The sequence below is a fragment of the Antennarius striatus genome, chromosome 8 (genome assembly GCF_040054535.1).
Source record: "Antennarius striatus isolate MH-2024 chromosome 8, ASM4005453v1, whole genome shotgun sequence".
Classification (NCBI taxonomy): domain Eukaryota; kingdom Metazoa; phylum Chordata; class Actinopteri; order Lophiiformes; family Antennariidae; genus Antennarius; species Antennarius striatus.
In genome coordinates, this window is record NC_090783.1 from 18,327,823 (window position 1) to 18,399,911 (window position 72,089).

The following is a 72,089-nucleotide window of genomic DNA, read 5'->3' on the forward strand; positions in this document are numbered from 1 at the left end:
CGTAAATCAACACAACCTCCTGAACATATGACTGAGCAATGACACACGGTAATGGTGAGTCGCATCGTCTGCGGCGTCTGCACAGTGAGTTCTTCATTTGTGTAACACAACTACCTGAGACGGTCAACAATGGGTGCCAAACCAGAAAAAATATATATAAGTTGAATAATGACAATCAAAAACAATAAAACAAGGTGGAACAACAGCAGTTGATGATGTCTTTGTTTTCCTGTTTTTTTAACCTGCATTTTATAAATTACTTTTTGATTACCATTTGAAATGGAAATTCCTGCTCTCACAAGTGGTTCAACTTGCCTAAAATTATTCTGTTAAGTTTCTAATGGCTTCTCAAGTAAGTAAAGTTTTTTCAGATGTGGGGGCACGGAGTCTTAGATAATGTGTTTTGAATTTTAAAACAATGTGGACTTGAATAATAGTAAAATTATTAAATTACATTGGTCATCTGGGGTGAGCTCTGGTGCATTAAATTGAATCCAGGATTTGATTTGAGTACAATAGCTGTGTACTTCCACATAAGAGTGCACGTTCAAAGATACATAGAGAATTGAAGACCTATCCTCTGATTCAGTAACTAGTCTGTACCACTCTTTTTGTGCCTCTAGGTGATAATAATGACATAGTGTGCTGAAATACCACCGTTCATCACTCATCACTCATTTTGGAAGATCAGTATCTGCCGATTGTGGTGCCATACCTATCTGACAGGCCAGGGCCATAGCCCCATAAAAAGGTAATTAGGCTTGGGCTGGGGATGCAATGGTAGTCTTACATAATAATAAGAATCAGATTCTTTCATATTAAGGATTGCAGTATTTTCCATACTGTTAGGCGCACCTTTAATTTTCTCAAAAACCGACAATGTACCTTATAGTCCAGTGGGCCTTGTTTGTGAAAAAGTTTTGAAATAGGCCATTCATTGAAGGTGCACCTTATAATCAGATGCACCTTATAATCCAGTGCGCCTTATGGTGCGGAAAATACTGTATAGAATAATAGAATAATATTAATAATAATAAAACTGGCTTGTCCCTTCACCTTTAATCTCAAACTCTTGTGTGAAATTGTCTCTGTAGAGAAAATGGTATTTAACAGCTTTACTGTTAACAGGATGATGGGCAGGTGGTGAAATAAAAAATTTACACTGTAAATTTGGAAGACTCAGCCAAAGGCACTTACCTACACTTGAGAATCATCTGAAAATACAGAGTAAATGTTAACTGTGGCAGATAAACAATCAGTGGCTCAGCAGAGAGGGAACCATAGAGAGAACTATATTATTAATATTACCATTCTAATCAGCTTTATTTATAGAGCACTGTTCATACAAAATGGTTGTTCTACCTCTGTATGTTCATTAATTAAATGTACATATCTTGAAGACTACCTGTACATTATATGCCTAAGGCCCTACTATAATCGTGAGGTGAACTCCCTATTACTATATATAGTTGGTTTGTGGCATTGCTGTCATGTTTTCTTATGTCCTCATTATCAGAATGTTGTGTCAGTTTTTCCAACAGACTATTTATAGTCTTCAGACCAAATGTCAATTAAACATCTGGTCTTCTCTTTTCCCCATGTGCTACTGTGGCTCATTTACTTTTGTTGAGTTGATTTTCCTTTTTCCGGTTTGGTTTCTCATGGGACACAAACAAACAACAGCCTCCTGAGTGAGAGATCTGTTTTTTCCTTGCCCTATGTATCTAATCTGAATTCATCCCATGTAGTCATTCCTTACACCACCTCACCCGATATGTTTTTTTTTTTGATGAAAGTTAAGCTGTAAGTATCAACAATATCATAAAATGTGAGGCAAAATACAAAATTTCTCTAAATTGCTTGATTGTGCTTTTTTTGTGTGAATGCTTGTCTCTATAATAAATCATTCTATGTTGTAAGAATAAATCCACACATTCCATCCGTTTCTTGAAGACCAGACAGCTGCAATCGTCTTGTTTTCAGCTGCTTATCCGACTTGCGGGAAATGGGTTAGGTTGGAGGCTGTCACAGCTGGCTATGGGTGAGAGGTAGGTACACTCCTGATGCTTTGCCAGCGGGTTGCAGGGCAGTATGAACAAATGTTTAACAGTATTTTAATGGATTTATTTAAAGAAATCAATTTGATGTCTCTGATGAAGATTTATATGACCTTTGATCCAACCAGCTACAATCAACTTTTACTTATAAAGCGCTTAATCACATCAACAGACATTTTAAAGCACTTTTACAGACAGAGAACTAACAGAACCCTCCAGAGCAAGCACAAGCAATAGCGGCAGGGAAAATGCAAGAGGCACAATTATTTACAGACGAAAGTATGAAGAGCAGAAGTTTGGAGAACAAATGAGAAAATAAAATTAAAAAAACAGGCTGCTCTTGTGAATTCTTATACAGAGTGTCCTCATATCTAAGTGGGGTTTGATGTCAACTTTCATTATTCAGTTTACTTCCTCAAATTAAGATGGACCTCAATGAATGAATGAATGCATTCATAGGTTGTACAAAAATGCTTCTGAAGAAATTCAAAATTTTATTACATTTAATGTGATTAGAATGTGAAAAGTTCTTATGAAGTACAATGTGGAAGATGCAATTGTAAAAGGGAAAATGTACAATTTTTAGGGAGATGTCTAGACATTTTGGAAATGAATCAACCACATATGCATCCCTTAAACTTTGACATACACATTTAATTTCCACATCTGGTAGGAAATTTTGTTATGTACCAGTATCACCACTTCGTCATGAGTGTCCATGCATTGCAAAATGAACTACAGGCACAGAATATGTTAGCTTGATTGTGAGTCAGAGATCCTGTATGCTCTATCATACATAATCATATTCATGGCCATATGCTGCACCAATATGGTTGAGCCTGTTCAAACAGATGTGTAAAACAGAACAAGCCCCCAATATTGTCATAAAGTGTGTTATAGCCCATTAACTTCTCTTTACTACTCTCAAAAAACAATTTAAATTTCACTGTTACTGAGCAGTGGTCTACAGTAATGTAGCAGTTAATGGAAGAAGTCATTCACATCCACCCCAACTTCAGTATAATGCATTTCTTAAAACTGCATAAGTGCATGCACTTGCAGCAGATAAAGTGTGTGTGGGTGGAGGGTGTGTGTGTGTGTGTGTGTGTGTGTGTGTGTGTGTGTGTGTGTGTGTGTGTGTGTGTGTGTGTGTGTGTGTGTGTGTGTGTGTGTGTGTATACTAGGTTCATGTGATTAATCATTTTTTGTAAAGCCTCAATATAGAAAAAAATTCATGAACACTTACTGTAAATGCCTCCATCTGCTGTACATAAGTGAGTACTGCTGTGTTCTGCAGGGGTCTTTCATTCATTCATTTTCCATACTGCTGTGTCCACTTTCACATGAACATGAACTCTTAAAAATGTTCAACAAAGTTAGACCACATTACTTAAAGGGACAGTAAAGTCAAAATGAACCAGGTCTGTATTTGAAGTACATGATTAAATAAAAGGTTTGGTGGCATTTTTATTTTTTTATGAGCAATGGGGACTTTAAAAAAAACAATATTTATCATAAGTTATGGAGCGCGCCATGGCAGCGGAAGTGTCGCAATTGTAGACATCATGGTGAATCCATATCATCGCCCTTATATAAATACGCAGCAAGCGACAACGTAACGAGCCGACAGTATCACATTTATTTAGCAAGATATCATCTAAAATCATGTCATCATCATCGGATACTAAGGACGAGTTCCCTGTGAACTCGTCTCCCTGAGGGTGTAATTATCCCAGATAATTATCATGCGGAGGATGAGAGTTTGCCGACTCATCCGCTTCATCTGAATCAGATTCTGATAGAGATATCAATCTAGTTATAATGTCCCGTTTTGGTTTACTGTATGTATGGAAAAGTTATAGCACTACCGATGCTAAAGCGCTAGCCCATCAATGGGATTTTTAATATTATGTTACCATTGAGCTACGCGCCATTCATTACTGTTTATATTAATATGTCTTGTATTTAAGAATGTATTTAAGTGTCAGGGCCTGACATGCTGTTTTTGTATGTTTTATTTTAGTTTCACAGATCATCTCAGTAAAATGACCTGCATCACTTTTGATAGTTTACTTTTCGTGAGTGCCATAATCGCGTGATAATCTGATCAAAAAACATTTATACAATACCTCCAGTAGCTCCAGACATGAATTAATTATCCACTAAACCTTGGGAATTCAGAATAAATAAGATTGGTTGTCCAAAAATGATCTTAACTTCAAATTTTGTAGGAAATAATCTGGTTGCTCATGGCAGATTCTTGGATCTTTGGTCATTTTTAACCCTGTTTATCCTTATTCTCTATTTCCTTCCAAGATTTCCAGAAGGTATTTTGAAGAAACATGACAAGGCAAGTTTATTTGTATAGCACAATTCATACACAGGCAATTCAAAGTGCTCACAAAGGCAACAAAATACAAGAACATTTAAAAGACAAAAGGGGATTAAAACAAGACAATAAAATATCAATAAAAGGGCATATAAAAGGAAAAAGGCAATTACACAGGAGAATAAAATATTTAAACTAAAGCTAATGATTAATGATTAAAATAGTGCAGATAATTAAAGAATAGTTTCAGGAAAATGTTGCAGTGAACAACAATGTTTTTAGCCCTGATTTAAATGAAGTGACAGTTTGTTCCACGGGTGAGGAGCATAATAACTAAATGCTGCTTCACTTTGTTTGGTTCTGGTTCTGGTTCTGGGAACACACAGTAAACCTGTCCCAGATGACCTGAGGGGTCTGGAGGCTTCATAGGGAACTAATAAATCTGACCTCCTATCAAACTGAAGAGGATTTTGATGCTGTCGTGGAGGGGGTTGGGGGTGGTGGGTTTAGGGTCAGAGAAGAGGGGGGTGAGGTGGAATTTGAGGAGAACAGATTGAAGATCATACGTATCAAATCTTTTTGCCATACATGCTGTCCAAAAGACAAATGTGTAACAAGTGATTCTGAGAAAGATATTTGATTGTTAATTTCTATTGTCATGATTTAATCAATAATAAAGTGTTAAATGATTAAAATTAGTGGTACTAAAATGCAAGTTGAGTAAATGAAGTGTCACGCAGCAGGCAAAGAGAACCCAAAACCAGGACAGTCGAAGGAAATCCAAATCCAAATTTTAATTCTAAAACAGAGTCGTAATCAGCTTTATCAATAAAAACAGGAAAACAAGAGGAATCCAGGAAACAGGCAGAATCAATACACGATAATCGTACAAAAGAACAGGCGGCTGAACAGAGTGTAAGTAAAATGTAGAGACTGACTGATGGGGTGCAGGTGGCAACAGCAGCGCAGGTGTCGAGAATGAGCTGAGTGCATGCAGGAAGGTGAAGGTTTTGAAATGACAGAAGATGTTAGTGATGGTAAAATACAAGTGTGGACAGACTAAACAAATAAACTCAAGCGGAAAAAAAATGTTTGCTTGTGTAATGTAATTATAATCAATGTATTCACTCTGTTTTCCAATTAACTAATACTTTATCACTTCAATTTTCAAATCATGCCCTTTGTTTGCCACTTTCCATTTTTTCCTTCAACACTCAGTACACTTTCCCCATATGGTATATTTTAAGAATTTTAAATTCAAGATGGGGATAATGATAGATATGGTTCTGTTTTCATCATATTGAAAATGTTGGAATAAAAATGACGAGTCAAATTATTCATTCATTCATTTTCTGTCCGCTTCATCCGCTTGCACGGGAAGCTGAAACCTATCCCAGCTGTCATAGGGTGTGGGGCGGGGCAAACTCAGGGCGTGACGCCAGTGCGGATTAGTCAAATCAACAATAGTTATTCACTTTGTCATTTCATACCTCTCTATAACAGGGGTTCATTTTCACCCAGGGCCACATCAGCCTAATGACTGTGGTCAAGGGCTGTCCTAAATGTAGCTTAAATGGACTGTAAAGTTAATTTTAAGTGATATATATATGTTATTCATCACTATGAAAAATAGAAGAAAAAATAAATTTTATATGTGTAGCATCATCCGTTTTGTCAAAAAAGCTTAAAATCTGCACCGCAGCAGCTTCCGCATTCACTGGTCACGTGGGCGTCATACGTCACTGGGGCCAAACTCAATGCTAACATAATATGGACAATCCCATTGACGGGCTAGGGCGTTAACATTTTTAGCGCAACACTTTCCCAGAAGGAATTCTAAAGAACTACAGGTCTTTGTCTTTGCGTCTTTTTGCTGTTCCGTTGACACAACCGTTCACCGCGCAGGTAACCACGATACTTTTGGTGTTAATCGCGTCTAGAATTGCATTGTTTCTTATGGCTGCTAAGCTATGTTTGCGGCGCAGATTTTAAGCTATTTTGACCAAATGGATGATGCTACACATATAAAATTTATTTTTTCTTCAATTTTTTATAATGATGAATAACAAATATGTCACTTAAAATTAACTTTACTGTCCCTTTAATGTACTGTAAAAAAATTTTTTTTAAAAAAGGAACTACAGTGATACCTCTACTTACGAATGTCTCTACTTACGAATGTCTCTACTTACGAAATTTCTCAGCAGGAAAATATGACCTCTACTTATGAAAGAAATTTAGACTTACGTGCGTGCATTTGTGGGGTCAGGGATGACCCCACAAATGCATTGGGGACACTTCATGTTCTGGTGGGCCGGCAGTGGCTCAGTGGTAGAGCGGGTCGTCCAATGTTCCAAGCTTGGCGGTTCGATTCCCAATGCAGCCCAAAAACACCTGGAGTGTGAGCTGACAGTGGGAGGTATCAGCTCACCTTCTTATTACCGCCGAGGCACCCTTGAGCAAGGCGCCACCCCCCTCACAGGCTGCTCATTTGGGGCGCACCAAGAAGGAGCTGCCCTCCACTCTATCTCCCATTGCTTGCTTACAGGCCCCCTTGTGTGTGGTTGTGTGTATTACAGGGGACTGTACACACTAATGTGCATGTGTGTGATTGATTGACTAATATACTAGAGTGTGCATTCTTAATTTCCCTTCAGGGATTAGAACAGTATGTTAAAAAAAAACAATTTTTATTTTAATGCACACAAATGCATTGGGGACACTTCGTGTTATATTTTAAAGGAACAAAAGTGGAAAAAGTCATTGAATTAGATATTTTACAGAACAAGAAATATAATGTTCAAAAAATAGTAGTACATCTTTATCTACAGACTAAAAAATCCATCCATCCATCCATCCATCCATCTTCTGAACCGCTTTATCCGCTGTCGGTCAGGACAATTGTACAACGTTCCACAATTCCTCTGCGTTTCTTGGTTTTGTTTCATGAATAGCATTTTTTATGTCAGCCGACAAGTTTTCTATGGGAATTGAGGTCCAGTGATTGTGTTGGTCACTCCATTAGTTGAATTGTGTTTGTCTGGAACCATGATATTGCTCGCTTGCTGGTGTGTTTGGGGTCATTTTCTTGTTGAAACACACATTTAAAGGGCATTTCCAATTCAGCATACAGCAACATGACTACTTCCAGTATTCTTGTGTACTGAAACTGATTCATGATCCCTGGCAATTGATAAATAGGACTAATCAATTGGGGCGCACCCTTAAGTCGCTGTCTGTCACTCTGCCTCCCCTTGTACTGTTTGTTTGTACTAATTGCATGCCTACAGACCCCTAGTGTGTTGTGATTGTTTCAGGGGCCTGTACACAACGTTGTATTGTATGCATTGTCTGAGACACACAGTATATGCATGTAAAGATAATTTCCCTTTTGGGGATAATGAAGTGCTTGCACCACCATGTTTCACCTTCACAGAGTACTGTGGCTTTATTTCAGTGTTTGAGGGTTGTCTGACAGATTGTGTGTCGCTTAGACCCCAAAAGAACATTCTGACTCATCAGTCTACAAAATATAGCACCATTTCTTTTTAGGTCAGTGGATGTGGTCTTTTTCAGACTTTAACCACATCAGCACATGTCTGTTTTTTACCAATGAGACTTTGCTGGGACTTCTTGCGGATAGATTGGCTTCACATAGACGCTGTCTGATTGTTACAGGACTCGCAGACACATTTAGATCTTTGATCCTGCTGACGCTGAACATTGGCTGAGCCTTTGCAAATTTGGTTATTCTTCGATCCATTTGACTAGTCATTTTTATTTTTATTTCTCGCCTTTCTGGTTTTGGCTGCTATTTTAAAGCGTCTGATATCATTTTAGCTGAACACCTATCATTTTTTGCGCTTCTTTTTAGGTTTTCCCTCTTATTAACTTCTTAATCAAAGAACACTCTTCTTCTGAACAATGCCTTGAACAACCAATTTTACAAATGCACAATCAGCATATACAGCATGTTGCCTTGATCCTTAAATAAGAGCTACCTGTTTTAACATATATTTTCTTTCACATAGTTAATGACGTCACAAATTGAACTCAGCACTCCTATTTCTTTTTTAACACACTCCTTTCAGTTAATGACTCCGTTTCACAGAATCCACATCATGCACGTCATTCTTTTCCTTTCCTAAACGGATGCGGTGTAGAAGTTGAAATTCTAACAACAGCGATTTATCTTGCTAGTGATGTAGAACTGCCATTATTCTGAACACAACTATAACTCTATTAACCATTGATCTGCATCTAAATGTTCAGTAAACAAAGGGTTTGAGGTCCAATGTGGCGCCATTCAGACATCACTAGATCAGTGACAGTGATGTATGCCAATGGTTATTGAAATATCAAGGACACATAGCATGCATCACCAGCTTCCAGCTGCATGAGTTGGGAGACAAAGAGAGGAAGTCCTGCTATTCATGTCTGCACTGTATTTATAAGGGAGGCAATGATCGACAGGAAGAGCTTCTACCATCTTGTGGATTGGAGGGAGAATGTAGTTTTTAGGTTATTGTTGGAATTTCTAACAGCCACCCCCGGATTTGGGAGCAAATACTTTACATGGTTTCTTTCAGGGAGTCGGATTAATCTGGAGAGGGGCATACGTATTCTCGATCCTGAATGATGATTTTAGCAGTGTGAACCTTTCCATCCGTTGCAGGGTAGGTTTCTGTTATTCTTCCAATACACCAGGATACTCGGGGAATCTGGGGGTCAACCAACATCACAACTTGACCTGAATGCAAGTTATCATTTTCAGTCTCCCATTTCTGACTTGAAGGCTTGGAAGGTCGGTTCTAATAAAAGCTGACCAGAACTGATCAGCCAAGATTTGACTATGGCGCCATCTTCTGTTGCTGAGTTCACTGGCACAGTAGATTGCTTGGGGAAGAGGTGAATCCGGCCGCCCCATGAACAACATATTTGACGTAACTGGATCAGGGTCAGCAAGGTCAGAGGAAATGTATGCAAGGGGCTTTGAGTTCAACATGTCCTCTACTTCAATCAGGAGTGTATGTAGGATTGTTTGAGTTGTTGATTTCCTAGTACTACACGAAGGGCCATTTTTATTGATTTTATCTCTCCCAGCTTCCCCCGAAACTTGGTGCAGATGGAGAATTGAATTTGAAGCTGACTTGTGCATGAGCCAGCTGCTGCTTCAAACCTGGGGTCACAGATTGGAATGCACTTTGTAGATCTGCTTCTTTTACTTTGAAATTAGTCCCACAGTCTGAAATTAACTCCAAAGGTTTTCCTCTATGTGAGGTATATCTTCTGAAGGCCATCAAGAATGTGTCTGCATCCCTTCTGTCAAGAAGCTCAATTTGAATACAGCACATTGTTATACATTTAGAGTATTCCCCACATTTTCTCATGTTCAAGAGAAAGGGGGAGCATTCTATTTCTGGGAAGATTTGTTTGTTTTCAGGGCATTGAAGCGCTCAGGAAAACTCTCAGATTGGGCCTTGCATCTGACATCACTGTACAACAGAACATTGATTTTCTGAGTTCAACGGGTTCTGGTTCAATACATGCGCCTGGATTGGCAGGTCAGCAGTTAGAATTCATCAGATGGAAAACAAGTTGTGGCGACATGAGTCACATGTTAGCCATGACAGAACTGTTGTGGAATCTGTCCAAAGAGTCACCGAATGGTGGTGATGGAATGGTGAGCTCAGAACCTGCCTGTCTTTCTTATCCTAACCCTTTCTCCACTCACATAGGGTTAGGGTTAGAAACCCAAGACTCATGGCCTCCCACAATGAGTCTTGGGTTTTGCACAAGATGTCAGACTCGGTCACCAAAGTACTTGCTCATGTGGGACAAGTTAGGTTATTTAAGAGAATGCCTTTCCCTACCTTTCATGGAAAGTGCCTTGAGATAACTTTTTGTTACGATCTGGCACCATAGACATAACAATGAATTCAACTGAATTTGTCTCTGATAAACATTTATTTTAAGCTTGTGTTGGTTTGGCTTAGGAACCATTTCCTGATCACACGAGTTTTAGTACGGAGTAAAATGTATAAATAAAAAATCCACATTATGATGAATACCATTTATTTCCTATTATGAATATTTAATTATTTTTTGATTCTTTAGGTTTTCTTAACATCTGAAGAGAAAAGTGTTTGTCAATCCAAACATCTTCTGAACAAGGAAATATACATCATATTTCAGTGCAAAACAGCTAAAGCTAAATAAGATAACCCCAACCTCTAAATTTAAAAAAATTAAATTAAAAAACCATTAGAAAGCCAGCAGTCAACACATACAAATAACACATTAAAACCTTTTTAAGGTTTTAGGTTTCCTTGTTTTGCAGCAGAGCATTGAGTTAAATTTTCACATAATATACAGTATTTGTATGAATATTAACAATGTGCATATGATATTATCTTGTTACAGCTCTACAATAGGTCCATATTAATTATTAATAACATGAGGTGCATCTGCCCATTTAAGTACACCAAAACTCTTGTGTATTATCTAAAACAAATAAACAATAACTGTTCTATGTGTAAAGTTGGACAAGCAGTGCCAGGCTCAGTTGATTGCTCATCTCCACAGTTAACGTTCAGTGAGCAAATCAAACACTGGTTTAAAAGATAGTTTTTATCTCAAACACACAACTTCAAACAGCTGTAATCATCCATTCACATTCATCCAAAATGTTCATTACACATTCCGTATATCTTCTGCTCAGTTTAGTCGACCGACTGCTCATCAAGCGCACATTAATCTAGTATAACTGAACTTCAACAAACTGAATAACACTTTGATTCATCTGGTTTGCACATCTAGGTATTAGCTACTTTCAAACTTCACTGTGCTTTTTTATACCAGTCTTATATTGAACGATCAGATTGGCATCAACGTGAAGATGTATTCTCCTCCTCTATCCGACTCTGTTTTTTCCTTAACATTTACGTCAACATAGGTAAAATCTAAACGGGAAGATACAAGATAATATCGGTCTTAACACTGACAAAACAAAAAACTGTCATTAGAGACACACGCAAAGATTCGGAGAAAGTTGATACATGTTGGTCTGGATCCTGTGAAACTGAGAAACAAGTGAATTGCAAATTTCAAGTAATCCTGTTATGTTTTTGGGAAAGCCCTCATTTTGACAAGGTTAACAGGGATCCACAGTTTGTAGATCTTCACCTGTCAAAAATCCGTACTCATTTGTGAAGTTGGAATGTGAACACAGTGAATACAGTGCAAGCAGGACAAACCACCTGATACTAGAAACGTTTCAGGAATGAACATTGAAAAAAAAGTAGCATTTTTAGTTTCAGAAGTTGCAGTAAATTAATGTCTCGTTCAAGTGTTGAGCCTAGAGTTTATGGACAAGGTGTTCCTGTTTTAGTCCTTGACTGCTCATTGGCCCTCTGTCAGCAGTCTGAGACTTCAGAGGTGTTAGAGTCACTTGTAAGTTTCCTGCGTTGCCTCACAGTTTCCTCCTCACCCTGTAAAACAAAAAGTGGTGTTGCATTCACTTGTTTGGTACAGCTAAAAATCTAAAGACAGTTAACATTATTGAGATCTGCACTATCAAGTACCATTAATCAGCATCACAACAAAGGAATAACTGCATTCCTCTCACATTCCAAGTCTTCTTTCGACTACACAAATACAATATTTTCATCAATCCTCTCATCCTCTCTAAAGTAAACGCCATACAGGTTCATCAGACAAGGTGCTTGATAAAACTGATGCAACACTGTGAAGGCCACACTAAAGATTTCAGCTTATATGAGGTAAATCATTTTTTCCAAACCAATTTGGGATGTCTAACAGAAGGCTTTGGTGCTGTTGTGCAATTACAAAAATACATACATAACTAATGAAAAAATGTAATGGGGACAGTGATATGGTGGCATTCTATTTCCTGTTATCTGTGCTTACACTCTGAAAGACTGTATTCTGAACCCACTCTCCAGGCGAGTGGTCCTCTGCCTCTTCCCCCTCCTCCTCTCTCACTGTGTCCATCCCATCTTCTTCATACTCCGTCAGACAGTCCGACTCTTCTGTTGAACGTTAAGAGTTAAAGGAAATATTACTGAGAGAATTTATTGTTTGAGGAACAATTGGGTTTACAGAGCACAAATTAAATATCAGTGGCATCTTCTAGAGTATTTCAATGTAACATGCCAAGAGAAAGCTAGGATAATTAATTTTCTACATTGATCCATCTTATACAAGTAGAACAGTATACCTGGAAGAAGACTCTTTGTACAATGTGCTCAAGCTATGGATAACATATTTTAATAACTAACACTACCACTGAATAAATTGTTTCTATGCAATGGTGAACGAGGGACAGAACCTTCACCTTCTGCAGCCACATAGCCTGGGACTGGCTCTATCCTGGACACAATTTCTGCAAGGTCAGTGAAGTCAGCTCCTGGAAATTCATAGGACTACAAGGCAAGAAATTACTGTTATACACAGAGAAAGATTTTAAGAGTTAACATTCATCTATGCTGCTATAGAACTGCATGACATTATTTATGAGCGTCTGCTTTTCTCACATCAGTTCTCTTGCTGTCATTGTAGTCTGCTGAGCGATGGTCCTTCAACATGTTCTCGATAATGTCGCCTCTGGCCCATCCACTATATACCAGCTTGCCATGCTGGAATCCCACATCCTGAAGTAGTTGCAAGTTGAGATGCTTCATGATTATTGTTGTCTTATGATGCATACGATATCATTTTTTTAAAAAATGCTACACAGGAATTTAACATTAAAAGTGCGATCTATTTTTGTAAAATGAACATGAGACGGCATGGCGGTGGCAGTGGGTAGCGCTGTCGGTGCAGATCAAGGCGGTTCCAGGTTCGAGTCCCGCTCTATGTTCCCCACGTGTCTGTGTGGGTTTTCTGGCTTCCTCCTACCTCCAAAAACATGTGCTTTAGGTTAATTGGCCGGTCCCAAATTGTCCGTAGGTGTGAGTGTGTGTGTGTGCTTGTTTGTCTGTTTATACGTGTGGCTCCGCGGTGCACTGGTGTAGCAACCAGAGTGTCCCCTGCCTTACGCCCCCATTCGGCTAGGATAGGATAGCACCCTGCATCCCATGGCAGTAGATGAAGCAGGCTTAGAAGATGGATGGATGGATGAATTAGCATCTCCACATCTTCAAAGTCAGAAAAAACTAGAATGCTTCCTCCAGGTCAGGGTTGAATTGCTGCTCCAAGAGTAGGACTTTTCCAGTTTTACTCCCAAATGAAGAATGAAGGAAGTAGGACACTGCAGTTCTAACTTCACCTATGGTCATGACCTTCGGGTAAAGACCCACCCAAAAAAAAATGGTCATGAATACAACTGGCTGAAAAAGGCTTCCTCCACTAGTTTTCTGGGTTAACACCTAAAGATAGATTTAAGGAGCTGAGTTATTCATGAAACCCTCAAATCAAACTGACTGCTCTACCTCATTGAGAAAAGTCAGTTGAGGTAGTTGGGGCAACTGGTTAGGATACCCCTAAGATAGCTCTTAGATGCCTCTTAGAGGCATCTTAGGAGGAGAAGCCGGGACACACCCAGGACACATTGGTGGAATTGCTTGGTTTGAAGACACATGTAGAAGAGTTGGAGGGTGTAGTTTGGGTTCCTCTGCTGAGCCTACTGCCCTTCCGATCCAGATAAAGTGGAGAAAAAGGATGGATTGAATTATTTTGAATTATTCTTTGAGCAGAAATTGAAGGTAAGGCATGTTAATGCTTGGATGATTAATGTTTTTGGAATCATAAGTGACTTCAGTAAAAAATAGGTAAGTCAGCAGATATTAAATAATGTATACACTGGTAAATAAAAACATGTCTTATTCAAGAAATAACTTACATAGATCTCATCAAACTTGCCAAAGTCCATGGTCTTGAAGCGGTCGATGGGTGGTCTGATGTACTCACAGTAGGCACTCTTCTTCACCACCTCTAACTGACGCACACAAGAAACGTAGGCCAACCGAGATTGGATCTCTGCCATGTCTGGCACCTGTGGATGAGGTCCGTCTGAGATTATTACCAGCAATCAAAAATGTCTCCCCTCTGTTGTATGTCCTTCCAAGGCACTAAACTAAACTCTACACTTTAAAATGCAGAGTCACTAACATTCATGCATTGTAATGCCTCCCCATACTAATACCTTTACTTTCTCTGCCCAAGGATTGATCCGCTTCCACAGCAACCACCAGCCAGACAGGCTGTCTCCGTAGTTAGAGAGGTCGGTCTCATCTCGGCTACCCACATCAATGGCAATGACAGTTCTGGCGCCCATGTTCCTTGCAATGTCCGCTATTCGACATGTAGCATGGACACCAGCATTCACACACAAAGACATGGATGTAAAAATGCACGTAATCCAGAAGCAGAGATGGTAAGACAATGAATCGTGTATTATCATTCCATTTGTTTAAGGATAATATTGATTTCTTCATTCATTCAATTTCAGTTAGAATGTTCAAACAGGCTTACACCACAAAAACATGTTTGAATCAACACTTGTCCAATTAGTCCAACATGACCAAGTAGAAACAGAAAACTAAAATCTCTTTCTTTCCTGGCCACTTAGCACAGGGATGGAGGCAATTACTTGCTGTTACTCATTAACTAGCTAAGCATAAAATGAGAAATAGGAAGCAAACATTTCTGTGGTGTGAGCCCATTCAAAGGGAAAGTCAGTACGGCATTCGACTAGCCCAAAGCACTGATCCATGGTGCTAAGAACAATACAAATTCCCCTGATGGAGCGCATACTCCTTTGGGAGGAAGTCAAAAAGAGAAGATGTTGAATTTAGAAGGCTCCTTTAGTTGAATGTGTATTTGGGCTCAGAACCATGTTTGACAGTGTCACTTAGAAATGTGTATCACTGAAAGATAAGGATCATGAGCCTTTTATAAACACCAGTAACTCATAGATTTGGTAGATTTGTGAAACATGTCTGTCTTTCATCAGTAGAGCGCATACATTTTCATATGATCACAGGCAGATTCATCTTCTGTCTCATCTTTCCACAGTAAATATTACAGGAAAGAGTAGCTTAAAGAATGTTTTTAAAGTGCTAATGGTCAGAAACAGATTCCAACCATTCTTCTACTGCTTTTAACTGATGTGAAATGCTTTAGAAATGTAGTCTTCTAAGATAAGTTTCCTTGCTAAGGTTTTTTCTGGTTTTTTTGGTTTGTTTGTTTGCTTGTTTTTTATCACCTGTGCCAAAAAGTAATGTGTCTGGATTTTTAGTATTTATTTGTTTAATTGCAGATTGATTACACAAAACCTACTATAGACTATAGATAATTAGTGGGGGAATGAGAAACATTACATTTTGGTGGAAGAACCACAACTTTTCTCTACATACACAAAAACTAATGAAATTATTTTCATTAAACTTTTTGAAGTGGTGAGACACATACATTGTTCTCCCTCATCATACTTACTGTATGAGCTCTACTGACTGCCATACTGATTTATTAGAAGACATCATATTTGATAGTTTGTAACATCTCAGTAAGGGGAAAATTCAGCACGTTCCTCCACTTCCACAAATCTGTACTCTTAACCAGCCAATAGATAATTACATTAAAACCACTTCAAAATTATTCCACCTCACCTCCTTTGCAGGAAAAGAGTTGGTGGTTGTGAGAATTGTGTTTTGTTTTTTTTGGGTTTTTTTTGTTTTTTTGGGGGGGGTGCCACCTCTACTTGCCTGGTAGGTTGTTGATGTAGCCACCATCCATGAGCAAGTTGCCATCTTTGGGGTCACAGAGAGGTGGCAGATACCCTGAGAGGGTCATGCTCGCTCGCACATAGCGCCACAGAGAGCCTGACACACCAGGGAGGGAAGGAGGAAGGGGGGGATAACATCTCAATCATCTTTGCAATATGTTTCAGGTTAGTGTCGACGCAGACCGCAGCCCAAACATCAGAGAAAGGGTTGGACAAAGGAAGCTAGCCAACCCCTGCAAAGACTATGACTGCGGTTTTGTCTACCTTCAGACTCTGTCGTATACCACTGTAGACCTCATTACCCTCCACAAAGACCCTCAGTGACTTGTGTGTAAGGTAAAAAAGTAAATGGCAACCAACACAGAGCATCAAGGCTGTTCGGCTCCCCAAACATTGTACCAACAACAGCACTTTAGAGTTTAGTCATCACCGCTTCCTACAAAATCTAATTACAATAATCTAAGGAAGAAAGGCTGAAAATATTGTATGATTATGCTTGCGTATCAGACAAGAAGCAGAGGCAGATGCTGTAACAATGTCTGGAGATCCATTTGTATGAACATGGCAGAAAAGCACCCAACCTGTTCAGTCCTGTGGCCCATCACAGCTTCAGCAGCTGAGCAAGAGCAGGCTGGGTGCTGCATGGGTTGGAAGGATAAGGAAGCACCACAGACAAAAGCAAGGGGTGCAATGCAAATGTTGAGTAAACACTAAGTCACTTAAAATAACTTCAGAGATTGCTACCACCACCACAGCTCTCGTTAAACTACGTGTATATCAACAGATTTTTTTGTATAGGCACAACAATGGGCAACAGCAGAATCCAGAACACGTACTGAAAGGTCAAAAAGTAGAGTGAACAGGGCAATACATGCCATCAATATATATTCATGAGACATACACTTTTAGTCAAACGTTTGGACAAACCTTCCCATTCAATGGATTTCTTTATTTTCATGACTATATTGTAGATTCCCACTGTAGGCATCAAAACTATTCATGAGCACATAGAGAAACATGTACAGTATAAACAAAAAATGTAATAACTCAAAACATATATTTTAGATTCTGAAAAATAGCTAACATTTGCTCTGATGACTGCTTTGCAGATTCTTGGCCTCCTGTCGATGAGCATCATGAGGTAGTCCCAGAAATTATTTTCCAACAGTCTTGAAGGAGTTCCCAGAGGTCCTGAGCATTGGCCCAAGTAAAACTCTTCTGCTGGTTGCTTGTTCTTAGCAGTGGTTACTTCGCAGTTATTTGACCATAAAGGTCTGGTTCTATATGTAGTCTCCACTGAACAGCTGATGTAGAGATGAATTTGCTAGAATTGTGTGGCATTTATCTGGACTGTAAACAGAGGTACTGTTAACTTGCAATTTCTGACGCTTGTGACTCAAACTTATCCTCATCAGTAGAGGTGAGCCACACACAGTCTTATATTCCTGGGGCAGCCCTCATGCTAACCAGTTTCATCGCAGCACTTGAAGATACATTCAGAGTTTTTGCAATTTGCCTGACTGACGTTCTGTTCCTGTAAGTAATGATGGACTTCAATTCTCTTTACTCAGCTGAACGTTTTTTGCCGTAACGCGGAAAACGGGGCTGTCAAGTCTGGAACCAACCTGACTTCTGTACGACATAACAGATGGTCCCAATCTCATTAATAAGGTAAGAAAATCCACAAGTAACCTGGATAACACACACCTGAAAACCACTTCATATGACCTCATGAAGCTCATTGAGAGACAGTCAAGGGTTTGCAAAGCTGTCATCAAAGCTAGTTAATTTAAGGAATATAAAATAGAAAAAATATTTAGTTCATTCATAATATTTGTTTGCTACATAATTCCATATATCTTGCTCCATATTTTTAATGTCTTCTTTTTGTCTCTACAATGTAGAAATTAATAAAAATACTGACAAACAGCTGAATGAGAAGATGTGTCCAAACTTTGGTCTGGTAGTGTATATAGATTGGTTTAATGTATGGAAACTTGGCATGCACAAAGAAACAAGCAAAGCCAAGGGACAGGACAGCTGTTGCTTATGAGGGTCTGAGCAGATTACAGTACTGTGAGCAGGAGTCACACAAAATGAAACAAAAAAGCAGTTTGACTTCCTCACAGGAAACTGATGCATTCCAATATCCTTTCACTGTCTGTGCACATTTAACAATACAATATGTACTGTACAATCTTCGAAGTCAGTAGAGCTGTTCTACCTGCAAGACAGTAACACACTATCTCTCTCCTCCCTTCTACCTCTCTCTCTCTCTCTCTCACACACACACACACACACACACACACACACACACACACACACACACACACACACACACACACACACACGGTATATACATACAAAGTTTCACAGATAACCAGGCGTGAAGGTTTTAGCCAAAATAGAGGGCCAAAGCAAACCATCATGCATTCCTCTATCTACCATAGATGTCCAAACATGTTGGGACAAAAAAATCATAACTCTAATAAGTAAAATTATTTAATCAAGAATATGCTGAGGTGGAGTGAAATCAACTGATTAAAATGTAGGAATAAAAAAAAAAGAATAGAATGACAAGAGCTGTTGTATCAGTCCTATCACATGTAGTGGATTTAGTCTTTCCTTCCAAACCATGGACTCCCATTGTCCACCTGGTCCAGGACTGGTTAGTTATGGATGAATGTTTGGACAGGAGTGGACCAGAAAGATGCAGAGAGCAGTTCAGTGGTTGGTCGACTGCCAACTTTTTTGGAGAGTTGTGCTTAAAATCTGACCTGGGACATTGTTAACATAGCAACCATCCACAAGCAAGTGGCCATCCTTGGGGTCACACAGTGGTGGTAAATAGGGGGTGTAGGAGGCACTGGCTCTAACATAACGCCAGACGCCACCTGTCAGGAAATGGAGATGGAGAAGGGGGAACATATCAAATATGGACGAGACTCCACATCACAGATGGGAAAAACAGAGAGAGGGAAGGTCTGGGTGAAATATAAAACAGCAAAAGAGGGGAATAAAGAGAAAAAGAAAAGGAATTTGAGAAAAAAAGAAATGCCTGCACCATAGAGGCTGTTTATAGGTGGCATTAGCTATCATTTATAAAGTTGTGAATGCACTAGAGACCTTAAGGCACACTGAATGTTTTGAAGGCCACTGTGTCCTCAGCCACACTGAAGAACCTATGACTCAACTAACAACCTCTCAATACATGCCATCAATACATATTCATGAGACAGTCAGGAATAGATTGATATTCATATAAAACAGATTTCCATTTGTTTCCTTTAATGTACAGTATGTTCCTTGTTTGAGCATGCTTACCTGCCTAAGTAAGCAGCGGACATCTGTGAATACAGATGTTTCAGCTGATTTCACCGTTAACCTCATGACCACAATAACCCAAGACTCCCTAAAAAGTGCAATTTGGAGTTGAGTTTTAATAAATTGTAAACTTGTAGAATACATGAACTTTTGTCAGTGGGGCAAATTTCAAATGTTTTTGATTTTTTTTTTTTACCTCGTAAAAGGTTTATGGTACCACTGTACCAGCCTGTAAAATCTGTGTCTGAAGTGTGATTTACTGACACTTAACTGTTTGAAAAACATGTTTTGACACATTTCACCATTAAAACCACAAAATTCATTCAACATTAAATTTAAATTCAAGAATGCAACTGATGGTAAAGATGTAGAAATACTGAATGATGCCATTACCAAATATAAACAGCCTCACAGAGAAGAAGAGTGGAAGAACTTTTTGGGAGCAAGACAGGGGGGAAGGGAAATACAATGTCAACAAAAAGACATACACATGTCTATGGTCTAATACCAATGCTGTAGGAGTACTCTACAGTCAAAAAAATTAAAATATCTGAGGAAGTATAACAGACGTTCAGAATTATGACCAGAAACCTAAACATGATTTTTTTTTTAAAGTGAGCTACACAAAACCCAAATCATACCAAAAACCAGTATGTTTTATAAAGATGATATGATCAGATGTGTAAATTCTTTTCACAATCTGAAGATTAATGTAAAGCTTGCTTGATTTGACTTTGATTTTTGTTAATTGAGTATATTAAAAATACTATTAGTTTTGCTTAATGTCAGAAACCAACAGGCAAACAAAGGTAGACAAGGGAGACATAGAGACAGAAACAGTGAGAAAAATCCCACCATTTCTAGAATTATTTTTGGTTGTTCAAAGAAAATTACAAAACTGTCAAATGGAAAAAAATCCTGTTTTTATACATGACAGATTTTGTAATATGTAAGAAACTATATTTTTGACACTGTGATCCATTCGTCCATCATAATGTACAGGTAATGCTTTTGACAAAAGTACACTAGGACAAACAAGACAGAAAATACAGAATAGAGATCAAGACGTGATAAAACAACTAAGGAATGTAAATAAGGAACAAAAATGGGAAAGATAAGAAGATGTGTTCTGGATCCTACTTGTTGACATGGATTTAGGAGGACAAAGAGGCATTTTGGGGTTGTTTTTATATGGTGTAGGCTACAAATGAGAAATGTGAAGATTTCTCTATAAGACTTGAAACAAATGATAGACTTTACAGAAAGGGCTTCTTCTTTGTTTGAGAGTCATAGAAGCAAATAAGATGGACAAAAAACTGTGGAAACTACATCTTCAATAATTTACAGTAAAGAGAGAAAGAGAGAAATGATGACACAAAGAAGGACAGACAGAAAGAAAGAATGAAATAAAAGAAAGGACAGGCCAACACTAGTATGGTTAAGTAAAACAAGCAGATAATGGGGTTATGGGGGAAAACGTTGATCTAGCAGTTACGTGACACACATGCTAAGAAGCAAACTGAGTGTTTCCAAGCCCCAAAAATGCAGTGATGAAGTGCGATCAAGCTATTGCAGTCAAACTATACATCTCTTGATTTGATGTATACAACTGTACATTTTAAAGTAACATCACAAGGACAATGCATACCATTTCTTGGATAATTGCTGACCCTGGATTTGTGGAACTGTGGGAGATCCTATCTTGTCCCCTAATTCCTATGTAGCTAAGGCTAGAGAAGATGCATTTTTGTAAATCAGACAAAACACTTTTGTCTATAGTGTAGAAAGATAAGCTCAAATGGTCTACAATATTTTCTTTTCTCCATATTCACTGAAAAGTCTTTAAAACAACTGTGTTGTGACGATTTATTCGAAACAAAACTAAGTGGCATCTTAGAAGAAACAACATAGTGACTAAAATAAAGCTATTCATTTGACAAAGACTTGTCACTGCCATTCCCCATTCCCATTCACGTGCTTGCTTACAGGTTTTACATATGTATCAACAGAAGGAATTTTTTCCATTTAGTTTTACCATGCTTACTTCTTGAGAAAAACTTGTCAACGTCAGGTGAGACATGCAAGGCTCTCCAGTTGATGCGAGCATAACTTAAATCGTAGCAACTACTCTGTCCATTATACATACAATTCAGCCTGGAGTATACCCATCATATACCATAAATCTGAGGGCATGCGGTCCAGATGCTGCAGACGTCAGCCCTGGATGATGCAGGTCAGTTAAATCTGTTTCACTCAAGGTTGTGCTTTAAAGTACAACAGTCATATTAATACATTTAATTAGGTAATATTAGGTTAGGGTGGTATAGCATCCTACTTTCCATTGAATATTGCAAGCATTAAGATATATTACAATGAAAAACACAATTTTATTAATCCATCATTCAGAGCACTAGTGTTGAATTGAGTTAAATGTTAAGCCCTACTTTACTGTATATGTCAGTTTGCGAAGGTGTGATTTTGTGGTTATGTGTGCTCATCTACTGGTACCATAATAATAGTGTGTACAAGAAAAAGCAGTAATCAAAAGGACATTTTAAATCTTGTCTGAAACTATATTTTAGCCAATCACAATGGCTTGGCAGAGGTTGTTGATGGGTTCTGTAGTCAGTCCAGCTGCCACTTACCATCCTGATGAACGCGCATGGCTGAAGCTGTGATGTCAGTAGTGACATTGAAGTATGGCAGCCACAGATCCTAGGAACACAGAGTATTTTTGTGGTACAAATATCATTGATTTCCCAAAGGCGTATCAAAAGAATGAACCTATTGTGTTATGGCGGCTCTGGACAAAAAGCATGCTGACAATCCCTCACCTCTATCTGCTTGTCCTGAAACACTTTATAGATGCTGGTATTGAAGGCAGAACCAGAAAACATGGAGGTGATGGGATAGGTCAGGTCAAGGACTGTTTTAAACACCGAGTTCATTGCCTGTTGTTCAACAAAATACGGATAAGTCAGACATCTGTTGTTGGTGGTGTGGGTTTTTTGTTTTTTTTTATGCAGGTGGAGATTAAACTCAATTCAAGCTAACAGCAAAGTGGAAAAATTGTAAACTTGGAAGTATGAGTAAGACCAAAATGGTCTGAATTGTTGATAAAGGTATGTACTATACCTTGGACCACTCTCTGGCTCTCTGTTTGGTCCTGACAGCACTCCTCTCTTCAGCATACAGTGCACCAATGAATGAGCCAATTGAGGTACCACCCACTATGTCAACAGGAATCCCTGCTTCCTCCATAGCCTTGATCACACCCACATGAGAGCAACCTCTGTATGAGGGAGAATGAGCAAGTTCAACAAAGCAAGGCATCATCTGAAATTAGTGTAGGCAAAAAAAAAAAAAATCTGAACTAAAATTTCAAAACAATGAAAATGGGTACATCTTTTAAAACAAGTCTCCATCATCTGTCTTTAAGGATGTACCATTAGTCGCAAAATACTTTTGTCATGAAGCTCCTGAAATACTTTAAGACTAAAAAACTTCGCTCCATTTCTATCAACTAACAGAATTTTCAATTTTCAGCTAACTGTTCATTTATGTGTATTTTGGCATCGGAAAGATAAATTCAGAGACACTGATTGCGTAACAACTGCCTCAAGTGGCTACAGTCAATTTTACAAAACAAAACTATTACCTAGCTCCGCCTCCTCCCAGCACCAGCGCAATGCTGTTACCGGTCAGGACTCGGGCCAGCCGTGAAAAATCACTGTGCCTGTCGGCTGTTTTCTCAAACACCTTCTCATATACCTCCCTCTGAAAAAACAGTCGATATACATATAGAAAACCAGTCAACACTTTGTACTCACTTTTAGATGCACAAGACCAGTGTTCAAGCGACCTTTTCAACCTTTTTGTTGAAAGTCTATTGATTAGAGATCATTATTTCATGACTGCATACCAAGTTTATATTTATAAAGGCATGGTGAATCATTTTCTTTTCAATAGGCAATGTGAATATATGAATATATAGTACAGAAACCCACAATACAGCACAAAACAAATAATTTCATTTAAAAAAATGTAAATTTAGAAATTGGAAACTTTGATTTGTACTAGTTTGCTGGGGCTGCGTCTCGAGAAGACCCTGCGAGGACATTTGAGGTGCAAATGCCCAGAGCACCAGCTGCGCATGTTGAGCCACTCAACCGTCCTGGAGGGCCCTGACCCATCCTCTTTGTGCAGGAGCACCAGTTGTTTCAGAGCACGAACTGCTGTGTTTTCTAGCATCTGCTCCAACTGGTTGAGAGAAAAAATGGTGGTGAACAAGTGTTGAAGGTTTTCATTGTTGGTGGTAATTCTCTTCTTCGTATCCTGTGCACACTAACCTCTCCAAGAGTAGGCTCCTGGTCCCCCAAGCCAACAATGAGTATGCAGTCAGCCTGTCGGATGCAACGCTGAGTCCATGGGGTCATGCTGTTGTCAGTTTGGTAAAGGACAATGCGATTTATGTCCTCCTGCTGGGCCAGCCAACCGGACAGACGGTATTCATGAATACTGAGTGATATGAGAAAAAAGCAGAAATGAGGAGATGAAAGAGATGAAAGTTTATTTCAGCAAACGAAAACATAAGAGTATGGAAATAACAGTGTGGAATACAGCCAAAGTAGGCTAAATTGTGACAACAAAAAAATCATTGAAGAAAATCAAAATCAGAAAATGTGTGTGCAAAACTTGCCCCTACAAGTGCAATAATGTGAGTAGATAGCTCATAACAGAATATGAATACTATGATTGAATGATAGAATTTAAAAACCTGAAGCCCAATGTGCTCAACATGTAGCATTCAAAGGCCATTAAAAGTTGCAGCTGGAGGTTTTTGAGATGATGCTCGATATGAGACCCGTGAGTTGCTTTGTGATTGCTGAACTGACCTGTCCAAAGCAGAAGCACCCAGTCTTTCTCTGATTATATCACTGGTTAACAGTAGAGTGGGCCCTGCAAGTGTCATACACAGGTACAAACACACACTCATACACAAGTATAAAAACACCCACCCACCCCCCTATTTTTGGTATAATAAACAGAACTAACAGAAATCCCCAGAGCCTTAAGGATACTTGAAAAATATGGATACCTACCAATGGCACTGAGAGCATGGCTGAGCTCCAGGTTGAACGCGTTAATCGGCACTTCATCACATACAGGCAGGACAGCTACAGTGGACAGATTGCTGGCAGGATTGGTGACATCAGCACTGGCTGCACAACATGACAGCGAGAAGGATTATAAGGCGTAAATGGAATCACTGTAAGTTGAAAGCATATGACTGGACTAAAATAATGAAAGGCATTTCAATGTGAACATGATAGGAAACTCATCATTCTTGGTATCACTTTACCTGAGAAGGGCCCACGACCCTGCTGCAGGTTGCCCAGAATCTTCTGACCTAATAAATGGATCAACCTTGTCACCACCTAAAACAGCAGCAACCATCAGTATTATTTCAGTGGTGCAAAAAAATAACTTCGATCAAGACAGGTTTACTGACCTGTGGATATTTTCTTTTGATATTGTTTAGTGTTCCCTCAGGTAGTTTGACCAGCTCTGTGTCTCTCACAGCATGGACGGTGGTGGCTCTCGGTTGTTTGGTTAAAGCCTCCACCTAAAGACGACAAAAAGATGTTTCAGAGCTAACAAACATGAACAAAAAAGGTGAAAAGGTAAAAATGAATATCTGCTCTGTACTTCAAGCTTCCAATCAAAAATTGGGCAGAAATATTTGAAAGTACTCAGTAAATCAGAGCTGCTGACACCTTTTCAGCACGGAAGCAATTTATAAAATGTCCAGGTCAAAATGATCTACCTACTACAAAAATGTAAAACCCATATTTATGTATGAGTACAGTAATCCCTTGTTACTCACGGTTAATGCGTTCCAGGACCACTGGCGAAAAATGAAATAAGGCAAAAAAATGAGGGATAAATTGTAGGTAACTTGTTCTTGTTGCTGTTGCTGGCTTAGCATTGTGTCTGCGCATGCATAGCGACCTAAATTCCAGAAAATCAGATGTCATCTGATTGGCTGTCCTCTATGCCAGCCAGGTTATGGGATGGCTGACATGCTGATGTCTATTTAATGTGATTATGTGATCTACCCAATCGCTAGCTGGCTTGTTAGTGTTGCTGACCCGAGCGCCACTGTTTGCAATTGCGCGGTGACCTAAATTCAAGACGTTTACTGGTAAATGTCATACATCGATGGCGATCGACCTGTCAATGTATTGAGCACCCCTGCAATAACCAGTCTTTGTCTCTTTTAAATATGATGTAGTTTAGACAAGGTATGTTGTTTAAAGTAAGGAATAACCCTACATTAATTAGAAAAAAATGAAAAAAGCATCCCTGGATGCTATTTTAATGCTGACTGCAGACATTTCATTTGCATACAGCCATATTTAAACTAGGACTGAGAGGATAAGAGTGTAGATCTTACCACTCCGATGAGGTCTCCTCTGCCGTATTCTCCAACCAGCTCTTTCTTGCCATTCGCCTTGCGTATTACTGAACGCAAACGTCCATTCAGAACAATGTAGGTGCAGTCTGACTGGTCATCCTGTCTGTAGATAGGAGGAACAACCCAAGATCGTGAGCAGGATCATGACAGAGTGCGCTTCGCACAAAATTATAAATATTCATCTGTGTGTTCATCCAAATACAATAAGTTAGGATACCTGTAGAGGGCTCTGCCAGCTTCCACAGCAATCCAGTCGATAGCAAAGTCCATCTGTCTGACAAAAGGCGACATGCGGATGGCCACTGTATGTGCTGCACTCAGCACCACACTGGGCTGCTCTCTCATAATGCTGCAGGTAGAATATGAGTAGTTTTTGCTATTTACCAAAGTTTATAGAGAAAGTTTCAGCATGAACTAAAGTAGTTATACTGCAAGATATACACTAACAGCCAAAAGCTTAGACCCACCTTCATTTAATTGTTGTCCTTTCTCTTTATTAGTTTTTACAATGTAGATATAAACAGAAGACAATAAAACTATGGGGCAAGATATATGGAATTATGTAGCAAACAAAAAAGTGAAAGAACTCTAAACATTTAGATTTTAGATTCCTCAAAGCACCAGCCTTTGCTTTGATGACAGCTTCGCAAACCTTTGACTGTCTCTCAATGAGCTTCATGAGGTCGACTGAAATGGTTTTCAGGTGTGTTTTGTTAAGGTTAATTTGTGAATTTTCTTGCCTTATTAGTGGGACTGGGACCATCAGTTGTGTTGTGCAGCAGTTATGTTGGTTCCAGACTTCACAGTCCTAATTTTCATATCATGGCAAAAATCAATCAGCTATGTAAAGAGGAATGAAAGTCCATCATTACTTTAAGAAACTGAAGGTCAGTCTAGAAAACCAATAAAACTTTGAATATATCCCCAAGTGCAGTTGCAAAAAACCATCAAACACTTCAATGTAATTGCCTCACATGAGGGCCGCCCCGAGAACTGAAGACCAACCTCAGCCTCAAAAAGTTAACACCTCAGTTTAGAACCTATATAAATGCCATACAGAGTTCTAGTAGCAAACACATCTCTACATCAACTATTCAGAGGAGACTACATAAAGAAACCACTGCTAAGAAAAAGAAACAATCAGAAGAGATATATTTGGGACAAGAACACAAGGAATGGACATTATACCAGTAGAAATCTGCTTTGTTTTGATGAGTCTAATTTGAGATCACTAGTTACACCCATTGACTTGGTACGTCCAGCTGGGAGGAGAGCTCGGGGCAGACACAGGACCAGGTGGAGGGATTACATCTCAGCACTGGCTTGGGAACGCCTTGAGATCCCCCAGTCAGAGCTGGTGGATGTGGCCAGGGAAAGGGAAGTTTGGGGCTCCCTGTTGAAGCTGATGGCCTCATGACCCGACTCCAGATGAGCGGATGAAGATGGATGTATAGTTACACTATCCATGTCTTTGTGTGATCCATAAAAGGTGAATGGATTATCTCATGGAAAACATGAGATGGTGTGGAGGTGCTTTGCTTGGATTTATTTATTTTTAAACAAGTTCATGACCCCAAATGCATCTCCAGGCTGTGTAATGGATATTTGACTAGTGAAGGAGAGTGATGGAGTGCTGCATCAGATGATCTATCCACCACAGTCACCTAAACTCAACTGAGATGGTATGGGACAAGATGGACTGCAGAGTAAAAGCAAAAGGGTCAACAAGGTCTCAACATGTCTGGGAACTCAAGACTGTTGAAACTGCCTCATGAAGCTCATCAAGAGGAGGCGAAGAATGTGGAAAGCAGGAATCAAAGCAAACGATGTAATTAGGAGAATCTAAAATATAAAACATTTTATTTTAAACATTACATAGTTCTCCATGTGTTTAAAGGTAGTTTTAATGTCTTCAGTGAGAGTCTACAATGTAACGTCATTAAACTAAAGAAAATCCTTAAATTACAACGTGTGTACAACTTTAAGATCAGCTGTATAGCTTTAAGTCTAGAAGTTGGAAAGATGATAAACTCACTCGTAGAAATCTGATTTTGAGATCTTGAGGTAAGTACAGTCTCGGATGGCCTTGATGGTGAAGATGAGAGGCTCTCCAGTGAGCACAGCAAGCTGACCCACCATCTCCCCAGGGTGTGTCACAAACAAGCAAACTGCCTCCTGCTTGTTTATCATCCTCTGGTAGACATGCAGACAACCAGACAGGACAAAGTGCAGACTCACATCCTAAGCAGGAAAAGAGATGATTATAAACAAATGTCAGTAAAAATTTAATTTGACATATCAAAAAATATATGTATTGAATTTGATTTCTTTACTTTCAATTAATACTATTTTGCAGTGATGGGAGACAGATCAATCAGTCCATTACAGCTATAAAAGAAAAACTGTCAAGTCTGTACCTGGTCTCCCTGTCGGGCCAAAACAGCTCCAGCCTTTGCATGGTGCAGAGTCACTCTCCCATTTAATAATGATGGGTCCTGGTTTCATGAAAAAAGATGAGGTGGTCAAAAATGGTTACCAAAAAAAAAAAGGAGTTTGATTCTAAAAGCAATGTGGATGAAATGTCTTCATTCTATAAATCAATCAATCAACGTTTATTTAGAAAGCGCTTCATCACATCAGCAGACATTTCAAAGTGTTTTTACAGAGCAAGCATAAGCGACAGCGGCTAGGGAAACTATTTCCTTCAACAGATATGGTCAGATCAGGTTTAAGACTTAATGAGTTAAGGTCAGACATAAAACTTTATAACAAAAAGTCAGGGACATTCAATGTGTGTGTTACACTGGTGTCACCGTGGCTGACGTCACTGTAACATGCACTGGTAGCATATTATTAAATTGCCATGTAATAACAAGTGACCCTAAGGGTTAAACAAACCTCAATTCTCATAAGTTTAAGGACTTCTTTCTGAGCTTCCTCAAACAGAGCAGCACTGGATCGACTTGATGAAGGTGTGAAAATATTGTCCACTCCAGACTCTTCCTCTGGATACAAATAGACACCTGAGGGAACCTCATCTACTGTCACCTTTCTCTCACGCTGCTCCTGCGACACACTCTGCAATGAGGTACACGTCAGAAAATTTTTGATTAGTCTTGATGCAAGAGAGGACAGTTTTTCATAAGAGATAATAAGAAATAAGAGATGCACTCCAACATCAACTATAAAATATCACAATAGGGTGAGACTTATAATAATTTTGATAGCTAATGCACTACATGTAGAGCTGTATTTTTCATTCCATCCTCTAGGAATCCACAAAATAATTGTCAACTTGTGTATCTGCCTGTATATCATGTCTGTCAGGTGGCTGCAGTGTACTGACCCTAGTAAAAGTAGGAGGATTGTTGCCATCCTCTGTGGCGACAGATATCCGCCCCCTTTCGTAAGCCATGTCAAAGTCAGATCTCAGATTTTTCTGCATACCTGCATAGAAAAAATGTAAAAAGAAGTGTTAGTCAAGTTTACCTTCATATTTTTGTATAGGTTATAGCTAGGTGAAATGTACATCTTAAATGCAGGTGCCTTTTATTTTTAAACAGTGTACACAAATAACCTAACACAAACATTGGAAAGAGGGGCAATTATAATCCACGCTATTGTTCTTTATTTTAGAGGGCAGGTAAGACAAATCTGAATTTCTTTTCATTTGGTACCTAAACAGATTTTAAATGCTAAGGGCTAAAGTTTCCCAGGTTGAACAATTCACCTTCTTTTACCCTCAGGCAAATGTAACATGATAAGCATGTCTTTATAGGACCCTAGTAAGTGGAGGATGACAGCAAGACTGCATCTTCCTCTGGTATCATTCTGCCAATTTTATATCAGTATCTATGTCTTCAAACCTGCTGTGGTGCCTGTAGATTGTTGATTTGGTTTGGTTTGCATTACTGCACTGGGCTACATTTGAAATGGAACAAAGATCTGTCTTTTCAGTGAGATAAAAAAAACAGGGCTTTGAAACGGTTCATGGAAAGAAAACAAAAACCAGAAATTTTGGTATTTTGCCAGGAACAAAAAAAAACACCGAAATGTTCTGAAACAGAATCAGAACAGAAAATAATTGTAACTGGGGTTTGTTTTTTTTCGTTCTTGAATAAAATGATTGACCTCATGTTTCTCTTACTGTCATTCATTCAACACATGATGAGAGCAGAGACAAGTTGAATCACATCCCCAGCAGTCAAGGAAAAGGCAGTCTCCAAATCTCATTATATTCTTAACAGGTAAACAGTGCAACCTGTCGCTCTTAAATAAATTTGATTGATTTAGACATTAACTCATTGGCTGCCATTCATTTTCAGTGCAGTGTGTTCTCATACTGCCAGCGCTTTTTAGCAATTAATCTCCTTCGGTGGGCTATTCTTTCTTTTTTTTCTGTTCTTGACCAATCACAAGATGCTTCATATAGAGCTTCATGTGTTCGCTCCCCGGTGAGCTCTGACATATGCAAATTTTGTTGCATCATAAACTGCCACAACTTCTCCGTCTCCCTCTGGTTCTACATTTTCTGTTCCGTAACTTGATCAGTGCTGTTGTACTGGTTACTGTAGGGACAGAGCTACAGCATGTAAACAAATTGCTTTAATTGCCAATTTAAAAGTCCTAAATCTACCGACCTATTTATAGTTACAAGGAACGTTATTAACCGGTTCAGGAACTATATATTTTTTGTTCTAACCAGTTCAGGAATGTCGATATGATACCATTTCTGTTCTGACTGGGCGGTTTCAGGAAAAGCCAAGCACTTTTTTCATACTATCACTTGATGAAATGATAACTCACATTTCCCTTCAGCATCTCTAATGTTTCTCACCAAATACTTGCTGTGTCACAAGTTCAGTTTTGGGTAAATCAAAGGAAGCTTTGGCTGACTCATTCAGATTAGAGATTGTGACACAGTGTACAGTCCATGCTCAGATTTTCAGGACATTATTGTCGTCAGCTAAATTATCTTAATTCACTTTGAACAGGAGATGAAACTCCACAGTGCAGTGTTGATTCAAGAGCTTCTCTCAACAAAAATGCTCTGCATAAATTTAAGGCAAAAGAAATAAAGCAGTGCTTTCAGCTTTAGCTCTCATCTTGTCTTGTTTTCTAGATTATTTGACACCTAATAACAAAATCAATAGCAGTTGTGAAACTAAGGGAATCTCCAATCTAACTGCTGATACAGTCTTTCTGAACAGCTGGAAACTGCTATTGTGGTGAAACTGCTATTGTGATGGACATTTTAAATCTTTTGGAGAATGTTTGAATCAACACATTCTGCCAAAGAAATTGAAGCTTGTTTTTATTTATCTATGTTTTCAGATTAATCTTTGGTCATCACCTTATCTATAAGAAACAGCTGAATAATTTCTGTACAGTGATGTGACTGATGACAGATTAGTACAGACTTGATATTCAATACAAGCATGGTTTAAGTGTTAATATTATGGTACCCCGGTCATTTAGAATGAGCAGGTTTTACAGTATGTTGCAAATATATCTCTCTGGACGGGAAGTAAGATCCTCACCAGCAATGTCCACAGGCATAGATATAGTCCTGCTAAGAGTTGGCACTGTTGTTCCATCCTTCCCTTGCTCCCCTCCTGTGTATATAGCCAAAATACAGAATTTATTGTACACCTAACATCGCAATAAAAAAAGGTCAAGACAGAAAGCCATAAATGTACAATCAAGATTAATTCTCCTAGAGGGAGTTTAGTTATTATCTCAGAGTTGATCATTTACAAACAACACTCCATTATCCTGTAGAAGCCTGTTTGTTTCCCCACCTAGAGCTTCACCCTTAACAGCAGCTTCCCGGTGCTCTTCGGCCACTGTCAAGCTGCCAAAACGCTTGCCATGTCGGATGGGGCTGGTACGAGTCGGGTGGGGCCCCTGAGGTGGCAGACGCGATGGTTGCATTTCCTAAACAATGGTAGGTAGAATTGACAATGAAGAATTCTCAAAAATCTCAGACCAGACCACCCACATACTGTATGTATTTCTCTGTTTAGATATACTAGATGTCGTGTTTGATAAAACTCACATGGCTGAAGAGCTCATTGGTGAGCCCCAGATAATTATGCAGGGCAAGGACTGTAACTCTTTGGAGACGAACCATGATAATCTGAACAAATAAGACAGGAAGTGACTTATTTGATACATCACAAGCAAACTGAAGACACTGCTTCACTTTGCATGTTAAGAAAAATAAAACAAAACCCATAAAATGAGTCATACAACTTACCTGTACTACTCGAACCAGGCTCTCTGGGTACTTCTCAAATATGGAGAGGAAGGCTTCGACAGGTAAACGGAGAACAGTGGATACCTCTGCAGCACGTGCGGACACCGTTCTGTAAGGCTTCTGGTGGCCCTGGACACAGAAAGGCTCAGAATCATTTAAGCCCATTTTATATGGAAGGTTGTTTGATCTTGAGAATTGTACCAACAAAAGTAATGTTATGTACTGAGTAATAATTTTGTTCTGTTCATACCGAAGGTTGGGTGAGTCAATATTTTAAAAAATTGGTAAATTATGCAACAATTTGTAAACAAAATAATGAAATCTATAAAGTGGGCTTTGTACACACAGCTTTAAGTATGTGTTAAAGGTTTAATGCTGTGCTTCGGATTTTTTTCAGCTGTCTTTTCAGCAGACACAGAATCCAAGTAATGTATGGTTCAGTCAATCTTTAACTTCCTAAAATATGTTCACTGAATAGCAAACAAACAATAATTCTTAGTTTACATTTAATTGGCATTTTTTGACTATTTTTGCCCGTGGTGACATTTGGGGACCTCTTTTGTTGTTGACATCTTCAAGACTTCTTTGAAATTTATAATCTTATATAGAAAATACAGTGCCTATTTACCTACTCCTATTTCATATTGTAATGACCTTTATGATTGGTCCATCGTTTGAAAATGAATATAACTGCATCATCAGTATTTTTGTCCTATATGTAGACATACCTAAATTAAGATGGACTTACTGTGATGACATCCAAGATGCTGAGAAGGCTGTGAACACTGTCCCCTGGGTAAACCTCCTTCACAACACTTTCTTTCACATCCTGGAGCACAGAATGAGACATCAGCATCAATGTGCACATTACGCAAATTTTTTTGTAAGCACAGGTAGCCCTCAAAATGCGAACATCCGACTTAAGAACATTTGTAGATACCAACAACCGTAAAGCAGCTCTGCTGCATGCATGCATCTCCAACACTCATCTCCCCCGGTGCATTCTTGTAGTATCTGTGTGAGCATCTCAGCATGACGGGCTTCGTACCCCTCTGGTAACTTTACCATTTATCATGGCTGATAAAGCAAAGCTAGTACTACTGGTATTGTCAAAAACCATAAAGCAAGGGATGACAGTGGCAGTGGCAACGATCTCTACGATGACAACACAAGTGACGCTTAACGATAGATATTAGAACTATACGTACGTATTTAAATATATATGCATGTTTTTAATTCTTATTTGTTGTACAGTAACACGATAATGCACTTTTAACAGTTTTCTGATGATTACAACTTCACGTCTATCGACTTTGGCAGATAGACGCAAAGTCGAGTTAGCTTGAAGATTGAGAATGACTTAACTCAAAATGACATAAACCAAGGTAAACCTGTATTTTATTTCATTAATGTGTTGTTTTTATGTCCACTAATTTTTGGTAAGCCATTATTACTCACATTTAGAGTAATAGTGGCATTTAAATGACCTCAAAAGGCGATTATAGATTGAAATTTAAAGGGATGCTATTACAAAAAACACATTTTTTCAGGTTTCTCTATCTATATATAGTGGTCCTTCCTAACCCTTCCAACTCCTAGAAGTCCATCTTGTGTTCACACAATGGGTCTTGAGTCAAATTCAGATTGAGAAAGTAGCTGCATGCTTACCACAGAAAAATTAAATTATATCATGAAAAACAAGAGTAAAAAACATTAAAAGAAATTAGAGCAACACATAGTAACAAAGTTAGTGAAAGTTTAAAAATCCTGGACTACTAAGTGCGAGCAGACGGTAGCGCGTGACACATGTAAACACAGCTGGGGGGGGAGGTGTTCAAAACGAAACGTCTGGACCGGAAGTGATTTTATCAATATTCAATCAAAGATATTAAGGACCACGGATCAGTTTGAGGCAACACATTTCAAATACGGTGTAGTTGGACATCTGGGAGCTTAATAAAAATTAAATAAATAAATAAATAAAATGAGCACAATATGGGACGTTTAATAAATGACGACTTAAAAATAATTCGGCTTATGAATATCAAATTGTGTTCGTAGGTTGAGGACTACCTGTACTATGTTTTTTCTATGAAATTTGAATATCAACATGTCACTACAAACACAACTGCAGATAATTAAAAGAATGATATCTATCAGGGTTTACTGTATATCTCATTTATGACCAGTTAGGTGCCCTTTTCACTGACTGGCTTTTTCTAACAGCCATTTCCCCATATTTTCAAGCAAGATTATCTAAAAAATGTTAATAGATGCTTAAGTACTTTATACGGAAACACTATCAAACACAAAAACATTTAAAAAAGGGTAGAACAATAAATTGACATGCAGGACATGCATACCCCTCCTGTAAGGCACAATTCTAGTTTTCCATCTTGAACCACATAGATGCTGTTGTCATTCTGGCCTGGTCTGAAGACATACTCTCCTTGCTGGAACTGCACAAACACCATGTGTTTGCACAGCTCAAGGAAGAGGGGCTTCTCGAAGTGACCCAGTACACTGCAGTGAAAGAAGACATTGAGGATTACAATAGGGTAACAATGGTATCATTTTTGGGGGGTATGAAAAACCTACGGTATAAAGGTATTTCAGCATTGTTGTTATTTATAACATTTTACATATTTACAGTCACCCCGTAGAAAATAAATGACATTTGAAAAGTGGTATTTATGCTATGACGGAAAAATAAAACAGGATCTAACGATCTAATGTACTTACTCTACTACTCATGGAACATACAATGCAGGAGAGGAAATGTATCATCTCAAACTGATTTCTCAAACATGACAATGACGGCACTGGACTCAATAGCTTCCAGAGCCACCAGACCTCAATCCAATAAATAGGTTGATGTGACAATATGAACCAAATGTTTCAGCATTGTTTCCAGCACCTTGTTGAATCTATGATTGAAGGATTAAGCAGTTCTGAAAGCAAACAGGGGCCTGAATGATCATTTATGACAAGTTAATTGAAGGATGTGGACAGTGGGCGTAAGTTCAGATATGTCTTGGTATTTTACCAGGGAAGTAAAATATACTTCCTAAAGCACCTAACCAAGAAGCACACTGTACAGATGTGGATAAGGTATAAGAGATGCAATGTAAATTGAGCATAAAAGTTAGCATATGTTTGCTAAAACTTGTCCACCTTTCACTGTATGGATTTATCAGCAAGTTACACTCAGGGCACAAAATTTCTCCTGACATCAACTTAAGCCCGTTGTTTAATTTGGTAGTAAGTGTGTAAAGATATTAATCACTTAGAGATGATTATTTTAATGCTGGTAACAGAACTCAACGTTTCATCTCCCTGGAGTTACTTATGAATTGTGCCCAAACACATTATGATGCTGAAACAATATTCTATGTCATTCAGTCACACCAATGTGAAAGAAGAGTTGAATACAACTTACCGGACATTTTTGAGCATGTAGAGTACCTCAGAGGGGAGGTGGGAATTGGCCACATCAAATTCAGTGAGGTCAGCCTCCAGCACTGAGGGAGGGGGCTCCTTGGCCTGAAGGATGGGTACCTCTTTCTTAAAGCGCAGAATCCTGTATGGCAGCAAGAACAGAAGGCAGTGTGATGCGATGTGGGTACAAATCACTAAATATAAACTTGCCATTATAGTGATAAACATTTTATTTTTCTTAAGGGTGTGCTTGTCATGTACTTTTTGGCAATATTGAGCATCTTCTGCTTCTTCTTTAAGCGTGGTCGTGAGGATGAAGAAGTACCCACCAAGGAAGAGGTAGACTGTGATACCTGATGGGTGAAATGTTTGTTTTACAAATGACCAGCTAGAAATCAAAGTTGGACTACAATAACAAAAAGTAAAAAGCATTACTTTTTTTTCTCAGCTAAACACTCACTTTACGCATTATCTTTCGCCCATAGAACATGACTTTGTCTCTCTTACGAAAGCGATATTTCGGTGCTTCCTGAGCTTCTAGGTCTACAAAATACAACAAACCACACAAATACAGTTAAGATCTCATTTTCACTATTATAATCACATAGTGTAGATGCATCGCAGGAGTTACTGACTTCGAAGCTGGATCCTCCGCAATATGAAGAAAATGAGGATGGCGATGAGGACAATGGTGATCCCTGCACCAATCACCATCCCCACCATCTGATTGGAAAAGTACAAAACAGAGTTTGTGTGTTCAATGTAGCATATAAAATGGTGTATAATGGCTGCAGAACAAAAGGATGATAGTGATTCTTATCATTACTATTATGTTTACTTTCATGCTTTAATGTTTTGAAAGTATTTCATTATTTCAGCTGTATGCTTGTGTTATCTATGACTATGTCCATGTTTGCATTGTTTTTGGTGTATTACGTGTGTCATCCCTCAGCTCTCGTGTGTATTGCAATGCTATAATATTGCCAGCAATGTAATAGTGTCATTGTGTTCTCTGTCATTTTGTTTGACAAATTATGCACATAGCTTTCTTGTTTCTGTTGACACTGTTCTTCATCCGCTGTTTTATTTTTTCTTAATTTTTTTAAAATGTGTGCAGTGGCAACACAATTTCCAGCTAAAGTGAACCAACAGTAGCTAAAACGAAGGTAATGGGAAAAGGAAAGTTAATTCAATAAAGCTCACCATGCTCGTCTGGAGTTCCTCCTCCACGAATGTTTTGAGGTTATTAAACCTATCCTGAATTAATGTAGACATTGAAGAGAAATAAAACGTTGTAAAAAGGCATTTACACTGGAAGAAAAAATATCACTCTGTGATATAATACAATTCAAAAAATCCCTACCTCTGGGGTGTCTTCTTGGACCTCCTGTTTCGAGGTACTCTGTCCCATTGCAACTGTCTTTCTTCATAGGGATGGTCCATCAATAGCATCTGAGAAGAAAGATGACACGCATATTCAACTTGCATTTTTTTTCATGAAAAGCATGAAATAGCTCAAAAACAAAAAATATAGGTCCTATCCAATTTTTAATGGATAATTCGATCAGTTCACTATTTTTTCATTAATTAATTTGAGTTAGATGCTCAATTCTAGAGTAATAAATTAAATAATTACTTTTTGCTAGTTTGGTTAGACGCGAAAGTTGCTAAGCATCTCCTGAAGAGGATTTCTATTTGTTTCAGTGACAAACCATCAATAAATGATGCTATTCCAAATTGTAGAGCAATCATGGTGCAGGTATCATATTACAAGATGCATTATCGTGTGACTATTGCTTTAATCTGCAACAACATCATGTGGAGACTGAGCTGCTTTGGCGGAGATTTGCGCTTTGACTGTTCTCTAGTACATTGTTCCTATTTCATTCTATTCTTATTTATACTCGCATATTTATTAATCTGTTAACATTTCTCTATCTATGTCCTTTTGTTGCTATAACACTTCAATTTTCCTCTGACTAATAAGTAACAGTCATCTGGAGTGGAATATTTGTGAAACCATATAGTGTCTTGCAGCTCTTAAAATGTCTTAATGACAGCACACAAATACAAAATTCAGCCAGCAAATACCTTTTTTGTAATAGAACTAGATGTGTAGCAACAGTCGACTGGCGTCTGTGATGTCGGAAGGTGAAGAAAAACTCGAAAATAAAATTCTGCTATCAATAAATCCATCCGTTTTACTATCACTGACGTTCCACATCTGTTACGATGATTACACAAAATGCTTCATGGATGTTAATAAAATGTGGTGGGTCATCTAAGGAAGAAAATATTCATTTCTTTTTTTTGAACGATGTCTCTGTGCACGTGGCCACTTAAAGCAAACCAATCTGATGGTATGAGCAAACGGAGGGCAAATATCTTTTCAAATACTTTTGGGATCTCTGGAATTCGGGTGATTACATTTTTGCTGTTGTTTTCATTTTTATTGTTTTTGATACATTTTAAACAGGTCCCTACTTTCTTCAGTTCAGGGAAACACTGCAACGATATTTTGTCAAGAGGATTCAGAAACATTTTGTACACTGAGATCCTGTCTTTCCATCAGCCAAGATATGCTAAACATATGTATTCTATTGCAGTTACTTCTTCACATTTCTACTGGAATTTTATTTAGAACTTTTATGACAACCTGACAAAAATAAAGATAAAATTGGGGACAGGTTTTTCTGTACAATTCCCTATTTTTTTTAAATGTCTTTAAATGCTATAACTTGAATATTCTGCTGGTCACAGTACTGCTGCATCGGCATCTTGTCTACATCTACCTGTTCAAATTAATTCTGCTGGTACATGCATATGTGCAGTAGCAACAACAATATATTTCGCGCACTTTCTGTAGACAAATAAACAGATCTGCTCACTATGTTCACTGAGGCTCACAGATTTCTTTCCTCGGCTCTGACAAATCTAACACAAACTGAGGCCGGAGGGAAAACAAATTGGTTGAGAACACGGTCTCTGAAAGTCTTTGTTGAGTGCATACAAAGTAGTTCACAACACTTCCAAGAAGGAGCCTTTAACAAGCGTCTCACAGTAAATAGCTAAACTTTGATGACTATTCAAGACATTACCAGAGCCGAAGACTGGACTAACGTGGAACTCTTATTCTATATCCCAAGAATTATTGTGAAGAATCCCAGGCATTGTTTTTTGTGCTTTGTTGTTTTTTGTTTAAGTTAGCTAAATATTTTACATATGCTCTTGATTTCATCTTTTGTTTGGTTTTTAGCATTTTATTTTATGTCTGCTCTTATCTTTTACATTTATTTTAACCTGTATAGCACTTTGTTAGGATAGGAAATCTTCTCCATACAAAATCCTTCCTTCCTGTTACTATTAAACTGTACAACTTCTTACTATGACAGTCAGACAATGAAGGGCAAGAGGAAAGGAACAATTCAGACACTGATTACTGTATAAGTCCTTACTTTTACATTCTCTTTTTATTTCGTATTTTTCTTTCTTCTTGAGTGTGAGAACCTTTCTCTCATACTTTCTGTAGCACTAAAACTGTATAAAAAGCAGCCAATCAGGGATCAATAAAATATTATGATTCTGAATGTACTGTATTTTAATATCCAGAGATGACGAGGAGAGATTGCATGGTGCAATCATGCTTGACACTAAATATCAACGGAACGGTGAGCAGTTTTTCTCCATGAGAAATAATCTCCAACCAGTACCTGAAATTATTGTGAAAGGTGAAAAACTTCTGGAGGTAGCATCAGTCAAATAATTAGGTGTAGTGTTGGATGGACATTATCTTTTAAAAAGCACATAGCAAACCTAATTAAAAAGGTAAAATTTAGTATATCCAAATTTAGACATATTCGCCAGCAGATGACCACAGATGCTGCAAATCTGTATATGCACGCAATGATATTTTCACATTTAAAGTACTGCATCACAACTTGGTCTCTTTCATCTGATTCTGTGCAACAACCATTACAATGTCTGCACCAACAAAATAAAATAAAATACTGTATTAGATGAAACTTTTTTTTTTACCATTATTGTAAAATTGTGAAGAAATTCAAGCTGCTAACAGTTGATAATTTCCTTTTCTTTTCTAATGTAAGTTTAGTCTATAAGATCTTGCATAATCTGGCACCAGCCCCCTGAAAGCTTTTGTGAAACCCTTTGATGAAACAACAACTCGAGCTACTTCCAGAGAGGACTGGCACGTAAACTTTAGGTCCTCTGCATTTGGCCAAAACTGTTTCTCAGTCAAAGCTGCAGGGATTTGGAAGTTTCTGCCATTATATATTCGAGAGTCTGACGCTCTAAATTAGTTGAAAAATAACATTCAAAAAATGGCTGATGGATCACAGCTCTGACTGTGATCACTAGAGCTGTTGCTACTGATCAATAGTAGTAAAGTTTGATTATATGTGTTGCATTTTTATGGTGGTGAGTTGATCCAGTCTTGATGTGTCCTGTTAATGTTTGTGGATCCATGGATCTCTTTTTATTGGTGGGTGGGTGGGGGTTGCTTAATGTTGTTACAACTTGTTGTGATAGTTGGCTTTTAATAAACTTGATGTATTTCTGCATTTGCCCTGTTGCAACAGATGAAAATTAGCTTTAAGCTATCTCTGGTCTATGTAACACATTTGTTGTCCATGGTCCCTGCTAAATAAATAAATAAATAAGTAAGTAAATAAGAAAATGAATTAATAAATAAAACTAGTTCCCTTTTAGCCTAAGGGAAAATCATGGATTGTTTAGCATAATTTGATGATTTGTTGCAACATAATATTAATAAACTGACAGGAAAACTTAAATAAACAGTAAAAATTTTGTTGACTGATAGTTTAATTTTTAAAATAAGTATGACAAAATGTTACAAATATATGACTATCATTATTGATGATCTGCACATGAATTGATAATGATTTTTAAAAAGTTGTGATGCCGTAACTAATCTCCACTGAATGATCTACACAAGATGTCAATATGAAGAGTTGGTGAATGAATGTATTTCCCTGAGTGTTCTGATTAACAACGACAATATTTTGTACTTAATATGAACTCTTACATTTTTCAGAATATCTCCCAATGATACAAGCAATCACCTACATCTTCAATGTGTTTTTTTCTTTCTAATTATAACAGTACAGCTTTGCCACTGTATGCAAGTAATTCAAGCCAAAGGGTCTTGTATCATATTACAAGACGTAACCCTGTGGGCCACAAGTAAAGCAGCGGACAGGATGGTGATGACACACAGTTTGAGGACCACACTCCAAAATAGTCATTTCTGCCTTGGGGGCTAGCTTTTTACAACCATCTCAAGATTGTTTTTTGAATTATTTAACTAAAACTTCATATTTGTCGACTCAAACTACTGTACATGTATTCATCTAATAATGACTACTTATTTTTATGAATTCATAAAAGGGATCAGGACAAATCACAACTATAATTTCAAGCACAACGAATACCGTAACACTGCATGAATATGATGAAACAAAATAGATGTTTCATTTATCATTTTTTTGTTTTTTGCAGGTAGCTAATTCTCCAGTTTGCAGGTCTGTTTTGTATGCCCCCAGCCCAGTATTATGAAACATTCTGTTTCTTGTGTGGAAACCTACAAAAAAAAAAAAAAAAAAAACCACTTCTCACTTTAAGGAACCTGAACAAGTCTTGTTTCATTTTGCTTCTCTTCATTACTACACAGTCATGTGTGTAATAATAAAAATCTAAGAAAAGCACTGGCCTGTTATCCTCTGGAGAGGACACTGTAGCCGACCTCAAGTCACCAAACAATCCTTATAGTTCTGTACCCCTATTCCATTGTTCTGGGTCAACAATGAAGCCACTGTGGACTCCACTATCCAGGGGCAGACATGGGCCACTGACACAACCATGTCTGTTTCCATCTAACACAATGAGCACATGACATTCACAATAACATACTTGGAAGGTTGTGAAGCTTTATAATGTGCATGAAATGTGTGAAACAAGAAGAAAAAACGCCATGACTCCGCATTGCATCGCTAATTTAACAACTAGACAATGGAACAAGGGGTTGAGTACACTGAAAAAGGACGTTTGCTAATCTCAACTCAACAGCACGCCATTGAGTTGAGCCTAAACCGGCTTTAGTTTAAACTAGGTTGTGTATGTTTGGAATTTCGCTTTCATGGATGTGCTTTTAATAAAAAAAAAACGACATTTTGAACCTTGAGTAAATGGGTCATGACAGAGAAATAAACCATTATTGAAAACACAAGAGTTTAGAAGCTGAAATAAAGTCGTAACCAAGGTGAACTCAAGGATCCACGATAGTTGTTATCCATCTATAGCCAAAAGAGTTTCGCATCATTTACATCAACAGAAGATCTGGCTTACTGACCTCTCGTTAACAACTTGTCAGGGTTACAATCGTGTTGTAAACATGTCAAACAACACGGTAACGAGGGTAGTTTCCTTTCGGTTACCCTCTAGCGTTGTGGACTGTTGTAGCTATAGCTAAACCCATGGGTCACTGCGGTCAAGGCATTCTTGTTTCTCTTTCCACAAGTATAAAATTGGTAACTTCCACCTCTGGAAGCAAACGATCTAGGAAATATTCCTTTGGTTACATTTATGTAGTTTAAAATATCAGCATTAAATATCTTTCCACCATCTACAGCAAGGAGTACCAGGATGACTACACGGTCTGTAAATGAAGTCTGCTGGCTAATGTTTTCACATGATAGCTAGCTGCCGATGCTACAGATCGTAATCATGGCCGTGGAAACAAAGCGACACCTGATCATCGGTAATATCAAAATTAAATGATTTCTGGTGCTTTGTTTACCCTTGTTAACACCACGCAACCCGGATCTGAATTAGTTCCAAATGTTAATTGTTCTCCTCGTTCCTACACACACAACAGACAGCCACTGGTGTATTTCCTTTTTGAATCACCAACGCCAAAAGAAAACTCTCCGGAAACAACACGACAAGACGCTAGAACTTGTCGTGCTAAAAAAAAAAAAATCCATTACATTAAAAATGAGTAAATTATTTTACCAGGGCTGATGGACTCCCGTCAATTGCCAGTGACTATGAAGTAACACACAACGAAAATCAATTTTGACGGAACTCCCCCTTTGGTTTCCCCGGACCTTCATCCAATCAACAGCTCCGGTACGTTCACAATTGACCAATCAGAAAACAATCCTTGGGCGGAGACCCGCTATACCCTGTGTGTTATAAAGGTCCGCTTCCATCGTTCGCTAAGGGACACAAGTCAAACTTCACTGATTTATATGATCGTGGATAACAGTAACTCCAAACTGAATACGACTGGTTCCATTGATCTCTAAATACTTTACATATCTGACGTAAAAAGCCCCGTTAGCTGAACCCTTTTCATTATTGTTGTCGTTATTCTTTATAAATGACGACTTCAATCCTTCACAGACACAATTATGAACCCATCGGCGTGTGTAAATAACACTTGTATGTTTGTCAAAGTATTATATACTATATTTAATTATTTTTTTCTAAATTACAAGTTTAACAAGGCAGTCAGAGACTGCAACATCCCGCGACCTACCCTAACCTATTTTAAAGGTAGGTCAGGGTCAAAGCTTCAGGTAAGGTCAAAGTTATGCACTAGCTCTGACCATAGATCAAAGGTAGTGCATAGGTAGATCAAAGCTCTAGCTTTGACCTATGGTCTTACACTGTCCTCCCTCATCTCTTTCTTATCCAGTTCCTGGGTGTACAAAAGCTGAAATTTGACCTTAGTTTTTTCAAGGTCATCATCCCATTTTCATCCCCTTTGCCGCCCGAGTAATGTGCCTTTTGTGTCATCTTTCAATCTGTAACGGTTTCAAAAGCGCCTTTTTAGCACTATGCACTGCTTTATGTTATTCAGTGTCTTGTTCGTTTTGCATGCTTAAGTTTCAATTTAGCGGTAATATTGATAGATATATACTTCATTAATCCCGGAGGAAATAGCAAATATCCACTACTCAGACAGAAATGTACATGATAAATACTGAATAAATACAGACAGGAGAAAAAAGAAATACTGAGAGTACAGGACATACCACAAGACATACTGTATACTACACCAACAGAACATAAACTACACTAACAGGACATTTTCTAGGCTAACAGTACAGAGCATAAAATAAAATAGAATAAAGTAAGAGATAACAGGAGACCCTGCTAAGGTTCATCACTCTTACACATCATCATCATCCCAATGTGACAATAAACATGACAACACCTTGGCCCCACTACACTGTAGCACCATCCAACAGGTTGTCTCCTCCCCTCCGTTCAACTGCTTGCTGACCTCGCCGTGCCCACCCCCCTCTCCTGTAGGAATCATTGTACCCCCTGATGGCATTGGGCATGAAGGAGGACTTCAGCCTCTCTGTGGAGGCGCTGTGACAGTAGTCTGACACTGAATGAGCTCCTCTGCTGGGAGAAGGTGGTGTTCAGAGAGTGGCTGGTGTTATTCATAATATCCCTGGTTTTGGACATGGTCCTACTTTCCAGAAGTGTCTCCACAGAGTCCATGCTCAGCCCGACCACTGAGCCCACTCTGTGGATGAGTCTTTTAAAACATTCCATGTCCCTCGGGAAGACTGGCAGGGATGGAAGAAGAGGAAGTACAGCAGGATGCTTTGACAGAGCAGTCTGCAGGACCAAGGAGAGGTCTGGGCTGAGGAGCAGGGGTTGGTGGGGGGGGGGGTAAACCGATTATGTATATTACTTCCAGATCTGCCCCTTTAAGAAAATAGCCATGTGACTGAGGCAAGCATTTTGCATCAAGAGTGACTCAAGAAGGATGTGGCGAAGAGAATCCGTTAATTTACCAAATCAAAACATCGTTCAGAATAAAATTATAATTTTGAAATAATGTGATGTATTCCTCCTGTGCTCCCCAGCACCAATTGACCCAGGGATCAGTACCGGCCTGCAGCACGTAGGTTCGGGTCTGCTGTAATGACCACATACATCAAGCATCTTCTGTGCTTTTTCTCAGGTGTTTATCAAATAATACAACAGAGTTCTTTGAAATACATAATCTTTATTGTGAGGTGAAAGTGAAGTAATGACATTACAGCTCCGAAATGGGCCTGTGGGGCCAGTAGGGGTATTTGACCTTATCCAACTTGGTCTCTGGGAAGGCTTCATTGAGGTCTTCAATGGTCATCTCATCAAAGGGGATCATGTTCTTTAATTTATCCAACTAGGACAAAACAAGAAAAAAAAAGATAAGGAGAAAACACACACAGGTCATAAATTCAGTTAAATATAAGTCCTGGTTAGAAATACTCTTGTCTCACCTCTTTCTCATACTGAGCAACACGGACCTTGGATTCTTCAATGAAGGCTAATCCCTTTGCATTCTGGTAGAAAAAGAATTCTGATGTATGAATGAATGAAAGATGAATTCTGAAATTGATGAAGCAATTTTTCCACAGTAGTTAAAAAAGTATAAATGGTAGCTTGATTTTAATAGTTTACAACATTGACAAAATGTCTAAATTCAAGCAATAAATAATTTGTTAAATGCAATCACTTACAGACTCAATCTCCTGTTCATTGATGATGCTTGTCTGTGTATCAACAGGCTCAGGGATTTGCAGGGCTTTAAACTGTGTTCAGAAGGAATATTTCTGGTTATCGCTGTGAAACAATCTTAAAAAATGTTTGAAAAAAAACACACTATAACCACACTAGGTAAAAGGAAAGTGTTCGTGGAAGGCTATAAAGGAATTCAACCCTCCACAATTATTTACCATGAAAGTTTCTCCGAACAAACAGCAGTTTGAACAGATGACAAAATTGAGAAAGATCTGTCAGATTTAATTGCATAACAAGGCATGAACATAATGATACCAGTTAAATATATGTGACCTACAATTATATCAAATAATGCTTAGCTGCATCAGAACTAAGATTTCAAGTCCACCTGTCAGGGAGAGATCACGTGTATCGTGTGTATTACTGCACAGAGCACAATTCACCTTCTTCTCAAACTCTTCAACTATCCCAGGTTTGGTCACAGCGCTCTTGTAGAATGCCCAATCAATGGGTGCAGGAGTCTCTGGCAGGGAGGCTAGTCTGTTATGAGAGAACATGGCAGTGAACAAAATAGTTTAAAAAAAAACTAGCCATGAATCAACTCAGTACAACAAATCAACTAGAATAAACAATAACGTACAGTACATGTTGATTAAAAAAATGGGTTAACACAGCATCTGAATGACAAAACAATGCAGTGCATTAATCAAAAATTTTCTGTAATGCAAGACTAAAGGTGGCTTAGCCTGTTTTGGATGTAAAACTAACTTGGCAGCAATGGCATCACTGCGGGTCTTCAGAGCATTGAACATGCTCTTCTGGCTGGATGGAACACGCTCAGCAAATGCCAACCAGTCAATGGCCTTCAGAGCAACGCGACGACCTGCCATCCTAACTCCCTGCAGGGTAGGGGGCAATCTTGTAAAATGCAAACATAACATGAACTTTATTTGTCAGCAGTGCTGAAATTTGTCTTGCAGCCCAGCAATTGTTTTATGCCACAAAGAAGAACATATATCACACACATATCACACAGATGATTAATGTAAGGCACAGAAACATTTTCAGTTGTCAGCTTTTGAATTACCCATAGGTATTGAGTACAGCAACGAAAAAAAACCCTTTTCAATAAAACCCATAAAAAGAAAGGCTTATCACTCTTGTTAAAACTATTTAAACATGACAATAAAAATCCAAATAGCGTTACAGCTATCTTTATAACCCGGCTGTAACAAAACTATTTAAACAATACACATCCTATTTGGTGTAGTGGGGAAGATATAGGCAAAAAAACGCACTTTCCACTTATTAAATGAAATGTTGTATAGTCATTGCAAAATGCAGTTTCTCAGTTTAAAGTTCAATTTTAATGTCTGTTCCACGAATGTTGAATCAGTAGTGTTAGTCAATCTAGAATATGTAACATTACCTGTGAAGAATGTAAGGTTTGAGGTGCTAAATATATAGCGTGTTTTGATACCTCGCAGAGGTTAAGAGACAGTTGTAATCATATATTTTCAATATGCAGGAACCAATGTCACCGGGCCCTTGACGTCTCTCTCCGGTTGACGAAGCTAGCTTGTTGCTAAGCTTGCCAGCCAAGGTCAGCGTAGCCTCTTTTTAACGCACAAAATTACTCACTAAACGTCAAATGAATGTTTTCAACTCCTGCGCAACTATACGTTTATTCGTTGTGTAAATTATTAATCGCCTCCATTAAAAGTTTATTCATATAATGTGCGGCTTATTGTACTCACCTCAAAGTACGGTTTGTCACAGAGCGGAAAACGGAAGTGTTTCTTCTTCTTCCTGTTCAAAACCAGGCGCAATATCGAAACCCACTACTGCCATCTGCTGGACGGAGAGAGTGACGCGCGATATACGGTCTGCTATGTAATTCATACGCAACTGTGACTTTTGACTACTGCTTTTTTCTGTCTCAAATACAAAAACCTGAACGACATTAAAGTTAAGCACTGCTAAGTATGGATAACAGTAAATATATCTAGTAACAAATTATACGTATCACTTCTGTTTTTTTATTTAGCGCACACAATTGAAAAACTCATTCATACAACCACGCACACAAACCAAAATAGGAAATCTTGGGGGGTTTTCTCCGTATGCCAAAATGTTTTAAGCTATAACATATTGTAAGTATTTTTAAGACAGCTATTCACAATAAATAAATAAGCCATGTGAAAAAAGAGGCAAACGTAACATAAGATTTAATTCAACAAAAAAGATAAATTTCCTAAATTGTATCGGAATTATCATTTGTGTTAATTTCATTGAAACTACAGCTACATCTAACTTTTGAGGTAAACATATAAAGCGTATTGACGAATTGCAAAAAGGATGTGTAAAAATGCATCTCTGTAAATAATTACAAATAGGCTTTACAAATGTAATTAAATATAAATACAAATTTAAACTACTAAACTTGCTAAACACATGCTACATGATAATATGTGCTATTTGAATCATATTTATGCACAAGTGATTTGTTGAAAGGTTAAATAAATGTTAATGTGATTTGCCAAAGACAATTTGTGCAGTTACTGTGAATGTCTTTCCCATAAACAGACTAATATATGCTAGACTCACACTGAAACTTTATCTACCAAGCGTGTAATAAAATATATATTGCCTACACGTTATTTTGAACAAGGTTTTGCAAAGCATGGCAATCATTTGATTATTGCACGACTCTCAAATTAGATAATGAAAAGATTCACCATAGGAAACAATGATGGACGTTCCAAGGAGCTATCATGAAAACTTGTATCGATGAGCAATTGACTATGCTTCTTTTGATTACGTTTCTACGAGGAGTCCTCTAAAACCACAGCAGACTTTCAAATTCCCGATGGATTGATTACAATTGAAAACATACACACACACACATACACACACATACACACACACACACACACACACACAAAGATGTGTAAACTGAACTACACATTTTTACATCATGTTTATTTCCTAAAATCAGTTTTTTTTTTACATTTAGATAAAAATAATATATGTACATAGTACAGATACAAAGATATTCAATAAATACCACTTTCCCTGCTGCTCTTCAGTTGCAGGGTTTTATGAACACATTTACATTTACAGCACAGTTCCTCAGAGAAAACATATCACTTTCAAAAAGGCCACGTTGTGTGAGTAAAAAAGATATGCGACATATGACCTCTTGCAACATATATTTTTTTTCTCAAAAAATATAGTGAAAAATATGTAACCACTGGGAGGAAATACAAAAATTTAACTGCAGTTTTGCCAGAAACAGTCTTTGCTGACTGTGAAGAAATAAGGCACTGACACATTTAAGTACTTTGTTTTAAACATTCTTCCTCCACACACACTATATATGTCAGTTTTTACCAACTATACTAAGGTGGGTGTCAGACAGTTAGAAACCAGATATTCATGAAATACTGTTTCAAAACCTGATGTTTACTTTTTATTATTGCTCACATATTTTAAGGCTGTGAATCCACTGTCCACGTAAAAAAAAAACATTTAATATCGTTGTAAAATGAGCAAAGCATGAAAATCCCCTCATTCCAATTTCGCACGTAGCATATGTTTACTTATTTTCGTTAAAGGGGAAGCTGCAACATTTTTCTTCAAATTCAAATTATGTTTTCTTAGATGTAAAAAAAAAAACCAACATGTGTAATTATTGCAACCATGACAGAAAACATTTCTCTGAAACCACGCGCACACACGGACACACACATTAAGACAAATAGTACATCCCATAAGTGACGGGTCCACTGAACAGTCCTGGGACGGGCAGACTGGGCCTCTGAAAGGCGCTCGACGGGCCCCAAGTCGGAGACCCCATGTGAGCTCCGAGTGGGAAAGGCAGCGCGAAGGCGGGCAGGACGGGCTTGGAGGCCAGTTTAAACTTTTCCAATTCGGCCTCCTGCAGTCTCTTGGCTTTAGCTCTCCTGTTCTGAAACCAAATTTTGACTTGGGTCTCCGTCAGGTTGAGAGAATTAGAGAATTCAGCTCTCTCTGCGATGGAGAGGTACTGCTTCTGGCGAAACTTGCGCTCCAGCGCCAGCAGCTGAGAGGTAGTGAAAGGCGTGCGAGGTTTCCTGTTGTTTTTGTGTTTTCTTAATGTACATTGAGACGGACTCGAACTCCCTGCTAGAAAAAAACAAACAAACAAGAAAAATAAAAAAACATTGGAAATCAGAACAAATGAAAGATATAACCGTCGTGGGAAATCCTGATTTTCACCCCACCCTTAACCATTAAATGCTCACAAGACAATCATGACTCCGATAAAAGTCTTTATCGTATCTTTTTAAGTTTTAATGTCAATCCTTTTCAAACTATTTGCTGTAATTTAGTAAATTTGAATTAAGCTATACTGATTTTATTTTCTCACCCCTTTTAACTGAATCTGATGGAAGTAATATTTTATTAAAAACGATAGATTGGGCATTATTTCTATCATCATCATCATTATTATTATTATTATTATTATTATTATTATTATTATTATTGTGAGAAACCAATGAACAGATAATTTTGCGGAGCTCCTATATTTCCAGTGGCCTTGCTTGTCCACAATGGATGCTGATGATACGGTGTGCTCTTGCTGCAGTTTGCTAAACAACCGAGTGATGAACTTACAAGGCGGGGTAGAAAACGAGGACGTCTGGAACCAAGTGCTCTTATCTTTTTCACAAAACTGTGGACTGTCCTCTTCGGAGCTTGTGGAAACAGCCTGCGTGCTCTCCGGGGAAATCTTCATCTCCGCACAGAGAGTCCTTGGTAGGAACTGCCCGCCACCTTGTCCGGCCACGGGCTTTGGGAGGACCGAGGCTAAATCGGAATTTGGAAAAGAAGTCCGACAGGTGGTCTTCTTGGAAATCAACGACTCGACGCTAAAGGGGAGGTTGTTCCGCTGGAAGCTGTATCCTTTTTCAGTTGTCATGTCTGTCGGCTGAGGCTCCTCTGCCTCCGTACCCATCTCCTCCTTTTGATGGAGTTGCTTGGCGTCTTGGGACGGCAACCCCTGCACAGGATTCATGATGCTGCAGGGAGATGGGGCCACATGCACATCCGTGTGGCCCGTTCACAAAGGTGGAGTCTCTGAGGTGTGTAGGGTCCAATGTGCGTCTGTGCGCCGTCAGCGGGGACCACCAGTAGCTTTTACGCGCTTGTACGGGGGTCGTCTATAAAAGGACAGGGGCTGTTCTTTCTCACACTGCCACCAATCAACTCCTGAGGCTGGACTGGTGACGTCTCCGAGGAAGGTTTTGATTGGCTCGCTGCCTTCCAAGGACACATCAAGAAGCCGTTCCAAGGAAGAAGTTAATCATACAAACCCCATGCAGCGCAGGGCTATTGATGCCCCTCACAAAAGTGGCTTAGACCAATTTCAGCGCAATTAACCAGTGGGGAGGGATCTTTTGACTCTCATAAGCATTTACATCCTTTAGCTGACCACTCTAAGCATACAGCTCACTGGATCTTTCTGCCGATTTAAAGTTGAGCAGAAACAGAAAGCAGCGATGTATCAAAGCATGCAGTACTTGTTGGTAAATATTATGTATATATATATATATATATATATATAATATACGTTCTCAGCCTCTAAAACATAGCAACGTGTTCACATTTGTAATAAACAGCAAACTAACAAAATGAAGTGATTAAATTATGGTCCGAATAAATAGTAAAACAGTTGAAGAGAATTAAAACAAATGAAAAAGGTGCGCCACCAGGATAGAAACTGATTAGGTATGACTGCTCGTCACACAGCATTACAGCAATTTAAGGCCTGTCATGAGCTCCTCTCGCCTCACAATGGCCTCAGTTGAGAAGCAACAGGCGTTTTCTTTCTCCAGGTCACACTATTTAATAAGCCAGACAAGTTGTGTTTTGGAAGGCGCCAGGCTCGGCAGGATCAGAAAGGAAGATACCTCCGGGAGAAAAGGCAACAGTTAACTCCACTTAACCAATTGTCCTCCACAAGTTTCAGAGTCCACTCAGTGGAGCTCGGAGGAAGCAGGCGCTGGCTGTTAACTGTTTCAGCTCTCTGAGGATGAAGCAGTTTGACATGTGTTGTTAAAAATGATAACCACCAGATCATCATCATCATCATCATCAGAGTCATCACTGAAAGGTCACAACATCAGTTGTAAAATTAAAAAAAAGATTTATTGAGACTTAAGTAATAATCAAGTTAACTGTCATGCATGGGAACATTATTCAAGAGAGTCAATCTTGTGAATTATGATTTCAAGTGACTATTCTAACGAGAATATAAATTATTGTAATAGGTGTTAAGTTAAGGTACCACCACCGAAGTGTAAAATTAGTCCTGGAATTTAATATTTCAGTTGAAATATAACGACTGAGGCTGACAGCAAAACGTACTTCAATTAAATTTAAAAATGCCGCTTGTAAAAATCATCACCTCTGCCAGGAAGATAAAGTAATCTTTTGTTTTGCTTTGTTTGTCTGTTTGAAAAATTACATAAAAACTGCTTGATGTAATTTAGTGAAAGTGAGAGGGTTGGTAGCTTAACAGGGTAGAATCTTGGTGTAAACTGCTGGGCTTGAGGTATTTTTCACTTTATTTACCTTAAAGAGACAGTGCCTTTTCTCAACAGTACACTTGTTTTTAGACAAAATATTCCAACAGATTTTTTGAAGAAGTGGGGCACATATATTTTCCTTCAATACTAACGGAATTTGAGTGGATCTAGATAAAGGAACAGAACGTCACATTGCAAGAATAGGGTTTTTGACAATTTTTGTTAATCGTGCAAATTTTAGGTTCTTCTCTTCATGGTGAAAGATTCTAAATGCAAGAGTTCTATTGGTAGAAATATCTGGAGCCATCCGCTAAAATATTTGTGTACAAAGAGCATTTTTGTTTAAAAATTAATCGAGGTGCATGAATGAGCATCAGTATTTTACTTGTGAATTTCCCAGTTTGTGATCAAAAAACAGTATCTGTCTGTCTGTCTCTTATATTTGCGACATCTGTCGTTTGCGAACAGCAGGAGGTGAAAACTTTTCTAAATGCTGTTGTACCGTCGTCAAAAAAATGGGCTAAACTTAACCAAAAAGGATGAAATCAAAGCTTCACTTTGCGCGTTTAATAAGTTTCCTTCCAGCTTTGCTCATGTACGCAATCAACAACCAATCTATAGCCAAAATAATACAGAAACAACATCTATCTATCTGTCTGTCTGTCTATCTATTTATCTATCTGAGTATATACTGTGTGTATATATGTATATGTATATGTATATGTATATGTATATGTATATGTATATGTATATGTATATGTATATATATATATATATATATATATACACACACATACACACACACACTCATATAGGTGGCTGAGGTGAGTACTTCTATACTTGTGCACTTTATTGAATTCATAAACTTTCCCTCGAGCAGTTTGTTGCTATGCTGTAGGAGATTAAAGTTTATTTAAAGTTCATTCAGTCATTCATTCATTGTCAACCGCTTCATCCACTGCGGCGGGTCGCGGGGAGATAGAGCCTATCACAGCTGACTGAGGGCGTGAGGTGGGGGAAACTCCGGGCACCACTCCAGGAGCTTCCCCCCACGGAGCCACACAGAGACACAGACAACCACGCACGCATACCCTGATACCTACGGGCAATTTGGGATGGCCGATTCACCTGAAGTGTATGTTTTTGAAGGTGGGAGGAAGCAGGAGAACCCGGAGAGAACCCACTCAGACACAAGGAGAACATGCAAACTCCGCACAGAGCGAGACGCGAACCCAGAACCGCCTTGCTGTGCGGCGAGTTCATTATACCTTTAAATTCTTCCCCTTCAACAAGTTCAACTGACATCCCATTAAAATTCCTTTTAAAATCCTAATCATCTGTCAAACCAGACACGAGACTCAAATGAGAACTCAGCATTCATTAGCACAATCTTCTTCTTCTTGTTCTTCTTTCGGCTTTTCCCTTCAGGGCTCGCCACAGCGAATCAATTGCCTCCATCTAACCCTGTCTTCTGCATCCTCTTACTTAGAAAGTCCCTAAGTAAAACATTATGTTGATTCATTAGTGTTTCATCATTAGTGTTTCATCCAAAAAGGTCATGCTTCCAACTTTTCTTACCTCACCAAATAATTTTTCAGTTCTTCTATGCTTGATTGCTCAATTAAATTATGAGGATTTACCCTCTTAGATCTACCTTGTTCAGAAGACATATTTGATTTGTTATCCTTTTCAGATTGATCTTGCACTTAATGATTTTCAAGTAATTGAAAACAAAAGATTATTTGAGAAACTTGTGGGTTGAAACTACTGATAGCCTAGCGCTCTACAGCCCTCAGGTGTGAAGAATGCTTTAAACTCTCATCAAGCGAGAGGCACAATTTTGGCTGAAGATTCAACTTGAGTCAATCCTGATGTTGAGTCCATTCCTTTGCTTTCTCTCTGACAAAGCTGGCTCTCTGTCTGCAGACACAACGGGGGCCTCTCGTCATCCAGCTGGTTTGGGTTTAAACCCTAGCGACCGTGTACCTTCCCTCAATCTAATCTCCACAGTATCATGCAAGAGGAGAATGAGTCGGCATACAGAGCACAGAGACTCATACAGAGATTCATCTGATACAGGTACACCCACAGATAAATCTACAAAAGTGCACTTACCACTGCTTTCCTGGTGTTTGGCTGAGTGTATTTATCTTCAGGCCTCTATCCCCAACCCCAAAAGATATTTCTGTAACAGCATGCAGGCGAGTGAACTGTGTCAGAAGGTGTTAGTGAGTTTGAAAGCAGATCTGTCCTTCAAGGCCAGCACAAGCTCAATGGGGAGCACTTTCCCCTCAGCTGGCACAGAAATTAAACTTTTCTCATGTATGTGCCGGGGTCATTTTCGGTACTGTCATGCTTCGATGAAACCACTTAGCCAGTTCAAAAAGTGCTAGGGCCAAGTGTGAGAACAACTGTAAAACATGTTTGTCATCTCAGACATTTGGATTCTTGGTCCAGCAACAATCCAATCAAGACTTGACACATGAGGTGCACGAAAAACTGATGTACTCAGGCTTAAGCCCCATTTACACTGCTCTCCTCTCACTTGGGCTTTTTTGTCCGTTGGGTAAAATCTTCCTCACACCTGCTGCTATCTTTTTAATACCACCTCTATCGAAGTACCAAGCAAACTTAGCAGGTACGAAAAGGTAATGTGAAAGAGTACTTTAGTACTTCAGTGGTTGCAACTGTTTTTATCGTAGCCACCACATTAAGAAGGCTGCAGTTCTTATTTTTGATAGGTGATGACAGGATCATGTGAGATGGACAAGAGGTGTGTGTCACATTAAAGAATATGCCCACCTGTGGTGTCTGGGCTTCACACAACGAATATATCGCCTGTCTCGTGGATGGTAGATAAGCAAGTACAACACCACCAATCTGAAATTAGCAATCAGCAAAAGTACGGTGGGGAATAATGCTAGCCATAGATAAAGATGTCTGACACCATCATTCAGATGTCAGATGTAGGAAAGTAACATTCCTCTGAGGAAGTTTGGTCCTCATCTCTGCATGAATGCAAGAGGTAATTGTTTGCATTATTTTTAAATTCCCTTAACTCATATGCTTCCCTCACAGGAGGGAGCATACCATTCCATGTACTGGCAATTCAAGTGGACTCAGTGCCACAGAAAAATATATTGACCTTTCAGTTCACTTTACAAGTTGATCCAGTCCACATTAGACCAGCTTCAAATTTACTCATAAACACTACTTTGACATTTTGTGCCAAAGCCACTTCCTCTTGTGGTACCAGAATGCTCTGTAATGAGGGAGGTATGCTGCCTCAGTAAAGTGAAGGAATAAAAATTGCCTTCATCACTGCTTGTTTTTCAGATTGCAAGAAAGCATTCCGTGTACAAAATGTACTGTAGCTGCAATTTAGAACACAAACCCAAACACAACAGCATTTGTTTCTTGTAACTGCAGTGGGGGGAAAATGAATTTTGAAATGAATCTAATGTTTACACAAATGCCGATGGTGTCCTGTTTCAATAGTATCTTGATGTTTTCCAATTTATCCTCTTCAAAAACTGTTCCAAGAATTTCTCGAGAACACTACTGCCAATTGAGATTGTTGGGGAGAAAAACCGCAAGTGGTGACAATGCAATTAGGAATTTTGTCTGGCATGTTGTTAGCCGTACAAATCTACGTTCTTTAGGATAGTCTACAGAGAATGTGGGCAAGTTATGTTGTGGTCTGGGGACAAAAAAAATTTGTGGTCTCATTCAGAAAATCAAGAATGTCACCATAATCTCATAGACCAACTAAGGCTGTGATGCAGTATTTCGATTTAAAAAAAAACAACCCAGCAGCCGCTTCAGTTGTTTCCTTTTTTTCCAGGGAATTCCAGGGAGGTAAAAACCAACACCTATTCTATAAATTAAAGTCATTATATTATATGAAACTGTGCCTTTTCCAGGTAATAAAATACTATTATTTAAACCAGGAGAGAAACTACATTAGAAATTTCATGTGAAAAATCTTATAATGAAGGTTAAAAGAAACTGATAAAGAGATGTTCATTCATGACCTAAATGCTTGGGAATTTACAATTGTTATACAGCGATATTAAATAAATAAAGGATTCCATTAATAATTTGTTGATGTATCATCTTGTTGTTCTGGAATGGACAAGAAAAAACATGACTAACGAACAAAGAAGGGCATTCATAAAAAATTGATGTTACGAAAGCACAAACGTACGTTTGTTACTTAAGAAAAGTTTATCTCATTTGAGCCACAATATGACTCATTATATAAATGTTTTTAATAAGTGTCAAAAAAAAGGGTCAAATCAAGGCAATTACAAGCAGTCTAGATCCAAATTGGCAAAGCTGCCCGATGGTAACAATGTTATTGCAGACACCAATAGTCAGAACAAATGTGTGTGTTTGAATATCCCGAGATTACAATTTCAAAGTCCTCCCCCGTGAAAAGTTGAACAATGGAGAGGGTGGGAAGTTAAAAATGCGGGGCTCTTTCAAATAAACAAGAATGGCTTGAATAGGGCTGCTATTGAGCAGTTGGATTGGTTCTCAGACATTTGAGAGCAGCAACTGCTCTCTTCCTCTTTCTCATCTTTGACTCCTAAAGGAATGAATGTCAGCACTAACACTTTGATAGAGCTTCACGACTTAAACCTAACACATCTATATTTCATATCTTCACCTTTCATATCTTCTGTACTCCCCTTTTTCTCCTACTAAACAGATCATAGACAGGAAAGTAGATGGGGGGGAGGGGGAGTGTAACAGGTTTCCTTTCCTGTGCTATTGCTTAATGAGCCTGAAAATACAATTGACCTGTCCTGACTGTGAAGGTAGCCTGCGGGCTAGTGTAAATTAGCAGCGTAAGGAAGCCTAGAGGGCTGACTCTTGCTGAGTAGCCAGCAAAGAGAGATGCTGCAAGACGGGAAAATCCTGTTAAGGCAGTGCATACAAAGGAATCACGGTGCTTTTTTTTTTTTTTTTTACCCAGGGCCACTTGTTGAAGCAATGAACCTCAGATTTGTGGTAAACTCGCTGATGATGTGTTCGGTCTATTATGATGTCAGCTGTTTGTCACATTTCAAAGCTATAATTCCAGTTAGTTCTATGCAATGGGTCCATCTGAGACTCTACTATAATCATTCAGTTAAGTTTTCTTTTCTTCTGTATATTCCAAAGCAAGAAGTGACAGACTCTCACATTGCACATGTCCTCTTGTGAGCTCAGGGTGCTCTTTTGACCACGCCGCTAGGCATCTGCTGCCCATGGCCTGGCTATATGCATTCTAATGCTCATATCCTGCTGGGATGTTAACTTAAGGCCTTCAGTAATTGATGGCTTCCACACTTCAGCAAAGTCCCCTCTTTTTTCTTCTCTTTGACGATTGTTAGTATATCTATGTGGTTTGGGGGTCTTTCAGTCAACCATTGTTCTTTTATGAAGGAATTATAATAGACTAAAGGAGAGGAAGAAAAGAGAAAGAGATGGGGGGAGCAAGGAGGGGATTAAAAAGAGAGTCGCTGGTGATATTTAGTGAACTCCAAAGGGGGAGTTTTCATTCTCATTCTGCAAGTTTGGCACATGCCTTCTGTTACTAAGTGGCAGTGCATTGAAAGAGGGGCTTGCATTTCCCATTCTGCAGCCCCGGTAGGTGCCTAGACTTACAACCCTGGCAGCTGTTGAGCCTTCTATGCAGCTATAGACTCTTCTCCACAGGTGAGCTCCCCTACCAAACAGACAGTCTCCATTTCAATCAATAGGGCCTTTTTCAAGTCATGTATCAGTGGGGAGAGGCTGACTTTATGTTTACCCTTCACAGATGGCAATTGATGGGTCTCAAGATTGTAATTAAGGTCATTAATTGTATTATTGTATGTTATAGAATTCAGTACATTAATGATTTATATCTATATCCAAATTCCCAACTGGATGCAAGATATCAAAATATCATTTTTAGATCAGCATTTATTACATTTATTGCACAAACAAACTAAAGCATCATAGAGGCATGCAGTAATTTAAGATGAATCCTAAGGCTTTTTTGAACTGGATAACAAAAGCGAAGCACTAAAAATAGCAAACACGTTTGTAATTTCTTCCATATAAACATTACAAACATTGTGTGTTTGCGTGATATGAAAGCTAAAGTAGTCAGTGGTTTGGTTTGGATTTCTATATGGCTGTAGCTACTATAAATCCTGTGGGCTGGATTGTTAAACCATGAAAAATGATTATTTTGGTTGAGGCAGATTTCATCACCTTTTTCCTCCTAAATCCAGTGGCAGAATTTTCCGTTTTTTATTTTTTAATTTTATTTATTTTTAATCTGTGTTAAGAGCTGTTACATATTACCCTTGAGGTGTGGTGCCTCTTCCCTCAAAGGTCTCCACTGTTTCCCCCAAACTTGTGCCAAGCTGGGCTATCTTTTCATTTGGTTACTTAAGTGTAATTGCTGCTCTTTGAAGCCTCAGAGAGGCAAATCATTTGCTCTGGCCTCAGGGCAGTAATAGTCACCGAGCTAGCGACCCCCTCCCAGTACAAGAGCATCGAATAGACCAGAAGAGGCCAGCTCCCATACGGAGAAGAAATAATACAGCCAGGGCCGCTCAATTTCACCTCCCTTTTCATCCCATTCTCTGAAAAGTTTTTATTAACAACAGCTTTCTCTCTTATACCAAGGCGCCAGGAGAAAGGAGGCTGAGAGGTGAGGAGGTAAGGGGTGTTGATGGTGGCATGGGAGAATATCGGCAGCGGGGGAGGAGGGAGAAGCCGTGGCTGTCCCCCTGTGGACGTCTGCTAAATTCACACACACTCACATGCACATGCACGCACACACACATATTCATGCACACATACACATCATCAATAGTGACAGGTCAAGGAGGCATTGAGAAGCCCCCCCCCCCCTCCCGTTGGATCACACTGCTAAACAGGGACTCATGTTTCATGTGCCACAGGCCTCAGCACACACACAAATACACACAGGATTCCTGTTCTATGGCAACTTATCAGTGACTCTGAGTGTGTTTGCAAATACAATATGATCCTACATTTCAAGCAAATATATTTGTATGTCTGCTTAACTCATTTAATGTGGGAGAATGTATTTTGATTCAATGGCAAAATTACATTTTTCAAACTAAGACAGACTGTGGAACAAATACATAGCACACAAAGACCGCATTTAATGCTGAAAATTACTCCGTCACTTATTGTAATTGTCCCAATTCTGAGCACATTGACACTGTAATCTCATAATAGGCTAATGATGGCTCAAACTGTGTACAGGAGTACTATTTGAAGGATACAGCTCTGAAAAACAGGTGTTCAAATGTCAGGAATAATGCTTTCATTTGTAGACCATATTTTGGGGGAGTGTTTATGAATGAGAGCAACCAGACATACGACTGACACTATTTTCTTCATGTCATCTACAATAGGATGTATTTTCTCATAGTTGTTCTTTCTCTGCAGAGGTACAACTGTGATTTTTATTTTCTTAATTTGTTGTTTATCACTCTTTTTCAACATTTAAAAAAAATCATAAATAAACACTGTTTAAGGCAGGATTTGCCTTGCTTTGACTACGATAATGTTTTCAGTGTTAATTACAGTGCGCCCTTGTTACTCGCGTTCCAGGAACCACAATCAAATAAAGAATTCCGCGCTATAGCGACAAACTATTTATGTTATTATTTACGGTGATTTAAACGTTTATAAACCCTCCCCATACTGATATTAAACCACCTTCTATTATTACCTTTTCCCACACTCTAACTGTTTAAAGCACTTTTGTTTCTCACGGTGCGTTCCGAGACTCATGGAACGTTGTGCACTTCCGGATGCCGTCAGCCAACAGAATGCACGTACGGTATCACGTGGCTACCTCCTAAAAATCCACGATGAGGTGAAGTCACGTTTGTTGATGCGCAAATGTGCGAGGGATTACTGTATTGCCTTCTTAGTGCTAAGTGGGTTTCGCTTTTTTTTAAAAAAAAGAACAACTTCTAAATGGCATGAGTTATCTATAAGACACTGTGGAGCAGAATTAATGTGGACAGACATCCATAAAAAGCCAACCTGGTTATGAATGCTGGTTTTTACATGTATCATTTTAACTTTGAGGTTTTTAAGAGAAAAGCATTCCCTGCAGTCAAGCCAGATGGTAACAATTCTTAGACATATTACGAGCTGCTGTCTGCCAAATAGCATACCTCTGGGCTATGTTTTCAGTGAGCTATAAAAGCCAATAATGTAATTTTGATCTATTTTATCAGATATAACCCCAGCCCTGGCTACGTTTATATAAGGCAAAGTTTCAAACACAACAGAGATTCTCTCTATTTTGCTTTTCTCTCTGCGTGCAGGTTTCCCAATATCTGACCTGCTGTGTAGCTTCACTGGTTGGACTTCTGTGTTGGACTGAAATAAGAAAGCTGAAAGTGAGAGCTAGACTCCATGTTGTCAAACACAAGGCAAATGGGTAAGGTGTCTATAAAAGTGACTTGCGCAAGTCAATACAGAGAGAAGAAGGGGTTCTTTGTGAGAGCCCTTGAAAAGCTCAACCTTGACATCTTCTAATATGACAATGACACAGTAGCAAACTACACCAACATTGCAGCACACTCCTCAGTGATCTGGCAGCCATGACTCACCACTGACCTTGTGATAACTATCCAGCACTCCTCCAGACACATTTACGAAATCTTAAGGGACTGCCACACATTTTTGTATTGTATGTGAGATGGGCTAAAGCTGAACACATCTGAAATTCACCATCACTTTTCATAAAAGCAGAACAGAGCTTAGGGATTACAATCCATCTGCATCTTTTTATATAATGTCGACATAATGTAATTGTCCCAAAACACAACCACAATAAGGTGAGACAGTTGAGGACATTAGCTCAGGTTTTCCACTGTAAAGCCTGTTGTTTTCATCTCATCTGATCACATGCTGGACTGGAGGCCTGCTGTGCAGAATTACTTGCTCTAATGGCGTTACACACTTTTGTTGCAGGAAATCCGACCAGCCTGCTGTAACTGCTAAAATGGTGTTTAAAAAACCCAAATTGCATCATGATGTTGGGTATTGATGTTGAGGGAAAAAAACACAGTGCCCCAAATGAAGCCAACAAGATTATTGGCTATTTGTGAGACATGTAAACTTCTTTCAACAAGCTGTAGCCTCCTCCATTGGATTTTTACAGAAAAACAAGATTCAAAAATAACCTCTCCCATTCTAAAGATGCTTGTAAAGTCTAATTAAAGATCACAATATTAACTTTGTAATTCGCTGGTCTGTGGAGTCGTTAAGTGTCCCCCTGGCTTGGCGTAATGGGATACGAACTGCAGTTAATGAGCCAAACGGTTAGCTTTAGTTCTAGCTGGCTGAATGTTGGCTGTGGTATATTTGTGATTAAAAATGAGAAAGGAGTTGTCACTGTCTCAATTAGGCTCTACTGAAAACAAGAGAAGACAGTTTGTGTGTGCACTAGTTTTTAATCATATCCGCCCTTTAAAAAAGTATGGTCTCAATTTAACATCAGAGGGTGCAGTGCATCCTATTTTGAGGTTTTATCTCCTCACAGTTTCCCTATTGCTCGTGGTGCTCTTTAAATGCCATTGTCAAAAGCAAAGAATTTTTTCTGTGATAAACCGAAAACAGCAGGGTAAGTCTGATAGAGAAGTCTGCACAAAACTGTCTTTGTCTTTCATCTCCAATTACAAGATAGAAAATCCTAGCTTCCTCGACAACTGAAGTTAGTGTTAACTAAACATTTTCCCCTCTTCATCTCCTTTTCTGTCTGTGAATTTGTGGTTGTGTCCAATCCTTTAACAAGCTCCATCTTTGACCTGGGTTGTATGTTTCTAGAAATGTCATGTCTTGTAAGTCAAGGAAAGACTTTAATGTCCACATGATTTAACATTAAAGGGAGAAATTCCAAAAACAGGGCTCAGTGCCAGAGATGTAATAATATCCCTATACATGTGAAATTGTAAATGCTGAATCTGTCCTGCAGAATATGGGAAAAGACTCAGAAAAACACAATGCACTGAGCAGTAGAAGGTTCTTTTCATGCACAAAAACATACATAGAAATAATAATATCAATATTGACCTTAATCTTAGTTTCAATAAACTGCAATGACACCTTCTTAAATGTTACGGAATTTAGACTTTCTTTACATTACCACAAATAAACTTGTTTCTTTAACCATATAAATTAAAATGAAAAATATTTTTGGGGTACATGAATTATAATGTTAAATCTCTCCAATATTTAAAAAAATGTGTCTGAGATCAGGATAAACGCCTCAGGCTTTGGTATGTAGGGAATACAAGGAATGTTACTATGAAATTTGGATACAAGCAAAGGTAAAAGTACCATCAAGTCACAGACATAGACATAATCCAATGTGATTCATAACAAAAAATTCCAGTCTTACAATCTTGCAATAACGAACAACATACCCGTACTACCAGAAAGATAGCCACACATTTAAAATTTCCAGATCAATAAATGAAATCAATGAATGAATGAAATCACTTAAGACATCCGCTGCAGGGGAAATTATTTGTACAGTCTAGTATATATTGGTAGTTAGTCACATGCGTATATATGTGGGTACAGGCCCGTAACACAAAGGGCCTGTAGTCATGCAAGTGATGGGGAGGTAGAGCAACAGGCAGCTCCTTCATGGTTCTCCCAAATGAGCAGTTTATAAAAGGGATGGCACCTTGCTCAAGGGCGCCTCGGCAGTACTCGGGAGGTGACCAGGCACCTCCCTCTTTTTTCCTCCCGACTAGGGTCTTGAGCTGGTCACACTCCGGTCCCCACCCCAAGACTTAGTGGACTGAGTTATTGCCACCCCAATCATTAACAAAACAACAGCAATGCCTTACAGCTGTAAAGTAGACGACAACTTACAATCACATTCACTAAAACAGCTCCTGTGAGCTGAAACAATAGCATTGTTGTCTAGGTGCAGCTGTTTGGCATTGTGTAGTCAGTGATCATCTAAGTGCAAAAATGAAAATATGAAAAATAGAATAACTCTCAATGAGTGTGATCTCATTAAAATCCTTCCAGAAACCAATGGAATTCTGCTGGTCCTATTAGCGTAATAGTTTGGTTAAAATGTGCTCTTGTACAATGTGGGGATATTTTAATTTTCAAAAATACACAATAATGTCACACTTACATGGTATATAGGCATCAGATTTCTAATGACAATGTCTCCTGGGTTTTGTTCTATAATCACTGCTTAGTTCAAATGAACTACGCAGCACTTATTGAGAGCACTTTGCAACATTTTTATTCTTGTATACCTCTGTGTCAACAAGTTTAAAAAAAAATCCCTGTGGGCCTCCTGGTTGGAAGTCTTATAGGTTGAAAGTCACAAATAGTGAATCCAGTTAGTTACTACCAGAAATGGAAGCTCACAGGATTTCTAACATTCAGAGAGTGATTAAAGACATGAAAACTCTAAACTTAAGGTGACGACTGGAAATACAGACAAAAAGTTCCGTGATGACAAAGCTGTACTGCTGCTTTCTGTTTTGATGCACATATACTAAACACTAGGAGTGAAGACAGATGTACCACTTTGCTCTAAATCCAGACACCATAAACGGACAAAAAAAAGAAAAAAAAAACAAAAACATGCTGATGTACAGATGTACACAGATGTAGCAGTAGAGGTTTTTTTTCTTTGAATGACTTTTACTTTCATATGCAGAGTTGATGCAAAACATGTTTGATAAAAATAAGCTTTGTTAAACTTTTTGTTTAAGTAGTCTTACATATATTTAACTATGCAACCTTTTTGATGTTTATTTCCTCTTATATTTATAATCCATATTTTGGACTGAGGTAATCCAAACATTACACAAAGTAATTATTCTGTTACTTTCATGATACAGTAATAATAATAATGAAATCCTTTATTTTCCCCCCATAGGGGAAATCCGTTTTCATTAATTAATTAAATAGTTCATTCGTTCGTCTGTCTGTCTGTTTGTTTGTTCATCTTCAAACCACTTCATCTGTCCGTCATCGCGGGTCGCCGCTCCCTTGAAGGGTGCCCCAATGAGGAACTTATAAAGGGGAAAGTGCTTTACTCAAGGGAAATTCTGCAGTGGTTGGGAGGTGAACTGGCACCTCCACTGCCATTTCACACTCCAAAAGTTTTTGTTTTTGTTTTTTTGCCCGACATGGGTCTTGAACCAGCCACCCTCTGGTCCCCAGCCCAATACAGTGTGCCTTTGTTCTTTGCGGTTGATGTATTCCAGGAACCACGCAATTAAGGAATCCGTGATCGTGATCATTATTTATTTATTTAATTATTTACGGTAATTTAAATGTTTAACTACTGATATTAAACCACGTTCTATCTGTATTATTTTTTCCCACACTCTGACAGTTTATTTAAAGCACTGTTGTGTGTCACAAAAGTTCGAGACTGATGGAACTGTGTGCACTTCTGGATGCCGACAGCGAATAGAATGCGAGTACGGTATCACGTGACTACCAACTAAAAATCTGCGATGAGGTGGAGTCGCGAGCGTTGATGCGCGACTGCGCGAGGGAGCATTGTACTTCATGGACTGAACGACTGTCGTTCCATGGAACAGAAAGTACATGGGAGTGGCAGTAGCTCAGTCCACTTAGTCTCTGACTGGGGACCAGAGGGGGACCGCCTCGGGCCGAAAAGTAATGTTGAGGCACCAGCTCACCTCCTGAGCAGGAAGAGACCATGTGAGACCACAAGATTACATATTTTAAGTAAAGATTTTGTTGACTCAAATTTACCAGAGATGAGAGACAAACACTTGATTTTGATTTGACAGCCCTGTAGCATTGTAGAGAGACGGAACTTGATTTTGACTTTTGCAGAAAAAAAGTATGTCCCACAAAAAGCTATTTCCATGCACCACGAATATTGTTCCTATTACAAATACAGTTGTTATGTCCTTAAATCTGTTTGTTTTGTCATGTTGCTGTGGGGTTGTTTCTTTTTCAGACAACGCTGCTTCAATTAAGTGTGATGGAACACATGTGTCCCTTATCGGGAGCCAACATCTCTTCTGTTGGCCTTTGAAACAACATCGGCTTCGCAGGATAATTGGACTTTAAAGAGGGATTCTCCCAGGGTACTGCTCCTTGTGCCCGTCAGCGTGCATCAGCTGATGCCCATTGTGTCTATACTCTGTAAGAGATCATAAGTGGTCATGCATGTAGTAATAGCCGCAAGGATGATAGTGATCCCAGAAACCCATCCTGCTCTATTTGAGGCCCCTGGCATATACACAGACACTCAGTTCAAACTGCTTTCAAGTGTGTGACCAAATCTGATCGAATTAGATGGTTCATCTTTGAAGTTTTACTGCAAAATGGATGATTGTGATGATGATGTTTGTATTTGGATCCCAGGTTCTGTCTCCACTCACAGGCTACCATTAGAATAGTGATCAACACAGAACCAGAGATTAGACTTCATTTTAATGCAACATCACTCACAAAAACACACATCCGGTCATGACAGCTACCTCTCTGATTGCCTTCAAGAAAGAATCTGGTTATCTCCACAATGGATCACTCTTCTGCTTTGTTTCCATCACATTCCAAAAACAATTTGCAGCCCGTATGAGAACAAAAGGTTTCACAATAAAAGCTTTTGACAGCAAAAGGTGACTCAGAAGCACAGGGATAAATGTATGAGTATAGATGCAGAACATTTGGTCTCAGAGGGTCGAATGATCAGCATGGAAAATTGTTTCCCTACAATCATCTACTGTCATCTCTTGCCTATACTTTCATCCCCGTTCCTCCTTTGAAGAGATAGTTATTTTAACTGTTTTTGACTTTGTTTATTTGGAATATGTTGTGTTTATCTTTATGCATAGTATTTCCAGAGACTTTCAATCACTGCATTGTACCCCATGAAACATCCGCCAGCTGCTCACAGGGACACATGCCTCGGGCTTTAGTAATTTCAGCTAACTATGAAAATCTCCTAAAGTGCTCTCATAATTGCACTAGCCTTAGAATAAGTTTTTACACAAGCAGAGGTGGTGACCAGCTGCCCAGGGCTCAGAATAACTGTGAAAGTCATCAACAAGAAGAACATGTTTCATTACTTCAGCAAAGAGCTTAAATTGGCTGGCTGCAGGAATTTCTGCAGTGTCAAACTAATTGACCGACAGCTCCCATGTGCTTTATCAACACAGGGAAATGCCACTGGGCCGATAACCCACCAGTCTAGTAAACCATATATAACAAATGGCCAATTTGAAACATGTGTTATTAGCTTTTTTAATGATAAGTCCCCTTTTCTACTCGACTGAGATGTTTTGGTGTTTAACAAGGACTGAAAATCAGAATAAAGCCAATGTAGGTGTGACTGTATTTTTGCTTTCTTATTTGAAGATGGATACCACAACCCACTGAAGACTATGAACTAGGTATTTTACATGATGCATGACACATATTAATGTGATCAAGTAATACTGGATTTGATCTTTTCTTGAATTTGCAGTCTTCTCTTCCAAATTCCATGCTCTTCCAACATGACTCACAGCTTCCAATACAGAAGAGAGAGGAATTCTCAATAAATCTGAAGTATTGACATTTTTTAAAACATTTTTCTTACTGTTTTGCTTTTATGCTCAGTTTTAATTTGCATGCATCCAATGGAGCTTATCATGATTTATTCCTTATCATCTACATCACTGAAGTTTTTATGTTCTCCCCATGTTTGCGTGGGTTCTCTCCTGGTTCTCCAGTTTCCTCCCATCTACAAAAAGCTGCACTTCAGGTGCTTTGGTTGGTTCCAAATTGTCCACAGGTTTGAGTGCGTGCGTGAGTAGTTGCTTGTCTTTCCTGTGGCTCTGTGATGTGCTGGAAAGATGTCCGGAGCGTCTCCCTGCCTAATGCTTATAGAGGGGGCTTGGGAGTATGTCCATCCAGTCTACATGTGTTTTGTGGACATGGAAAAGGCATACAATCAGGTTCCCTGGGATATACTGTGGGAGGTACTGCAGAAGTATGGGGGGAGGGGGTCACTCCTCAGGGTCATCCAATTCCTGACCTAAAGTGAGAGTTGTGTTCGAGTTCTTGGCGGTAGGTCAGACCTGTTCCAACTGGGTGTTGGCCTTCGCCAGGGCTGCACTTTATCACCAGTTCTGTTTGTGATTTTCATGGACAGGATATTGAGGCGTAGTCATGGTGAGGAGGGTTTACAGTTTGGTGAGCTAAGGATTGCATGACTGGTTTTTGCAGATGATGTGGCACTGTTTGCATTATCGGCCTGAGATCTGCAGGACTCATTTGTTTCGGTGGGGATGAAGATCAGTACCTCCAAATCTGAGGCCATGGTCCTCAGCAGGAAGCTGGTGGATTGCTTTATCCGAGTGGGGAATAAGGTCCTTCTCCAAGTGAAGGAGTTTAAGTATCTCGGGGTTTTGTCCCCGAGTGAGGGAACAATAGGGCATGAGATTAGACGGAGAATTGGGGCAGCAAGAGCGGTATTCCAGTTGCTTTATCAAACTGTTGCACTAAAGAGGGAGCTAAGTCAAGAGGCAAAGCTCTCCATCTACCATTCAATCTTTCTTTCTACCCTCACCTATGGTCATGAGCAATGGGTCATGTCCAACAGAACAAGATAGCAGATACAGGTTGCCAAAAGGGATTTTCTCAAGCAGGTAGCTAGTGTCTCGCTGAGAGATAGGGTGAGAAACATTGCTATTCTCGAGAAGCCCAAAGTAGAGCTGCTGCTCCTTTTTATGGAAAGGAGTCAGTTGAGGTGGTTTGGGCATCTGGTGATACCACTGGAATGCCCACTAGAGAGGTGTTCCTGGCATGTCCAGCTGGGAGGAGACCTCAGGGCAGACCCAGGACCAGGTGGAGGGATTATATCTCAACACTGGCTTGGGGACACCTGGGGATCCCCCAGTCAGAGCTGGTTGATGACGCCGGGGAAAAAGAAGTTTGGGGTTCCCTGTTGAAGCTGCTGCCCCCAAGACACGACTCCAGATAAGCGGATGAAAATGGATGGAGTAGCGTTTTTACGGAAACTGAATAAAATATGTTTAATTACATCAAAATATGTACTCTATCTTTCTAGATATTTTTTGGAAAAGATTGTCTCAATATTTACAGCAAAACTCTATTTTAGTTAAAAGTGAGTGGGCCCCTTGTTGAGTTCAGGTCAGGACCTCTAATAGGTTTTATGCAAAGGACAACTTTTACAAGGCCATATTGTCCCTGTTTGACTTTACTTACTTTTGGTAAGTCATCTATCCTGTTCTTATTTGAGTGAAACAATATCGTAACTGTTTGTATTGTGGTTTTTAATCTATACAGCAATATGGTGTTGTGAGAAGCAATGCCACCCCAAAAAAAAGGTCCTGGGTTCAAATCCACCAGATGGCTGGGGTCTGAGATGTTGTCTGTGTGGGTTCCCTCTAAGAATTCTGGCATCCTCCAACAATTCAAAATACTAATTTGAAGTGTTGACTCTCAGTTGCCTCTCGATGTGAATGATTAGTTTGTCTTTATATATGGGTTGGCTCTGAAATGAACTGACCATTTGTTCAGTGTGTACCCCACGTGTTGCTCAGTGTAAGCAAGTATATGCTCCAGCCTTCCTGCAACACTTTGCTCGATAGAAAATTGATGGAGTTTGAGTTGTATTAGAATTTAGAACTCAAAATGTGAAGCTAAATACACTGGAAAGATAAATTATTTGAACAAAACAAAATGAGATGAGTGATTACTGTATTACTTCAAATTGTTTGGAAATATAAGTTGTTGTATTTATTTTTACAGTGTGTAACATTTGGTGACAGCAGGGTGACGAAAAACAATCTCTAAGAATTGAATGGATTGAAACAGTCTATGTTATAAATGCACACACACACTTCTGCTACTGACCAGCTAAGGCTGAGGTAATCAATCGCTTGTCAGTCTTTTGAGCTGTCTCTCTTTCAATCATTTTTTACTCTTTTTTTGCGTGTCCATGGTTCTTTGCTGTAAGTCATAGGCTTCCTCCAGAAATAGGCACAAAATAAATAGTTTCCCATTAAAAATGACTTCCCACAAGGTGTTTTCAGAAAAGGTATGTTTTTACTGAAGATGTAGTTCTTGCAACTGTTAAGTGACTTCTTCGTTTGAGAATTTTTATAGCAACAAAAGAAATTATTTATGAGCAAAACACTGAGAAAAAGTTCCCAGGCATCATAGTGAATGAAGAGTTCACCTATTCAAGTGACATTGCGCCTTAATTTTTTTTTAACAGCTTTGGTAAAAATAAAGGCATAAGTAAAGCAACCCACATAACAAAGTTCTGTCTGATGCTACGTATTATTAGAAGAATAAGTGTATTGCTGATTTTGTTGTATTCAGTGAATTTATGAAATTGATTAAATATATTGCCATAAATTTGACCATTTTTGTATTTTTGCATTTTTCCTCTAAAAAATAAGGAACATAGCAAAAACTGAACAACTCTTTACTGATATGAACTATACTATGGACCAGACTACATTAGCTTCAGCCTGGTCCACTGGCCAATGGTAAGTGTCAGTGACAATATGTTGGCCCAGCTAATGCTGTTGACATGATGTGATGAAAAGTAACATCTGAAAGGTCTGGTGAATTCCCACGGTCCTGGTTTTCAGTCCTGGAGACCAACTTTCCCAATTGACTCCAAAAATTATGCCATAAAATCTCAGAGTGAATGTGACAGGTCCTAAACAAAACCAGCTGCCAATTAACTTAATGACTGAATCTATCACATCCAATTAGTGAAAGCCTATGGGCTGTCACTCCGGCCCATGTTGTGCTCATTTAACTAAAACACAGACAGAGAATGATCAATTTAGGAGGCATGTCTCTGTCTTTGTGATCCTTATCTGACAAGCCCTGCATCGTATTTGAAACAGTCAGCCCTGACAGGTCCCACGGATAAACTGCTGCATGAAAGGGGTTGCCTCAACCTCTGGAATTCATTGTCAGTTTTCTGACTTGCACAATTGACAAATGGTTTCAAACAGCGATCAGGAAGCTTGAGAGAGGTATTCCCTGATGTTGGTCTGTTGAGAGAACAAGAACAATGTTGAAAGAAAGAGAAAGAAAAATGGGGAAAACAGAAGCGCCAACAGAGATGTAAGATAGATTAATGAACCAAATCAAAACAAGGACTGAGCACCACTTTCCCTCAATTGCTTCCTTACTTTGGTAAAGGTCCTACTGTAATCCCCAAGTGAAGTGGCTATCTGGTAGGAGTTTGCTCCATGGTCAGTGTCTTTGACCCCAGATGATAAGACTTAGCCCAGCCATAAAGCATAGGCCTCTTTAACTGATCCATTAGCGTGTGATTCCCAAGAGTGAACCCACTGGTGTCTACTGAAACTTACCAGGACGCCTTGAAGGAAAACAGCAAGGCAGACATGCACTGAGATCAAAGACAATTCCTCCTTCCCCTCTCCTCCCCTTTCTTTCTCCTTTCCTCTCCTTCATCTAGCTCTTTGTCTCTATCTCTCTTTCTCTCTCATCGGGTACACCCACATTCTACAATTGCAAGTGTGTTTTCTTTTGACTTGCATACAATAAGCATTCAAAAAAAATTTCTCAGAAGAAAATTAAGCTTTTTCGTAAATTCTTTCCAGGGTAGATCAATGTCTTAATGTGTCTGTTAGAGAATTAAGAGTACAGAGTCAACAGAAAACCATGAAGTGAGATAGTCATGTGAGCAATGGCAGCAGAAATCCCTGACTGACATCAAAACTACCATTTCGGTTCACAGTCAGTGCCTTGAACTCCAAAGATACTTGAGCACCTGATAGAGGATCAAAGTTCAGATGTTGCATTTTACTGCAGATGAGAATGGAAACAATGCTGGACATTTTCTGCAATGTGGTCGAGGGTTGAGGGGCACTTAAAGGTCAAAATGCTGTAGTCACATGATGCAGGTGTTATTAGATCTCGCTCCAAAGCGGATTTGATTAATGTTTTACCAGTAAAATGGACTTTTTGTCCATTCTTTCTTCACAAGGAAAACAGCTGGCATGCTGCAGCCATGCCAGAGGTTTTTTGTGATTAGATAAACATCTGTGAGCTCATCTAATCACGAACATCAGTATTCTCACACTGAAAATGGAAGCATTGTTACGTTTGCCACGTATAATATTAATCTTGATAATCTCTTACATAAATTGTTCATCTACTGGCTGCATATAAATATGGATGAAATTGAACTAACCAAAAGTAAAGCCAAAATACAGTATCTTGATTGGTCCATAGTAGTAACCTGCAACTTTATTCTTTGTGCATTGTTATACACTGCTCAGCTTTTTGTCAAACTGATAACTGATAGCTGATAATGGATATGACGTAGGACTAATCATCCAAGATATTTCTTTCCAACTACATCCACCCATCCATCCATCCATCCATCTTCCACCGCTTATCCGTAGTTGGGTCGGGGGGCAGCAACAGGGAGCCCCAAACTTCCCTTTCCCCGGCCACATCCACCAGCTCTGACTGGGGGATCCCGAGGCGTTCCCAGGCCAGTGTTGAGATATAATCCCTCCACCTGGTCCTGGGTCTGCCCCGAGGTCTCCTCCCCGCTGGACGTGCCAGAAACACCTCCCGGAGGCATCCGCACCAGATGCCCAAACCACCTCAACTGACTCCTTTCCACGTGAAGGAGCAGCGACTCTACTCTGAGCCCCTCGCGAACAGCAGTGTTTCTCACCTTATCTCTAAGGGAGACACCAGCTATCCATCTGAGAAAGCCCATTTCAGCCGCTTGTATCCGCGATCTCGTTCTTTCGGTCATGACTAATCACTCATGACCACAGGTGAGGGTAGGAAAGAAGATTGAACGGTAGATGGAGAGCTTTGCCTCTCGGCTTAGCTCCCTCTTTGTGACAACAGTGCGGTAAAGCGACTGCAATACCGCTCCTGCTGCCCCAATTCTCCGTCCAATCTCACGCTCCATTGTTCCCTTACTCGTGAACAGGACCCCAAGATACTTAAACTCCTTCACTTGTGGAAGGACCTCATTCTCCACTCGGAGAAGGCAGTCCACCGGTTTCCTGCTGAGGACCATGGCCTCTGATTTGGAGGTGCTAATCCTCATCCCCGCCGCTTCACACTCGGCTGCAAACCGGACCAGTGAGCGCTGCATGTCACAGGCCGATGACGCAAACAGGACCACATCATCTGTAAAAAGCAGCGATGCAATCCTCAGGCCACCAAACTGTAAAGCCTCCTCACCACGACTACGCCTCAATATCCTGTCCATGAAAATCACAAACA

General features: G+C 39.0%; 3 protein-coding genes across 13 annotated transcripts; all 3 read right to left on the reverse strand.

The window, feature by feature from the left end:
• Nucleotides 1-10,444: 10,444 nt before the first annotated feature.
• Nucleotides 10,445-42,745, reverse strand: pnpla6 (patatin-like phospholipase domain containing 6). 9 transcript variants are annotated; one of them, XM_068321098.1, is made up of 37 exons: nucleotides 42,682-42,744; nucleotides 36,995-37,083; nucleotides 36,835-36,888; nucleotides 36,267-36,354; nucleotides 36,092-36,174; nucleotides 35,893-35,984; nucleotides 35,633-35,773; nucleotides 34,557-34,716; nucleotides 32,942-33,022; nucleotides 32,194-32,322; nucleotides 31,993-32,073; nucleotides 31,736-31,871; nucleotides 31,475-31,549; nucleotides 29,281-29,381; nucleotides 28,833-29,012; nucleotides 28,352-28,429; nucleotides 27,970-28,175; nucleotides 26,152-26,283; nucleotides 25,914-26,037; nucleotides 24,969-25,082; nucleotides 24,819-24,894; nucleotides 24,559-24,678; nucleotides 24,352-24,415; nucleotides 23,806-23,974; nucleotides 23,534-23,716; nucleotides 23,115-23,233; nucleotides 22,592-22,748; nucleotides 22,291-22,407; nucleotides 22,102-22,171; nucleotides 18,910-19,026; nucleotides 16,113-16,229; nucleotides 14,552-14,700; nucleotides 14,249-14,401; nucleotides 12,942-13,058; nucleotides 12,743-12,830; nucleotides 12,316-12,437; nucleotides 10,445-11,876 (listed from the first exon to the last, which is right to left on the reverse strand). In XM_068321098.1, exons 2-37 carry the CDS (start codon nucleotides 37,040-37,042, stop codon nucleotides 11,802-11,804), a joined length of 4,116 nt encoding a protein of 1,371 aa, XP_068177199.1. In that variant the 5' UTR covers nucleotides 37,043-37,083; nucleotides 42,682-42,744; the 3' UTR covers nucleotides 10,445-11,801. The 9 variants fall into 9 exon arrangements, with proteins under 9 accessions (XP_068177199.1, XP_068177197.1, XP_068177198.1 ...); XM_068321096.1 differs by having other exon boundaries at nucleotides 12,737-12,830; XM_068321097.1 differs by lacking the exon at nucleotides 42,682-42,744 and adding an exon at nucleotides 42,020-42,116 and having other exon boundaries at nucleotides 12,737-12,830.
• Nucleotides 42,746-44,681: 1,936 nt separating this feature from the next.
• Nucleotides 44,682-47,014, reverse strand: atp5pd (ATP synthase peripheral stalk subunit d). 2 transcript variants are annotated; one of them, XM_068321960.1, is made up of 6 exons: nucleotides 46,959-47,014; nucleotides 45,970-46,119; nucleotides 45,645-45,741; nucleotides 45,201-45,272; nucleotides 44,961-45,023; nucleotides 44,682-44,863 (listed from the first exon to the last, which is right to left on the reverse strand). In XM_068321960.1, the coding sequence occupies exons 2-6, from the start codon at nucleotides 46,089-46,091 to the stop codon at nucleotides 44,732-44,734; spliced, it is 486 nt and encodes a 161-aa protein (XP_068178061.1). In that variant the 5' UTR covers nucleotides 46,092-46,119; nucleotides 46,959-47,014; the 3' UTR covers nucleotides 44,682-44,731. The 2 variants fall into 2 exon arrangements, with proteins under 2 accessions (XP_068178061.1, XP_068178062.1); XM_068321961.1 differs by having other exon boundaries at nucleotides 45,970-46,100; nucleotides 46,959-46,999.
• Nucleotides 47,015-48,186: 1,172 nt separating this feature from the next.
• Nucleotides 48,187-50,369, reverse strand: LOC137600518 (homeobox protein MSH-C-like). Of its 2 annotated transcripts, none has more exons than XM_068322187.1 (2): nucleotides 49,861-50,369; nucleotides 48,187-49,365 (listed from the first exon to the last, which is right to left on the reverse strand). In XM_068322187.1, exons 1-2 carry the CDS (start codon nucleotides 50,258-50,260, stop codon nucleotides 48,953-48,955), a joined length of 813 nt encoding a protein of 270 aa, XP_068178288.1. In that variant the 5' UTR covers nucleotides 50,261-50,369; the 3' UTR covers nucleotides 48,187-48,952. The 2 variants fall into 2 exon arrangements, with proteins under 2 accessions (XP_068178288.1, XP_068178287.1); XM_068322186.1 differs by having other exon boundaries at nucleotides 48,187-49,368.
• Nucleotides 50,370-72,089: the final 21,720 nt, after the last annotated feature.

Coding starts and splice junctions, on each gene's coding strand:
- pnpla6 (XM_068321096.1), bottom strand. CDS start 37,042: ATGGGACAGAGTACCTCGAAACAGGAGGTCCAAGAAGACACCCCAGAG. Junction 24,895..24,968: donor TCAAAAGAAAATATCCACAG/GTCAGTAAACCT, acceptor CTGCTGTTTTAG/GTGGTGACAAGGTTGATCCA. Junction 12,831..12,941: donor ATGACAGCAAGAGAACTGAT/GTGAGAAAAGCA, acceptor CTTGCCTTGTAG/TCCTATGAATTTCCAGGAGC.
- atp5pd (XM_068321960.1), bottom strand. CDS start 46,091: ATGGCAGGTCGTCGCGTTGCTCTGAAGGCCATTGACTGGTTGGCATTT. Junction 45,273..45,644: donor TTGAAGAGTTTGAGAAGAAG/GTGAATTGTGCT, acceptor TTCTGAACACAG/TTTAAAGCCCTGCAAATCCC. Junction 44,864..44,960: donor TTGCTCAGTATGAGAAAGAG/GTGAGACAAGAG, acceptor GTTTTGTCCTAG/TTGGATAAATTAAAGAACAT.
- LOC137600518 (XM_068322186.1), bottom strand. CDS start 50,260: ATGAATCCTGTGCAGGGGTTGCCGTCCCAAGACGCCAAGCAACTCCAT. Junction 49,369..49,860: donor CTCGTTTTCTACCCCGCCTT/GTAAGTTCATCA, acceptor GTTTTTTTCTAG/CAGGGAGTTCGAGTCCGTCT.